The sequence below is a fragment of the Salarias fasciatus genome, chromosome 9, assembly GCF_902148845.1.
Source record: "Salarias fasciatus chromosome 9, fSalaFa1.1, whole genome shotgun sequence".
Taxonomy (NCBI): Eukaryota; Metazoa; Chordata; class Actinopteri; order Blenniiformes; family Blenniidae; genus Salarias; species Salarias fasciatus.
In genome coordinates this window covers 2,696,759-2,765,534 of record NC_043753.1, presented here as the reverse complement: position 1 = coordinate 2,765,534, position 68,776 = coordinate 2,696,759, and the positions used below count along the sequence as shown (strand labels likewise).

The window sequence follows — 68,776 nt, the reverse complement described above, 5'->3', positions numbered from 1 at the left end:
AACCATCTGGTTCTGTATACTGAGTCCCCAAAGCGCCGAAATCCTCATTTGCTTGAGCAGAAGCGGCGGTTTCCTCCATTTCCGTGGAGACAGATGTTCAAAAGTTCTACCAAAAGAGCCATTTTCAAAATGTTGCATTTTCAGTGACTCCTTTAATAAGCCGGTCTGTCAGACTCAAAGCCAATAATTGCTTTGTGAAATGAACATGGAGGACATCGCCGCGTGCAGCCGAGCTTGAAATCCGCCAAGCAGGTAGAGGTGGCGGTTCCGACTGGGTGACTCGTCTCTCCCGTTCGACGCCGTTCAGATTCACAGCCTGTGAGAAGCAGGTGCAATGCGAGCGATGTATCCCCACCGCTGCCGGCTCATCGGCTGAGAGAGGCGCGAGGCCTAACGAGACACTTCAGATCAGGACGAGGTGCTCTGAGTCCACAAGTCCCTGACTGCCATCGCAAGTTGTGAAATTGAGGGAAATGTCACATGAGCGATACGCCGTCGTAGGTTTGTTAGAAACCACAAAATCCACAACAGAGGGGATGGAGAAGGGTCTGAACTGCAGGAACCCCTGCGGCTGAACGCAAATCCCACACTCTGGAGTAAATCAGCTTAAAATTACTCTTTACACATTTTAAACACAGCCCTGACGCCCTGCTTCATCTCCTTTAATTCCGTTTAATTGTATATTAATTGAGGCACTTGATTTCTGTGCTGATTTATTCATTTGTGCTGCATTTACTGACGTGTTTTTTTTAAATTTGATGCGCGAATGAACTTCCATCCATCCATCCATCTTCAGCCGCTTATCCGGGGCCGGGTCGCGGGGGCAGCAGTCTCAGCAGGGATGCCCAGACTTCCCTGTCCCCAGACACTTCCTCCAGCTCTTCCGGGAGGATCCCAAGGCGTTCCCAGGCCAGCCGAGAGACATAGTCTCTCCAGCGTGTCCTGGGTCTTCCCCGGGGTCTCCTCCCGGTGGGACATGCCCGGAAAACCTCCCCAGGGAGGCGTCCAGGAGGCATCCTGAACAGATGCCCGAGCCACCTCAGCTGGCCCCTCTCGATGTGGAGGAGAAGCGGCTCTACTCTGAGCTCCTCCCTGGTGACTGAGCTCCTCACCCTATCTCTAAGGGAGCGCCCAGCCACCCTACGGAGGAAGCTCATTTCGGCCGCTTGTATCCGGGATCTTGTCCTTTCGGTCATGACCCAAAGTTCATGACCATAGGTGCGGGTGGGGACGTAGATTGACCGGTAAATCGAGAGCTTCGCCTTTCGGCTCAGCTCCCTCTTCACCACAACGGACCGATACAACGACTGCATCACTGCAGACGCTGCACCGATCCGCCTGTCAATCTCACGCTCCATCCGTCCCCCACTCGTGAACAAGACCCCAAGATACTTAAACTCCTCCACCTGGGCTAGGGTCTCTCCACCTACCTGGAGAGGGCAAGCCACCTTGTTCCGGTCGAGGACCATGGCCTCGGATTTGGAGGTGCTGATCCTCATTCCTGTCGCTTCACACTCGGCTGCGAACCGCCCCAGTGCATGCTGTAGGTCCTGGTTCGATGAAGCCAACAGGACAACATCATCTGCAAAAAGCAGAGATGAAATCCTGTGGTTCCCGAACCGGACCCCCTCCGGCCCCTGGCTGCACCTAGAAATTCTGTCCATAAAAATGATGAACAAAACCGGTGACAAAGGGCAGCCCTGCCGGAGTCCAACATGCACCGGGAACAGGTCCGACTTACTGCCGGCAATGCGGACCAGACTCCTACTCCGGTCATACAAAGACCGGACGGCCCTTAACAAGGGGCCCCGGACTCCGTATTCCCGGAGCACCCCCCACAAGACACCACGAGGGACGCGGTCGAATGCCTTCTCCAAATCCACAAAACACATGTGGACTGGTTGGGCAAACTCCCACGAACCCTCGAGCACCCTATGGAGGGTATAGAGCTGGTCCACTGTTCCACGACCAGGACGAAAACCGCATTGTTCCTCCTGAATCCGAGGTTCGACTATCGGTCGGATCCTCCTCTCCAGTACCCTGGAATAGACTTTCCCAGGGAGGTTGAGGAGTGTGATCCCCCTATAGTTGGAGCACACCCTCCGGTCCCCCTTTTTAAACAGGGGGACCACCACCCCGGTCTGCCAATCCAGAGGCACCGTCCCCGACCGCCACGCGATGTTGCAGAGACGTGTCAACCAAGACAGTCCCTGCACATCCAGAGACTTGAGGTACTCAGGGCGAATCTCATCCACCCCCGGTGCCTTGCCACCGAGGAGCTTACCAACCACCTCGGTGACTTCAGCTTGGGTGATGGACGAGTCCACCTCTGAGACCTCAGCCTCTGCTTCCTCCACGGAAGACGTGGCGACGGGATTGAGGAGGTCCTCGAAGTATTCCTTCCACCGTCCTGTGATATCCCCAGTTGAGGTCAGCAACTCCCCACCTTCACTGTAAACAGTGTTGGCGGAGACCTGCTTTCCCCTCCTGAGGCGCCGGACGGTTTGCCAGAATTTCTTCGAGGCCGACCGATAGTCCTCCTCCATGGCCTCCCCGAACTCCTCCCAGACCCGAGTTTTTGCCTCCACAACTGCTCGGGCTGCAGTTCGCTTGGCCTGCCGGTACCCGTCAGCTGCTTCGGGAGTCCCATGAGCCAGCAAGGCTCGATAGGACTCCTTCTTCAGCTTGACGGCAGCCCTTACTTCCGGTGTCCACCACCGGGTTCGGGGGTTGCCGCCACGACAGGCACCGGAGACCTTACGACCACAGCTCCGAGCAGCTGCTTCGACAATGGAGGTGGAGAACATGGTCCACTCGGACTCAATGTCTCCAACCTCCCTCGGGACATGAGAGAAGCTCTCCCGGAGGTGGGAGTTGAAAACCCTGCTGACAGAGGGTTCCACCAGACGTTCCCAACAGACCCTCACAATACGTTTGGGTCTGCCAAGTCTGTCCGGTTTTCTCCTCCGCCAGCGAATCCAACTCACTACCAGGTGGTGATCGGTCGACAGCTCTGCTCCTCTCTTCGCCCGAGTGTCCAAAACACGCGGCCGAAGGTCAGATGACACGACAACAAAGTCGATCATCGACCTCCGCCCGAGGGTGTCCTGGTGCCAAGTGCACTTATGGACACCCCTGTGCTCGAACATGGTGTTCGTTATGGACAAACTGTGACTAGCACAGAAGTCCAATAACAGAACACCACTCGGGTTCAGATCAGAGAGGCCATGCGATCCAATCACCCCCTTCCAGGTCTCACTGTCGCTGCCCACGTGGGCATTGAAGTCCCCCAGTAGAACAATGGAGTCTCCAGTCGGAGCACTGTCCAGCACCCCTCCCAGGGACTCCAAGAAGGCCGGGTACTCTGCACTGCTGTTCGGCCCATAAGCTGAAACAACAGTGAGGCACCTATCCCCGACCCGAAGGCGCAGGGATGCGACCCTCTCGTTCACTGGGGTGAACTCCAACACATGGCGGCTGAGCTGCGGGGCTATAAGCAAACCCACACCAGCCCGCCGCCTCTCACCGCGGGCAACGCCAGAGAAGTGGAGAGTCCAGCCCTTCTCGAGAGGTTGGGTTCCAGAGCCCAGGCTATGTGTGGAGGTGAGCCCGACTATATCTAGCCGGTATCTCTCAACCTCCCTTACAAGCTCGGGCTCCTTCCCCCCCAACGAGGTGACATTCCATGTCCCTAGAGCTAGTCTCTGTGTCTGAGGATCGGGTCGCCGGGCACCCTGCCATCGGCTGCCACCCAATCCACATTGCACCCAGCCCCTACGATTCCCTCGGCGGGTGGTGGGTCCACCGGAGGGTCGGCCCACGTCGCCCCTTCGGGCTGAGCCCGGCCGGGCCCCGTGGGCAAAGGCCCGGCCACCAGGCGCTCGCTTGCGAGCCCCAACCCCAGGCCTGGCTCCAGGGTGGGGCCCCGGCTGCGCCATACCGGGCGACGTCACGGGCCTCGATTGTAATATATTCATAAGGGCTATTGACCTGCCCTTGGTCTGGCCCATCACCCAGGACCTGTTTGTCATGGGAGACCCTGCCAGGGGCATAAAGCCCCGGACAACATAGCTCCTGGGATCACGTGGGCACTCAAACTCCCCCACCACTTTAAGGTGGCAGGTCAGGGGGGAGGCGAATGAGCTTGTACCAACTAATTAATTTGTTCTTGTTTCTTTGATTGCAAGTTTTCTTTTAAATATAGTTATTCAACACAACGCACTCCTATTGATGGAGGTGACTCTTAAAAGGTTCAAACTGACTTTTCGTTCCGTTTCTATTGTCCAGATTCACAAAACAAGCAGCGGAGACCTTGTTCTGCATTCTTCACAAATCAGACGTTTCTTTTCACTGTCTTAAAGCAATTTGTCCTTTGTTATGAATAAAATGGATGTTTTTTGGGGGGTTTTTTGCATTTATCTCCAGCAGACTGTTTCGCCAAAATGTTCCATCATAAGTGAATATTTTGCCGTAGGCGTTGAACATATGGCCTTAGGGACTGTTCTGTCCTCAATATATGTCCGGTATATATCTTGACAGGCAGCTAAACTCTTTTCCCATTCCAAGACTCTGAAGACGTTCTCTGCTTGTCCACAGGTTTATTGAAATGCCAGAAAAGTGTGAAACTAAACACAGAAAAAACATAAATCGGCCTTATGTCATATTTGCATGTACATGAACACAATTTGCATAAACAAGATCACATGAATTAAATCCGTATTTATCTCCTCTGTAAATAGTCTTTTAACTTTCTTTTAATACTGTATTTATTGCATTTTAACTCTCTTTCAAAGAAATAATGCCATGCTGTTAAGCTGCACACATGTTTTTACCATCACACCATCAAAACTAAAAAATAATACATCAATTCTTAAAATAACCATCCAGGAATAAACACAGCAATTATTGGATCAATACATACCCACGATGCTATCATAGGCTTGAAGAGAACTGCAGATGTCATTGGATTAGCACACATTGCTCTACCACACCATGTCGCCATTTTCTCTCAAAGAACCTAGTCACATGACAACATTAAGACACCCTTCCTGTTCTTTCTTAAAGTGACCACAGCACATAAACTCAAACACTTCCTAATAGACAAATGAACAGAAATATTATACTTTAAACAGATTTAAACAGTAACTGTGTAACAGTACACTCCCCGCCTGGCGTAATTAACGCCACTCAATTAGTCCACGTCTAGGAGTCTGGAGGTAGAAGAAGAACTGTCTCTGTAACAGGTCTGAGAAAGACCGAACTCCCTCCAGGTTTAAAGATCTTCACTTCGATCTTCCGCACCTTTCCATCATCACTGGGGAAAGTTTGAGTTACCAATCCAAGAGGCCACTGATTCCTCGGTACTTGGTTGTCCTTGAGAAGAACAATGCTTCCTTGTTCGATGTTCGGTTGAGTTGAGTGCCACCTCTTGCGAGGCTGTAGTGTTAGGAGGAACTGTTTTCGCCATCTGTCCCAAAATGTGTTGGACAAATGTTGAACTTGCCGCCACTGACGTTTGTACAGGTCAGTTGCTCCAAAGTCACCAGGAGGGGCAGGAACGCTGTTTACCTTTTGTGTCAGAAGAGCAGCTGGAGTGAGGATGAATGAATCATCTGGATCAGTTGTCAAGGGAACAAGAGGCCTGGAGTTGATTATCGCTGCTACTTCCGCCATGAAGGTCACTAATACTTCATGAGTGAGCTTGTCCTTTAGCTGGAGAAACATGGAGTCCAGAATTCTCCTTGCAAGACCAATCATTCTTTCCCAGCTTCCACCAAAGTGTGATGCATGGGGAGGATTAAAAGTCCATGAACAACCTTGGTTTGACAGGTAAATCTTCACTGTTGTGTCGTCGATGTTTGAAGGGATCTTCAGGTCTTTGCAGGCACCAACAAAGTTCGTGCCACGGTCTGAACGGATGTGTTTCACTGGACCACGCACAGCAAGGAAACGTCGTAATGCGTTGATGAAGCTGGATGTTTCTAAAGATTCGATGACTTCGATATGAACTGCTCTCACACTCATACATGTAAAAATGACAGCCCATCGTTTGTCGTGTGACAGACCTCCTCTCGTTCGACGTGATGAAACAATCCATGGGCCAAAGACATCCAACCCAACATTTGTAAAGGGGGGCTCTGTTGAAAGTCGATCCGCTGGAAGGCTGGCCATCTTTTGGGTGTTGGTTGGAGCTCTTAGCCGTCTGCAAGTGACGCATTGATAGATGATGTTGCTCACTCTTCTCTTCCCACCAACTATCCAGAACCCAGCTGAACGAACAGCTCCTTCTGTAAATACACGTCCTTGATGTTGAGTCTGCTCGTGGTACTGTCTGATCAGCAACGTAGCAATGTGATGCTTGCCAGGTACGATCAAAGGTGTCTTTTCTTTTTGGTCAAGGTCTGAATGGTGAAGACGACCTCCAACTCGTAGAAGGCCTTGTTCATCAATGAAGGGGTCCAACTTTTTGAGAGGGCTATTTCTGTGAACCTCCTTGTGTTCTTTGATGCATTTGATCTCTTGACTGTATTCTTCCTCTTGCACTGCTTGAATGATGATCTTTAGAGCTTGATTGGATTCTTCCACTGTGAACTCTGCTTTGCAGTGATGCCAGCCCTTACAAGGACTTTGTGTCTGCTTCAGGGTCGTACTAGACACTCTTGCAATGTGGACAAGGCGAGTAATAGCACGAGTTAGTGACTTCCAACTAGAGAACTTGGCAAACCTTTGAGAACCAAGTTGGCTTGATGAGGTTGCAGTACTCAAGGTTGACACAAGAGGTCGGATGTCTGGGTCTGAGGAAGGATCAACCAGACCGTAGGTGCTCTCAGACTTCTTTGTCTCTGATGAAGTCAGAAATTTAGGTCCGATCAGCCAGTTGGTGTCCATCAGACGGCTTGCTGGAACAAAACGCGAGCCGTGGTCTGCAGGGTTCTGGTCGGTGGGCACGTAACACCACTGGTCTGGACTGGAGGATCTTCTGATACGAAGTACCCGATTGCTGACATAGACATAAAAGCGCCTGGTCTCGTTGTTTATGTAGCCGAGAACTACCTTGCTGTCAGTGTGGAAAGTTACTCCATCCAGCTTAAGGTCTAGCTCTTCTGAGATCAGGTCAGCTAGTTCTACAGCAAGCACTGCTGCACAAAGTTCCAATCGGGGGATTGTCTGCTCTGGACGGGGTGCCAGCTTGGTTTTACCCATTACAAATCCCACTTGACAGTTCCCAGCTGCATCTTGGACTTTCAGATATGCTACTGCGGCGATGGCATGGGTTGAAGCATCAGAAAAGACGCACAATTCTCTTCTGACAGCAGCTGAAGTTGAAGTTGTAGTGTAAGATCTGGGGATAGAAAGTCTGGACAGATCTGTTAAAGAGGTTCTCCATGATGTCCAGGCTGCCTCCATCTCCTGAGGTAATGGTGTGTCCCAGTCACCATTCGCCATGGTAAGTTCTCTTAGGATAGCCTTGCCTTGGATTGTGACTGGCGCTACAAATCCTAGAGGATCGTAGAGGCTGTTGATGGTGGACAGGACACCTCGGCGAGTGTAAGGTTTTACCTCTTCTGAGACGGTGAACAGAAAACAGTCCGTTTGGAGGTTCCATTTGATTCCCAGACTACGCTGAGTTGGAAGCACGTCTGCATCAAAATCAAGGTCTTTCAGGTCGCTAGCATGGTCTTCATGAGGAAAGGCTTCCATGACACCTTTGTCGTTTGCTGCGATCTTGTGGAGCCTCAAGTTCGACTTTGAGAGAACTTCTTTTGTCCTCTTCAGTAAACTGACGGCATCTTCAACTGTAGGCAGAGACTTCAAACCATCATCAACATAGAAGTCTCGCATCACAAACTCCTTGACATCAGGGTCGGCAGGGATCTCGCTGAGCTGGACTGACTGGTGCAGGCAGTGAATAGCCACAGAAGGTGATGGACTGTTACCAAACACGTGTACCCTCATGCGATAATCCACGATGCCCTTGCTGAGGTCATTTTCTTCAAACCACAGGAAACGTAGGAAGTTTCTGTCCTCTTCTCTTACCAGGAAACAATAGAACATCTGTTCTATGTCAGCTGTAAGGGCGATGCGTTCTCTCCTGAAGCGGATCATTACACCAAGCAGTGAATTGTTCAGGTCAGGCCCACTTAACAGTACATCATTGAGGGACACACCATTGTACTGGGCACTGGAATCAAACACAACCCGTATTTGATTTGGTTTTCTTGGATGATATACGCCGAATGTTGGCAAATACCACCGTTCTTCTTCATCGGAGAGAGGAGGAGCTAACTCAGCATGACCTTTTTTAAACATCTTGTCCATGAAGCTGAGAAAGTGGTCCTTCATTTCGGGTTTTCTGTCAAAGTTCCGTTTTAGAGACATGAGACGTTTCAGTGCCTGTGATCTGTTGTCTGGGAGACGCTGACGCGGACATTTGAAAGGTAATGGAGCAATCCAACTACCACTTGAATCTTTCTTAACTCCTTCATCCATTATTTTCATGAAAGAAGCATCCTGAATCGATGGAGCCAACTGGTTGTCATCCTTGGTACGCTCAAACACTGTGCATCCAAGGTGGCCGGGGTCACAGGGGGATTTATCTTCAGAACATGGATGACGCTTGAGGACCTGGATTTCACTGTATTTCTCCTTGACATGAAACACATTTGGGCATGGATCAAAGAGAGAGGGGCGTTTGAGATCTGTAGTGCTGGTGTAGAAGGTGTTGATTGTTGATGGCTTGTGGACGGTTCCTAGGCAGACATTACCGACGATGACCCACCCTAGATCTAGCTTCTGAGCATAGGGTTGGTTGTGAGAGCCGTTTATTTGTTTGCGGACTTTGTGGACTCTGATAATGTCTCTGCCTAAAAGGAGCATTATTTGAGCTTTGGAGTCCATTTCTGGGATAAGATGTGCCACAGACTTGAGGTGAGAATGATGGAGAGCTGCGCTGGGGGTAGGTATCTCTTCTCTGTTATTTGGAATGTCATTACATTCTATCAGACTTGGTAACATCAACCTGACCGCTCCATCCAGAGATTCCACTTCATAACCACAGGCTCTTTTTCCTGATGTCTCCTTTTCTCCAGCACATGTTCTCAATGTGTAGGGTGCACATGGACTATGATCATCGAACACTTCAAAGAACTGTGAGCGCACAAGTGAACGATTACTCTGTTCATCCAGTATTGCATACATCTTCACTGCCTTCTCCCGATGGCCAGTTGGATAAACTTTAACCAGGCATATTTTAGAGCAGGACTTATCTGTCAAATCTCCACCACAAACCTTTGTGCAGTTGTTGGTGACATCAGGCTGGGACGAGCTGTCTTCCTCCCCGCCGTGCTCTGGAGCAGGGTCTCTCTCTTCCTTCCAAGGTGCAGGTCCAGGGTGAAGCGCTGTGTTGTGCCTGTCACTTTTACATTCGGAACACTGGAGCTTCACTTTGCAGTTCCTTGCAATGTGGGAAGAGGAAGAACAGCATTTAAAGCAGACTTTGTTCTCTTTCAAAAACGTCTTACGCTCTTCAAGAGGCTTTTCTCTGAATGCACGGCATTTGTACAGTGGGTGAGGTTTCTTGTGAATGGGACACTGTTTATCTATGTTTTCAGATGTTGTTGGGGGCTCACCTGTTTCTGAAGATGCTCTGGGAAATATCTCAGTTTTGTGAACAGAGACCTCACGATACCTGTTTGGCTTCCATGCTGTCTTCTCAGCCTTCGTAAACGTGTCTGTGTGACAGTTGAAGTTGAAGCTTGGATCGTTTCTGATTCTAGCCTCCCGGCTAACAAAGTCTACGAAGCAGCCAAATGGTGGATAGGAGACGTGATGTTGCTGCTTGTAGGATGCACCAACTGAAGCCCACTTTTCTTGAAGATTAAATGGGAGCTTTTGCACAATTGGGTTGACGCCTCTTGCTGTATCAAGGTAAGAAAGTCCAGGTAAATCTCCTTCTTCCTTGGCTGCTTCAAGCTCCATGAGGAGATCACTCAGCTTCATCAGTTTGGAATTGTCTCGGTTTGTCACTTTAGGGAAGTCATCAATTCGTTTGAACAGAGCATCTTCTATTGCTTCTGCTGAGCCATATGTCTGCTCCAGTCTATCCCAAATCATCTCCAATCCTGCCGCCGGATGATTGATGTGTATTGCTCTTATCTGTTCGACGTGTTGTGCTGACTCCTTACCAAGCCACTTAAGCAGAAGGTCCATCTCTTCACTCGGTGTCAGGTCCAAACCAGCTGTTGCAGTCTGGAATGACCTTTTCCAGGCCCTGTAGTTTTGAGGCTTGTCGTTGAACTGCAGTAAGCCTGTAGCCACAAGCTCACGGCGAGCGAAGAACTTCACAAAGTCATTCATGTTTGAGCCGCCATCATTGGAGTTTGGAGATGCATGATGAGATAAGGGATAAGGATGCTGCACAGGAGAAGCTGGGTCTCTTTTAAACTTTACTTTGCGTGGTTCTGGAACGTACTCATCTTCATATCTGTGGAGCCGCTGAGGGGTTAGATGAGTTGTACTTCTTTGTTGAGGAGAGAAGGGTTCACTTTCAGGCTTGAGTTGTGAAGGTAACAGGGTGAAGTTTGGGCTTGGTTCTGATTTAACTTGATACTCTTCATCACAATACTCTTGTTCTGACTCCCGTACTTTGGCCTGTTCAATAACATATTGATTTGTTCGTTGAGCAGCTTCCAGAGGTGTTGAATCTTGATTTGATTTGCAACTTTGCTTCTCACTCATTACTTCAGCGGCAGCTTCAAGGACCTCTGCTTCAGCAATAGCTGCAGCCGTCTCTTTCTTATAGTTTAACATTGACATAGTCGCTTCTATTTTGGCTTTTTCCAACTTCAAATTAATTTCTTCTTCTGCAAAGCTAAGGCGTGCTTTCGCTGCTTCTGCTCTTGCCCTTGCTCTTGCTGCAGCTGATCCGGTTGAGGATGAGGTTGAGTGTACAGATGTACATGACGCCTGGGAGCGTGTCCTGAATGATGCTGCTTTCTCTGCCATGACAGACTGGTGCTGAATCTCTTCTTAATGCTGTTGTATTCAGATAACACTGTCTTCATGCCCGCTAGAAAGCCGTGGTTTCACTGTTCTGTCCTCAATATATGTCCGGTATATATCTTGACAGGCAGCTAAACTCTTTTCCCATTCCAAGACTCTGAAGACGTTCTCTGCTTGTCCACAGGTTTATTGAAATGCCAGAAAAGTGTGAAACTAAACACAGAAAAAACATAAATCGGCCTTATGTCATATTTGCATGTACATGAACACAATTTGCATAAACAAGATCACATGAATTAAATCCGTATTTATCTCCTCTGTAAATAGTCTTTTAACTTTCTTTTAATACTGTATTTATTGCATTTTAACTCTCTTTCAAAGAAATAATGCCATGCTGTTAAGCTGCACACATGTTTTTACCATCACACCATCAAAACTAAAAAATAATACATCAATTCTTAAAATAACCATCCAGGAATAAACACAGCAATTATTGGATCAATACATACCCACGATGCTATCATAGGCTTGAAGAGAACTGCAGATGTCATTGGATTAGCACACATTGCTCTACCACACCATGTCGCCATTTTCTCTCAAAGAACCTAGTCACATGACAACATTAAGACACCCTTCCTGTTCTTTCTTAAAGTGACCACAGCACATAAACTCAAACACTTCCTAATAGACAAATGAACAGAAATATTATACTTTAAACAGATTTAAACAGTAACTGTGTAACAGTACAGGGACAAAACTGGGCCGGCCAAGGGCTCAAACAGGCCCACAGAATAGCCTCATGGAGGAAAAACTGATAAAATAGCATTAGTATGGGCCAAAATGGCTTTAATTTGCACACATCCTTCACAATAAATATTATTCAATGTATTTTTTTTGAGAAATAAAAAAATCCCAGTTTATTCAATGTAAAGGTTTATTTGCATACAAACTTGGCTGAAAAAAGTTCGAATATCATTATTTATTAGTTTAGGTTGCCATATTCGGTGAAAACTAGCTTCCTCGTTGCCACGAAATTAGCCTCAAACTTGTGCTGTCGGGGTGAATTTGTAAAAACATGCAGAATTCAACAGCTTCAGGAGGTTTTCTTTAAATAACATTTCAATGTTTTTTGCACCATTTCATTAAAGTGAGCTTTATGTTGAAATTGGAGTCTTTTTCCTTATTAGTTGTTTGATTTTGTGAACATTTAGACACTTTCATCTCAACAAATAAAAACTTAAACTTTAAAGGGTATCATGGAACTGTTTGCTAACCACTCTGGATGAACCTGGGCTGTTTGTGGCCTCAGAACCAGACGTTTGGTCCAGATGAGTCTCTTCCTGATATAGAAACGGTGGTGGAACCTCAGGGCGCCTCCTGCCTGCTGCCCTCAGAGCCTCCAGGAACGGCCCTGTACCAGGCCGAAACCACAAGGATCAGATGTGCACTGATTCATTCCAATGTATGCTCACTTATTTATCCAACAAAATGGCAGCGATGTACTCACACTGTATGCCTAAGCTTTAAAGTTTTCTCTTTCAAAGAAGAATTCCCATCGGATCCCTCCTGCCTCCTGCTCTCATCATCCTTCACTCATCCCAGCTCATGCATCCATTTTTCATGGGAAGCTTCTCTCCCAGCAGCCTGGAGACGTGGTGAATCAGACGCAGTGTGTGCAGCATAAGGAAGATGAATGGCGTCCTCCCCGGGCTCAGCCTGCAAGGGAACAACTGAGGGATCCTAAAATACATGGGGGGGGGGGGGGGGGGGGGGGGGGGGGGTTGCTGCTCCTCTGCTCCACTGCTCCAGAACCAACATGTCGTCAAAGCCAACGACCTGAGGAGTGGAGCTGCCTGTCAGACAGAGGTCAGCAGAACACACTGCCAGAGAAACTGACTGGGTGGGAACAGAGCGGGAACAGAGCGGGAACAGGGTGGGAACATGGTGGGAACAGGGTGGGAACATGGTGGGAACATGGTGGGAACAGGGTGGGAACATGGTGGGAACAGGTGGGAACAGCATAAATCAACAGGGTGGGAACAGAGAGGAATAAGGTGTTCACAGGGTGTGAACAGAGTGGAAACACAGCTTGTTGCTCTCTGCTCCTTGTGAGTTGTTTCATTACAAAAACAATCAGCAGCACCCACTAGTGGCCAAACATGAAAACTGCTTCACTTTCAGCGTTTCCATCATTTCTGTGTAAACAGACATCGTTTTCAAAATATTTCCATCCAAACGTTAAACTTCTCTGACACAAAAATGATGTGTTTTCATATTCCCCACTGAACGATGCAGGAAAGAGGATGTAAGATAGATAGAGCTGGGGTGAAAGCTCTGGTTTATGGAGTCCGGGTCTGATCTGAAGGTCTGGTCTGGTCCTGAGTTTCATTCACGTGATTTTTTTCTGTGAGGAAAAAAAAAAAACACACAGAATGTTTCCTCCTGTTGTCGTTCTGTACCGACAGCTGTGTGGCCGACCTGCATTACGTTTACTCTCCTTTAGTGGTGATGCTGCTGAGGGTCACTATAGTCTGCACCAGCCATATGCTAAAACTGCAAGAGTGTGTGTGTGTGTGTGTGTGTGTGTGTGTGTGTGTGTGTGTGTGTGTGTGTGTGGAGGGCAGGGCTCAGTTGGACATCAATAAGAGGCCATCATCAATCTCTGTCTCAACGTGTGTGTGTGTGTGTGTGTGTGTGTGTGTTTGTGTGTGTGTGTGTGTGTGTGTGTGTGTGTGTGTGTGGTGAGTGCAAGCAAGAGGTGCAGCAGAGGCAAATGTGACAAAGAAAGAGGTTTTAAGCTTTTAGACTGCAGATCAGTGTGTGTGTGTGTGTGTGTGTGTGTGTGTGTGTGTGTGTGTGTGTGTGCTTGTGTGAATCTGAAATATGTAACAGGCCCAGAGGTGTAGTCACAGCATGTCATTGAGGATTTCTTATCGCGGATGTTTCTTGTTTGTCCTTCTGCCGGTGGCGGCGTTATCGTGGCGTTTCCTCCATTTGGAGCCACGGTGACCTGGCCTCAGCTTCCCTCTGCTTCCCTCTGCTTCCCTCTGCTTTGCTTCCCTCTAACATTGTGCTAATGCTCACATCCAGGCAGCTCTCTGACTGAGCTCTCAGTGTTTTTTGGACTTCGTCTCTTAGCCTTGCTTTCTGAACATTAGCTGTTCTTAAACTGCGAAGGACACGAGATGGGACAAGTCAATAAAAAGAGTATGAGGATGTTCAGTGTTTAAAACGTCAGTGTCAAAGTACCGTTTAAGGTTATCACACTCTGAGTTATGGAATTAAATAAAGGAACAAGGTGATTTATTATAAATCAGGATTCAGACTTTAATTAATCAGACACACCAGCAGGCGCCGCGTCCTGGTGTAGCATCTCAGAGCTTCGACGCTCCGCCTTTTCCCCTGCACTGACTCTAATCTGCCTTAAGAAGGATTCAGACATTCTCTATTGTCACAACAGTAAACGTTACATGAACATAATTCTGTACTTGAGGCGAGTCAGGGCAAAATCATAAATAATAAAGGAAAAAAAAAGAATAGAACAGGAAGTACTGTAAAATAGACAGTTGATATAAAATACACACTCACACACGCACGCACACACACACACACACACACACACACACACACAGACACACACACACACACACACACACACACACACACACACAGTCTTGTATTTCTATCCTTGTGGGGACCGTCCATTGACTCCCATTCATGTCTAGCCCCTAACCCTGACCCTTACCCTAACCCTAACCCATACCACAACAAAGCCTAACCCTAAAGAAATGTTTTTGCACTTTTACTTTTTTCAGTAACAACAACATGGTCAAGAAAACACTGTTTCTCCTACTTAGGACCGGAAAAAGGTCCCCACAAGGCACGTCGTTCCACGTTTTGCTATCCTTGTGGGGACATTTGGCCCCGACAAGGATAGAAATACAAGAACACACACACACACACACACACACACACACACACACACACACACACACACACACACACACACACACACACACTCAAATAACCCATTACATACAGTGTTGATTTCGTAAACAGATAAACTAATGTCAGTAAAAAGAGTCAGAATCAAGTCAGAATCTGTGAAACAAGCCCAAATACAGAAGGAAAAGCTATGATTCTGACATTGAAAACAAAATCATGAGGAAAATAAATCATAAAATCAACATTGATACATTAACTCTGAGATTACAGACAAAATTATGTGAAAATGTCAGAATTTTAGAGGGGAAAAAGTCAGACTCAACGATAAAACATACATAATTGAGACATAATGCATTTGCTGGCCCAGTCGTCTTCAGTAAACTGTGATTAAGCTAATGATGTTTCATTTAATGACTTATTGAGACTTAAACTTGATCAACTGTTTTGCTGCTGTTTCCACTACTGAATACAAAGTGTGTTTATAGTGGGGCGGGGTGTGGTGGCACGCTCCGCCAATCAGCACCGCGCTTCCCCCGGAGGGGGCGGGACTTGCCGCGCCCACAGCCAATCAGCGACGGCCTTCCCCAGCGCTCGGAGAAGTTAGCAAGTCGGGTGCCAGTCTGGTCCGTAGCCACGATGGATGCAATACCATTCCTTCTGCTCGTCCTCCTGTTCGGGACAAGGATACAAGAAAACACCGGTAAGTGGCCCGAAGCGACGGGTGCCGCGTGTTTCCGGGGACTGCCCCGCCGCGGGCCCCCGCCGAGCCCCGCTCGAGGAGCTGTTTCTTGGAGAAAGCCGAAGAAGCGGAGTGTGTGTAACTAAGATGGCGCAGGGTCTGCGGCCAGCCTGCCGCTGCCTGCCTCAGGAATGTTTATTGTCTGGGGAGGGGAGAAAAGAGCGACGAGGTGAAAGTCACAGCGGGCTTCGGAAGGGGGCTGAGTGCTCCGGACTCGGGTTCCGGGCTGGGCCCGTCCCCCGCCGGGCTGTTTTCGGTCTTTTCTCCTGTCGGACTCGGTGTCAGCAGGAGAGGAGTCGGTCCGGAGCAACAGTCTGAGAGACGAATAAAAAGTTGGCAGCATCTCCCAGAGTGTGTTTGCTCGCCTCAGCTGCTCGCTGACTCTGGGTCCAGAGGTTTCCAGCTGTGGGCAGACTTTTAACTTGGAGAACGACACCGTCTCTCTCTCCCAACACCGACTCGTTAACTTTTGAGTGGCGACATAACGGAACGTCCTGCTATTTTCACCGTCGCTTTTCGAGCTTTTTCTGTTGTGTGTTTTCCGCCACGATCACAACACAACGTGTCCGATCCGCTTCTGCACCCGCTTCACCTGCACGACACATCGCGATTCACGCATCGCGGGGCAATAAACCGTTATGTGCTTTTGTTTTGTTCCCGTGGCTGATCGGATCGTGCTGTTTCACTTCGTTATTCCAACATTGCATCATGCGGGAGAGAAATCAGGCGCGCCGAAATGTGGGAAACTGCTTGTGCAAAAACTGAAGGCGTGCACGTGACTCCCACAAACACAGATCCCCTTGGGGTTCTGGTCAGTGCAGCGATTGCAGCGATCCTGTCCCTGTTTCAGCATCGTGCCTTGCTTGTAGTAGATCCCCCCTCACGATGGGTGCAGGCTGCAGTGTGGAAGCGTTTCATTCATGCCAGAGGATCCTGGGCTCTCCCGGACACGCTCAGCCCTCTCTCCCTCCGTGTGTGTGTGTAACGGGGGTGTTTGTGGTTCCAGATGAGCAGGATTGAATTACCCCGCAAGATTTGTGAATTGGATTCGGCATTTCTAGCTGCTCATTACAGGGGACGGGCTGTGTTGTGGACAGCAGCAGCGCTGCTACACCTTGATGCTCTGATTCTGCTGACATCTTTCCTTTAAACCCCGCTTCTCTCTAAACTGTGCCTCGTCTTCTTTGTGTTTGAAAACCCCGGCCTGGGATTTCTAAATGAGGCTGTTTGCCACTCGTAGGTAGTGTGTTTTGCCCCCTAATGATTCGCAGACTCATGCGTTTTCCTTTGTGTGACATTCCTTTGTGTGTGTGTGCATGGAGAGAGCGTGATGTTCAAACAGCATGCATAAAGATCTCATTAGAAGCTCCCCACGCCAAAAGCACGGTCGTGTCCTCACATACCCCACCGCTGCCACGGATGCAGGCGGGATATTAAATTGATATGTTGGCTTGAGGGACACACAGAACGGGAGGGAAGTCCGCTCCCTTTGTCCGGCAACGGGATTGTCATGGCGTGCATCCACGCTCGCGCTCCGAGCTGCATCATTTGCATCAGAAAGGACTCCCGATATTTTAAGAGGCAGATAATCGCTGGAAAGACGAGGAAGGGTCCGGAACGCTTTCGGCGAGCCGCCTGTTAGAGCCCGAGCATCACAAAGGAAGAGGCGAAGCAGCGAGCACCTTGGCTGACACCTTCACGTGTCACGTTGCTCCTCTGCGCTCAGCACCACACCCCTGCAGCTTACACACACACACAAACACACACACACCGGAGCGCTGGCTTTGGGCTAAATGGGGTGGTGTCACTCGTGTTCCCCTCATCCTGCCAGCCCAACAGGCTCTCTAACTCTTCTCCCATCAGCCCACCCACCTTCCATTTTCATTTGTCTATTGTCAGTCTTCAGCTTCTCCCCCCATCTCTCACACACACACACACACACGCCAGGCGTGCTGAGTAAACGGGCCACATTTAGCCGGACTGGATAGAATAAAGGATGACTGTGGTGTCAGCACTCTGAGCGAAGCGCGGTCCGGATCGATGGCGCCCGTCCCCGCCTGCAGAGGCCGACTCCAGGATGCTGCCTCAGCTGCTGCTGGACCAAAATTATCTGGAGACCTGGACACGTGTGTCGTACAGAGTGTGTCCCGCTTTTAGAGCCAGCACAGTGTGTGTACATTATATACCTGTGAGAGTGTCTGAATGCGGAGACGTCTGGAGGAATGTCCCGATGTTCATCAGAATCACTGTGTGCATCTTCCAGGAAGCCGTGACAGCCATCATTCAGCACATCATTGTTCTGAGGCGTCGTCTCTTTTTAATCCCCAGCATCCAGTAGGGTGTGTTCAATTAGTCGTGCTACACATGGATTATTTGTAAAACAGTTGTTTCTCTTGTGAATGATCATAGTTGAGTAACTGGTTGAATGTCTGTCCCTGCACTAGAAATCTTCATGTTTTATTCATAAAGGCTGATCTATATACGACTGCGTCGACACTACGCCTCTACGAAGCCCCTTCGCCCTGGAAGCTCTGCGTTCTCTGTGCAGTAAAGCAGTTCATAATGCTGTGAGGTGTAGAATGATCGGTCAAAACCGCTTGAACACTTACTTTGAGCTGCGGGCGGAAACCTGCATGTTGTAGCGGCGAGGTACAAGCTAGCTTCCTGCACGGTGTCGTCCAGATCATTGGAGGTGTGCAAAGCATTGTGGGAGGCCCTATAATTGCATTACTCTATGCAGAGGTAGTATGAGGCAACGTACTGAGCCTTTGCATGTGTAGCGTGAATTAGGCTAAATGCTCATGCACTTTCCCACCACTAGCTGGAGCTACAGAATCTTCAGTCGTCGATCGACGCAGTGATGTTTGAGACTTAAAGACACATTTTTGCCAAACCAGGTTGGATAAATGCTGTTATGTTAAATATCTCGGAGCCGTTTTAACCCAGATGTCTATATTTTGACTTGTTCTCCATAACAAGTGCTAGCTAGCCACGCTAAGGCTAGTTCAACATGTTGAAGCGCAGATCCCGATAACGCGGCTCATCACCACAGTGAGCTCAAAGATCTGCTTCACTTGACTCATTGAAGCTTTAAAGGCTTCTTGAAGTTGAATTGGAGGCTTTGAACGGCTCTGAACTCACAATCTGTTCCAAAAACAAAACTTTCCTAAATTTTTAATGGATTTTAAGACTGATCTGTATTCAAATGTGCATTCAGTCAAGACAGTCGTGACTCCTAGAGGAGCCCGGTTATGATGTAGTGAATGATCAATACTGCCATAGATTTATTGAGTCGGCTCATTTTGCTTTAAGTTAGGTCAGATTTTGTTAGTTTGAGTTAAACACACTCCAGTCGTAGATTTGTAGACTAAACAATAGTGAGTTAGCTGTCCTTCAAGTGGTTGCACTGCTTGATACTTGACTCTGGTCCTTCCTCTGGTTTTGGACCGTCGTCCACTCGCCGTTGGCCGTGTGAAGCAACAACGTACCAATACGCCTCTGAAAAGAAGACCACTGTGTTCACACTGTGTGAAAGAATCATTGAGAAAATCAACAAAGTAATAACAGATTGAGTGAAGATGGTTCAGGCTTTGTAGAGTTTTGTGAACTCTTGAAGGTTTTAATAGTATAAAAGTCCAACTCAACGTGCATCGCTTGAAAAGTGTTAAATATGAACTCCTGCCAGGCGCCGATGTAAACTTTGACGTGAGTGAAACGAGCAAATTATTTGATAGATGTTGAATTTCTTGCTCTATTTGTCAGTAAATAAGGGAACTGACAGGTTTAATGCCAAAACAGGGACCGATGACACATTTAATTTGTAGCATGATGCTAAAAGTGGAATACACCTTGAGGCAAACGCTTGAAAAGATTACTTTGGACACTAAAGGATAAATGAAGGAATTTTCATTTGGGCCGTTCTCCACTGACTCTCAGATTAAAGTTGGACCTGGTTCCAGCGAGTCGTGTCCACCGTAACTCATCGCTGCGGAATCTGCAGGCAGCGTGTTTCATCCTGATGTACGAGCAGAGCGTCCTTCGTCGCGGTGGAGGAGTAATTTTCCGTGAGGCGGTTGTCATGGGACCTTTTCCTGGGAGCCTCAGTGGGAGCCGAGCTTCCTCTTTCTTATCTCCACACTGATACAGTGAGAATCCGCCCGAGACCGCCCCGGCTTGATGTTCTGCACTCACTTTCATCCGCTCTGCGTTCCACTCCCCTCCTCTGTTGCTAAGGGCCACCCTTTTTTCTTTGCGTTTTTTTTTTTTTTTTTTTTTTTTTTGCCCGAAACGCCGGAGTGGCTTGCCGGGGTTTGCCGCTCGCCGAGGAATGCCAGGCATGTGAGCGAACCCGGACGCCCGTTGTCCCGGCGCAGGGAACCACGACTAATTTGGCAGTTGTAGCCAAGCCAGTGGCCGTCGGATTGAAAAACACCAACGCGGTAATGAACCCCCCCTTCTCCACCCCCCCACTCCGATGCTCTGTTTCAGGATGAGACAGCTACACTTGTTGGCGTCACATGGGAGGAACTGTGACATGCAAATCTTTTGCTTTTTTAATTGCCTCAAAATCTTCCAGATCTCCAGAGTGTCGGTGTGAAGACATGGCAGGATGAGAATTCCTTTGCATTGGCGCAGAGTTGTTTGTAACCCCCTCCTTCCCGTTTCCTCCCACTCCCCAGCAAACTGATTATTTTACGGCTGTCAGAGCGAGAAGCTTTGAACCAAACAGAGGTGAGGCGAGCAGCCAGAAACCTCGGCGGAGTGTTTCTCCATGTTATTGTGTCAGAAAGTGTTCCTCCACATCTGAGACATGAAGGCCCCCCCCCCCCGCCCGCCCCCCCGCCATCCAAACACGGCGCGCCACGGGAGCCTGCCCACTCCCGTTTGCTCCTCGTAAATAGAAATGTAGTCACTTTGACTGAATATCATTATCCGGGTTTGTGTTGCCGGCGTGTGATTCCACTGAAGTGGGTGTAGTTTGAGAAGCACTCTAATTAAGATTTGTGTGCGTGTGTGTGTGTGTCAGCCAGCATCCGCCCAGCGTGGCCTCGGTACTCCTGCAGATGACTTGTGGCTTGTTAAGGTTCAGCACGAAGTCACTTACGTGGCACAGCCATGGACTTTTCCTCAAGTGGATCCGTCTTGAAATGAAGCTCACTGCCAGTGTGTTTTCTTTACTCTCGGACAGTGTTTTGTTCTAAATAAACATCCAGCTGTTCCCAAATGAATGGAATAAACTGGGAGAGCAGAGTCCTGGAACTGATGCAGTGGAGCGGACCAATCAGGCTTTGTGGTGCGTTGTTTTGATATACAGTAGTTGCGCAATGCAGAGCCACAGCGTCCATGTGACATGTTCTTAGGAATTTGGGCCATTTTCCTGTCTGCTCGGTCTGGAATTTTACAGAAAAACTAGTCGGGAGCGATCCTGGCTGTATTGGAAAAAATGGACATTTCAGGACCTGCACTGAAAGTGATTCTGGATCACCAGGAGGGATTCAGCTCAACGACCAGGAGCAGCTGACCGACACGAGCGGCTAAGCTAATGTGCTAACCAGGGACCGAGGCGAGTGGCTATGCTAATGTGTTAACAGCACACCAATGCGAGTGGTTAAGCTCATATGCTAACGACAGACCGAGGCGAGTGGCTAAGCTAGTATGCTAACAACGGACCGATGCGACTGTAAATACAGTGTATATTAGGGATAGGTATATATTTTTTTTTTGGACCGATTCCAATTTTTTCTCCATCACCCTTAGCCGATGATCGATTATGGACTGCCGATTTTCTTGATCCCATACTGCTTTTGCTCCATCAGTTTACATCAGAAAATGACACAATGATAAAAAATATTACAGGTCTCAAGCTCAATATAAGAAATATTTATTGAACAGTAAAAAATTATAGCGGCTTTGTTCAACTTTCTGCAACATTCTTTAAAATGAACAAAAAGTGTTTGGTGCATTTAATTATTCAAATAATGCCTATAAAATAAAATAAGTGCTGTCATCACTCTACCAGTGGGGGAGGGGTAACCCTGCATGTGCGCTGTAGGGTCTTCTGGCAACACAGAGCTGCCTGTGGATGCCTGTCTGTAAATCATGCCAGGGAAAAAAATAAATCCACAAATCCACACACGTATCGGCCAATGCCCATACAAGAAAAAAACTCAAATATCGGCCGGCCAATGTATCGTTCTATCCTTGGTGTATATAGCTGTAGTGATGTAAGTATCTGATTGGAAAAGTACAGGAATTGGCTGATACTCAAACCAGTTTAGCATTGCGGGCCAAAAAGTGTGATCTTTACCATCAATCAGTCAGATATGATTTAAAAGGAAAAGAAGAGACAAATAAATCAGCGACGGCTTCCTGCTTGTTGGTGCAGCCGTGTGCTGCTGCAGAGAAAAACCACAGCGAAGCGTCAATGCAGAGCTTCATACATCCTGGATGCAAAGTCCAAAAACAGCCTGTGAAGGAAGTCTCAGAAGGTTGATTTCCTCCTCTCCGCCGGAAGCGTGTTCTTTGTTATTCAGACACATGCTCGCTCTCCCACTCAGACCTGCGCCCGGCTGAAACCGTCTCTCGGGGCTCCATTGTAAAAAATCTACCCAACACACTCGCTGGAGTGACGCGGTTCCCTGGCAGGAGCTATATTAACGCCTGCTTTCATGCAGGTTAGGATGTTAAACGTGAATTCATCCATTAGTTATCCGACGCCTGATTGAAGTTAATCCACAGCAGGGCTGGAGGAGGCAGCGCTCCGACGGCGCTGCCATCGTTCATGTATTTTTCAGTTTGTTTGCTTTTCTTTCTTGTAGCGGAGCACAGCTCACACACACACACACACACACACCCCTGCAACCTCCCAGCAGAAAGACCTGCACTCTACATCAGGCATTCCATTCACCTGGTGAAAGCAAGACGTCAGCCTCCACAGCTCCACTTCCAGTCAAACAAACACAAATCAATGAGAAATAAATGATGAAAACACATCACCAGAAAACAGCCTGGACAGATTCCTGCAGCCGGACGACTCCTGCAGGGTAAACAGACTGAAACTCCCCACTATTCTCCTGATGCCTAATCTACAGATGATGTTTTTACTTCTATTAAAGTCTTATCACTCTATTAACAGTAATGATTTTCTTAAAAGAAATATGAAGTACTTGCTTCTAAACAAGTTTTCACAGCAGGTTATCAACATTCCACAAACAGTCGTCTAGTTTTTTTCTGAGCTCACAACTCAACATTAATGTTTAATAATGAAATGATTGATGCCTTCCACCACCTGTAAAGTCAGGCAGAACTTCAATGACTTTCAGGAAGAAAACCCCAAACATTCCTCAATCAAGGAATTTCTTATTCTTCCTTCTTTTACTGGACTTGTTCTCCGTCCGTGCTTCTGTCACTGCGGCCTATTTGACTGGACGCCGCACGCCATCGCTAATCGGCATGTTTAAGTCATCAATACATCGCAGCATCACCCAGCTCCAAAAGTCGAGTGTGTGCGTGTGTGTGTGTGTGTGGTTTACTGAGTGAAACTGAGGCACGTGAGGAAAACTGGTGGTTAACCCTGAAAGCCCTGCTCACACTGTTTCCAGTAAGGAGGGAAGACCTAAAACTCTGTGTTGGTTTTTTTTTTTTTTTTTTTGTCGTTGCTTTACATGAAAGCAACAATTTCTGTCCGCGTTTCCGCAAACCCAGTCCCCCCCCCCCCATGAAGAAAAACCAAGACGCCGAGTGCATCAGGTGCTCGTGTTCATTCCATAGTAAACACTTCACCATCGCGTCAGTCTGGGGCTTCGCTGCACTGTGGAGTCGTTTTAAGGCAGCAGATTCCCACACGGAAAGGCATTGATGATCCGGTTGTCTTCAAAATAAACAAGCTGTTGAAAACGGATCGTATTGCAGCATTACGGGACATTGTCTCAGCAGACATGTCTGCTAAATGGTTTTAAGAGAATTACTGGAACTGGTTTCAGCACCGACGCTGATCCCACGGTGCAACTTTTAGGCTGCAGTCACCAAGTTTTCAAGCAAAGACAGAAAACGTTCATTTGATTTTCAGTGTCTGTTTAATGAACAACATGGCTCAGAGCCTCTAGAAATGCAACTTCTTGAAAATCAGAACTTTTCTGAAACATTCACAAATAAATATCAGCTTGAAAGATGAGCAAAGAGATGAGTTTTTATTTTTGTTTTCCTCCTTGTGAATCTGTTTGACTTGAAGGTTTTCAAGGATGTGTGTGTGTGTATATGTGTTGGTGTGTGTGTGTGTTTAGAGCTGTGTTTACCCTTTGACTTTGGTATTTCTGTCACACTGCATCGATTCAACGTACAGATTCAACGTGTTTCTGAGGGAAACAGATTATGAAAGCGTCCCGTCCCCCCCGGGAGCCTTCTGCTGGATGTGTGGAGCTGCCGGTGCTGATGTAGGCCGGGGGGCCAGGCGCCGGCGGGGGGGGCGGCAGGCGCCGGTTCAGCCAATCAGACGGTGGGCCCGGTTCAGCCCGAGCCGTGAGTCAGCGGCTTCAAACAGCACCCCCCTCTCCGGCCCCGTTAACTGCCCCTGCCTGGCTCCACCCCCGCCTGCTGCCCTATCCCTGCCTCGCTCAACAAGGCCCGGGTGTGTGTGTGTGTGTGTGTGTGTGTGTGTGTGTGTGTGTGTGTGTTTGTGTGGCTTAAACAAAGAAAAGTGCTTGAATAATGACAAAACAATGCAGTGCTGACAGGAAGTTACAGATGTTCAGTTAGTGTCTGGATGTTTTCTGCTCTCAGTTTCTTGCTGACATGAATAAAAACATAAAGAATTCCCAGAGTTCTTTGGAAGATGTAACATTTTAAGACATCAGGATTTTTTTCCCCTCACTATTTGTTGCGTCTGGGATTTTAACCCGTTGATCTCGATCAGTCAATTGCAGAAGTAATTAGCATTTTAAAAAAGGACACTTTCCGACGGGCTGTAAATGTTTCTCGGTGCATTTCACTTCCCAACATACAGACTGTTATACAATATCGAGGGATGATAACGCTTTTTTAACGAACCATTACCAGCCTCCACCACCTTCACAACCCCTCTGCATCGACACCATACGTTCCAGCTCGCTGTTAGTGAGCGGTTGGCCATATTTGAATCATATCTTGCGTGCAGCGTCGCCAGCGTGTTAGTGTTAAAGAATCTCAGAGCCGCTGACGCCACTCGCTACTCCCGCGGGCGACGCGGCTGACAGATCGGTTCACTTGTCGGGTTGTGTCGGGAATCTTCCACTCCGTGTGGCGGCGGACCGATCGCCGATACTGGTGTCGGTATCGGTGCGTTCCTGATGATATCCAGTGGGAAGTGTTCGTCAGGATGCTTCAGTGGAAGAATCCAGATTAAACCACGCTGCTCGTGTTTTTCCCCATGTCTGAGTCAGCAGTCGGGAGCGTCGCATGACGTCTCTGGAAAGAGGAAGTCGTCTTTCCGAAGAAGACGGACTCATCGCTTTCTGTGGGTTTCTTCTGGGAAGATCTGTGTTGCCTGGTTCCCGGTGTTCACCCTGTCTGGGTCAGAGCAGCTGCCGGGGCGCCGGCGTTGACCTCTCAGATCAAACTGCTGCATATTCATCAGACAGATGTCCACCGTCCATTTCTCTGTTTCTGTCGTGGTGGCACAAGAGGCCGGCTGCGGCAGGTCGTCTGGATGTTCAAGTCTTCACTTCCTTCTCGAGGTTGTGGCTTTCCGGACTGAAAGTGTGTCGTGTCTCTGTGTGAAGGACGCCGTGTCGCTCTGGTGAGAAGGTCTTGAGCCTTCATGACGGAAACAAAACACATTCAGACGCAAAACATGTTCAATATGACCACGGCTTGAGAAACTAATGGTAAATAAAGAAATTCAAACACTGCAGTGCAGAACTGGAGGCCTGTTCTCAGTTTTTAGCTCTATTTTGCAGTTTAAGCCCCTTAAATTTGGTCAAAGCTCAAACAGCTGAAAGTATTACAGCTCAAACTGGTAAAACAGCTGATTAGTTTTTAGTGATTCCAGCAGCTTCTGTCGTTTTTAAGTGTTTTTGCCATCGTAGCAAATTTAAGTATACTGGTTTCAACATTTTTAACTTATTTTTCCCTATTTAGTAGTTTTAATTGATTTGCCCAGTTTGCTTCTTTTATCAGTTCTTTACCTTTCATCAGATTTTCTGATTTCTGTGTTATTTCATCACCGTTTTGAGCTCTGATCAGCCATTTGTCTTACACACAGGTGAACCTGCATCATTGGCAGTGAAAATGAAGGAATCTTCTTATTTATTCGGCGCCGGCTCGCAGAGAGGCGTGGTTGGAAACAGCATTTATTACCCGTAGTGAAATGCAGCAGGCAGGTGATGCATATTCCAGCTGACAAACTATTGAACAATCTAATTTAAAGTCACATTTGTCACCCGGAGCTTCGAGATGGGTCTCTCTGAATGATTGGTTGCAACAAAATCAGATAGAAATGTTTATTTATAGGCTGGTGGAGGGGCCGAGTGTTGGTTGAAGAGCTGCTGCTCTAACCTGTGAGGGTAAAGATCCAGCCAGTGTGAGAGGGGGAGGGTTTTATGGGCTGGAGGCACCGAGCCCCCTTTCCCAACACACACGCACACACACACACACACACACACACACACACACACACACACACACACACACACACACACACACACACACACACACACACACACACACTGAGATGACATCTGCTGTGGACAAAGGGGCGGCCATAATGCGGGGTGTGGGGGTGCGGCGGAGGGGCGGACAGGGCCGTGACCTATGGAAATGACTGTGGGGGCTGAAAGTTAGCGGAGCAGAGGGGAAATGAGCTCCTGCCACACGTTTTCAAGAGGAGCGGTGGGGGCAGGGCCACATGTGGGACGGGCTGTGGAAAACTCCTCTTCTTCTTTCTTAACATCCGTTTCGCAGTGTCCGAGAAATGGAATCCGATCCAGTGGCGCGGCGCATCTCAGGCTCCTTAAAAGTGAAGCGCTTCTTCACATGTCAGCAGGCCGCTCGTGGAAAACAAAACATGACGTTATGTCGGTCTGGTCGAGTCCCGGGGGAGCTCACGGTCCCGCTGGCACAGCTGAGGGCTGCAGTGGACACTCCTGGGACCCCGAGTTCCCCCCTATTGTCCCGAATGATCCACTCTGTTGTTCCGCTGACGTGCATCTGTTCACAAAAAGGACCCGACTGCTCCTTTACCTCCTCCCCCACCTAGTTACTTCTGAGTCACTGAAAACACAACTTTTAGAACAAATAAAGGAGTTTGGAGGTTGCTTATTTGTACACACCTTAAGCTTCATCGCTGTTTGATGCATCTCTGCTAAAAAATGTAACTTAAAGTGTTTTTGGACACAGTAGATGTGATTGTTTCTGGAGTTTCGTCTTGGTTTCTTCATACATCTCTGTTGGATGGTTGACTGCAGGTTTCCTTTCCAAGAGTTTTTAATCATGTTTGGAGAATCCCCCAGGTGCCTGTTTGACTCCTCCTGTTTTCCAGGATGGTCTGTCCGTTCCATTACTGCCACCCTGTGGTTCCTATACCACAGTCTGCAGAGCCAAGAAGTGTCCCGGACCGGCTGTGATTGGTTGCTCTGCTACGCTATGGGCCGCGTTGAGAAACTCCACATGTGATCCACATGATGGTTCAGCAAATGGACGCTTTATTGGAGAAGGGCTGTTAAATTTAAGAGTAAACGTCACACACTGCCCGGGGCCAGGGCGAGGAAGTCTGGTTTTGATGCCGTCCACCTCCAATAATACGGAGGACGCCGTGCAGGAAGCTAGCTTGTAACTCGCCGCTACAGTCTGCAGCGTTGCGACCGGGGGCTAAAAATATGCCGTGCCACTGCCAGGCTTTGTGTCAAACTGCTCAATATGATTAAAATAAACAAATGAGTTTCATGCAGTTCCAAGCGATCATTCTGCGCCCTCTAGTGTTACGGTGGTGAACTGCGTGCTGTAGATGCAGTACTTTACTGATGCTGTTAACTGTCTAAATGCAGATAGACCTGCTGATAATGGTTCAGCCGTAGAATTGTTTAATTGAAGAAGTAAGAAAGAAGAAACCCAGACAAGTCCTGCCTCTTGTCTGTAAATACTGACTCCGTCTCTTTTCTTGAAAGATGCCAACAAGGCGACTCTTTTCATATCTGCTGACCCAATATGAAAACATTTATTTCTTGCATCTGAATCAGAATGAGTGTCTGAAGATTTGCTGGGCTGAAGCGCTGCGGGTCACACACCCGTCAGTAACCTCATCCACGGTTAAACAGGCGGCGGGAATTCATGGCGGTAAGACCACCAGCCTCCCCCGAAGCAGCCGCTTGTTGTTTAACACTATAAACATAGTGTGTGTAGTGACGGGGTTGGTACAGTAGGAGTAATCGGTACAGAGAGTGTGGTTGCCATGGCGCCTGAGGTAATTAAGTCAGCTCACGGATTGGGTGAGAAGAGAGGTGCGATGTGTTCACACTCACTAAGGTGTTGATGTGGAGGATATAATCGTCTGCTTTAGGTGAAATTACCGGCGGAGAGATGGGGATTGGTCTTTATTTCGTTCATCACCTTTTTGGTGGAGTTACTCTGCAGGAGGTGTTTTAATGTGAGGGGGCTGGTCGGACCGCAGCAGGTGTTTGATTGGTCCCCGGTCTGCTGTGGTTTGACCTCAACGATGGGAATAGTCTCCATTGTGATCAGTGTCATCTGTCACATGTGTAGCGTTGCACCCCTTTACAGAGAGGTTAATGCAGCTTAACGCCACATGAACCTGGTGTCCAATTGTTCCCCCCCTTTTTTTTTAAATTCATTTAAACATCACTATTAAGTCTTAATCAATTGATGTTGTGATTTTAAACAGCAGAAAGGCTGAAAATGATACACTTTTTCTTGTAGGACCTCTTGTTGGTGCTGTTTTATGTAATAAAAAGATCTATATATGCAAGCAGAGAAGAGCACTCTGTAAACACTGAAATGTCTCTAAACTGTGAAAATATTTTTTGTGAAAAATAAAACGTGTCTCCATGTATACATATGATGGTGTCGTGAATGTTGACTTTATTGGAGGAATGCGGTTAAATTCAGGAGGGAACAGCCTACGATGCGTTTCTTGTCACAGCTGAATGATCAGCACGACCCTCATCCCGCTGTCTGTGACTGAACCTGATTTCTTCCCCCCGTTCGCCCTGCCGAACACGCGTGCAAATATTTACAAGGGAAGCATGTAACCGCGCTGCTGCTAATTGTATCTGTGCACGTCGTGAGCGCATGCACTCACAACGGCGCGGCGTTGCATGTCTGTTCTGACACGTCTTTCTGTCAGATTACTTTGAGAATCGGGAAGTTGAGCCAAACCACAGCACTGTCACAGTCTTTCACACCACAAGAAAAAAATGGATGTTTCTTCTTCCTCTCAGTCTCACAGAGCTGTGCTGGTTTGTTGGCAACATTTATCAACGCGCCGGGCGTTTACACGCAAAGTGAAAACGCAGAACTTCTGCTGCATTTAGGGCGTCGGTCTACATGACAGCGGTGCTCAGAGCCGCTGAAAACACAACTTTCTCAGGACATCAGCTTTCAATCAGCATGAGGCGATTGCACTGATGATGTACATTCTTTTAAGAACCTGTCCGCTCGTGTTATTTCTGGACTCCCTTGACGACGACCCCGTCCTCTTTTCGGAGACGTCTCCCTCAGTTCTCGGCCGTGAAATGAAGCAGTGATGTGACGTTTAGTTCAGAGCCGCCGCCGCTTGATCTCCTTTCAAAGCGCCTCACGGTGGAAAACTCTTTCAGACGCTCTCGGATGCTTTCTCAAGCAAGCGGCGCCCCGTGGGATGCGTCTGATTGAAGCACTGCTGATACTGTGGAGTGCGGCTCTAATAAATGGTCCTCGGCAGAAAGCGGACGTGGTGCTAACACCAGCTCACGCTCAGGAAGATCATCTTTCTCCTTCGTTCATGGCTTGTTTTGACTACACACAGTCTGGCCATGGATTGCGGTGCGGGCCAAGTGAGCAAATTAAAAATGCACGAGGTCACGTGAGGAGACGATGCTGACCTATTTATCAGCGGCGTGAATACTAGGCCTCCTCAGCCCTGACTGCTGATCAGAGGAACTTCGATGGTAACACAGCAGAGCTGTGGGACGTTTCAGGGACACTTTCTGGACAAGCTCTGGAAAGACAGAACTCCCTGGCTGGAGTGAACAGTTCTGCACATGCATGGCGAGACGGACAATTACTGTTTTCCTCCAGAGTGACTGAACTAAAAGTATTCTGCTGGGAATTGGGAGATTTATCTTCGCAAAAGTAGCAATCCAATTTGCTCAGTTGTCCATATGTCTGTCCGTGGACTCCCGAACGTCCTCGCCGTGTGCGTGGTCTCATTGCAAAGAACAATTTTTTTTTTTTTTTTTTTTTTTGACAATGATTAGCGAACCACGCTGCAGGAATCTGATCAGTGAGTCCTGGTTTTCCCTCATCCAGCCTCGGCTCATCCCACGTGTCTGCTGGGTTTCTCGTCGAGCCCACACAGCGGAAAAGAACTCATTGTCCTCGATTCAGAACACCGTTCAGTCAAAATCCTTCCACTCCAGAAACAAATGGGTGAATCAACCCTGCAGAGAAACGCGTTTCTGCACCGAGCAGCTTGAAAAACCGCTTAGTAACGCCGCTCTAAGTGCCTGTCTCTGTTTGCCCAATCCATGTATGGTCGACTTAAAAGATCGACCCTGAAAGGTTCCTCAAGTCAAAGCATCAGCATCAGCTTGCTTTTCACTGAGAAGTCAAGCGGAGGGCCTGAATACAGATATTCATGATTTCACAATGGATTAGTACAAAACTGACGTTTCTAAATATTATACAGTCGCATCAGTTAGTCTTCCATGTGTGGTAGAAGAGTAAAGGAAAGGGATTCCCAACCAGAGAGGTGCTGAAGATTCCTGGGCGGGTTAAGAGGTCTTTCAGAGGGGTTTTCAAAATCAGTGAGTCAGCATTTAATTCAGATAACGGATTGGATGCTATTAAGGGAAACCCTCAACTATAAAACTATGAATATTAACCAATTAAGGAGCATCTGGACTGGGAGTCCTGACACTCTGTAGGCCGCCATGTTTGAGTGTCTACTGGAGCAGAAGAACTGTTTACTGTAGCAGTGGTGCACGGCAGTGGCGCTTCGCTCGTCTCTCGTGGTGGAGATTTGCAGTGTTTCAGAGAAGTTCCACCTCATTTTCTAAATGTTGTGTTGTCAGCGATCTCTGGACCACTCCAGAGCAGTTGAGTCTTTTAATTTCTGATTCCCTGTGGCCGATCAGATGGCTGCATCCATTCCAGGCCTGAGCGGATTGAACCAGTTTCCTGGTTGAAAGGTCTGAACACTGAAGGATAGCTCCATTAAAAGCAGAATGTCTTCAGCCGTGCGTGTGTGTGTGTGTGTCTGTGTGTGTGTCTGTCTCTCAGTGGTTCTGAGCTCTGGGTATTGATTTGTGTGCAGCACAGCCATTGTCTTTCACCTCTCTCCGTCTGCATTAGATTAAACTCCATCCCATCTTTTCATTTGTGGCAACTCCCAGGCCTGGAAGGCTTCATCCCGCCCCCCTCCCCCTCTCCTTCTCCCCCTCTCCCCCCCCTCCCCCCCTCTCCCTCCCATGTTTTCGCTGTAATCAGATTGTGCTGCATGGCGGCGTCGGGAGGAATTCCACATGTTGGCTGGCCGGGGGTTCGTATGTGAGGCGCGCGTGCCGCGTGGCCTCAGTTAGCCCGGGCATTAACAGGTGACCGCACAGCTTATGTTACCGCCGCCGCCGCTTCTATTGTGGGATTTGTTGGATGATATTTGAAGCGGCGCTGAGGATTTTTTTCCAGACTGCGGCGGTCACACTGTACAAGCTGCATTTACCCCCCCGAGGTCTGATCAGCACGCTACTGTGTGTGGCAGACGGTGAGAACGGTCTCTGCCGGTTCCTCGACCACCGGTCCTCCTCCGCACGCCGTAACCTCCTCCTGAATGGAGCCTCTGTCGCTCCAGCGGTGGATGGAAGTGTGAGAAACACAGGTGTTGTTTCGCTTTCACCACACTCAGCTGTTTCTCACTGCGAGGAAGAAAAAGCTCCAGAGAATGGGCTTTGAGCTGCTGACGCCGACGTCTTTATCGCTCCAGCTGATGTTCGTGTGTTTGACATCAGTTTCTTTTCAATTAGGGTTGTTAAATGTCTCAATATAATACAAATTACACAATGTGGAACAGTCTTAGACTTGATTTGTATCAAACTTTTCATTCAGAAGAGAATTGCTTTACATATAAAACGGATTTTTTATAAACCTGCAAATCCTCCTCTGCTACCCCACAATTCACTCATGATTTCACCAGAATGAGTTACATTATTGAGGAAAAACTATCTTGATAACAAGGAATACTTTTCACATGGTGCCGCCCTCGCCTGTCAAATTTCCTGTGGACTAAATTTCAATAGAATGGTAAGGGAATTTATTCAAAGATATGCCCAAAGATTAGGACTTATATATAAAGTCTGCTCACCTGCAAAGCAAGCCTGTAAAAAAAAAAAATCTATTCCTGTTATTAAGTGGGGGTGTATTTTCAATCGATGTAAACTTTGTCGCTCTACGTGACAAAGACATTTAAAAACATACATAATTTGGTCCTAGAAACATTTTTTCTGTCTTCAAAGTAAAGTTGTGTTTGCAAAAACTGATTCTAAACTGTGTCAATGAGTGATGAGGAGTCAAACAGCGGCGTCCCGGACAGCTCCCCAGTAATGACAGTCAGGATCCGCACCTTGACAGCGACTGCGACATTTGGGCTCTGACCCTTTCTCCTATGAACTATTTTGTTTATTAAAAAAGTCTTTAAGTTTCGCCTGTTTCCACATGTCTCCCGCAGTGTTATTGTTGTGCTGCGCGCTTTGTTGGAGTAATGAAACACTGCTACAAGTTTAGTTCCACCTGAAAAAAAAAAAGTTTTTTTCCACATAGACGAGGCTTATTCATAAAAGATAAAATTCGGGGTTTTATTGTTTTTATACAATGATGTGGAAATTGCCTTTTTGAATTCAATTTTTGCTTGGAGGGAATATTCAAATAAAAATGGAGCTTGGAGGGAATATTTTTCACCGGACATTTTGACCGGTGGTGTTAAAATAGGTCGGACTTCGGCAGATTTTACCGGTCAAAGTCCGGTAATTACCGGATAACGGAAACCCAGCCAACAGCACAGAATTGCATAACGAGAAGTTGTCAGGTGAGGGAGAATATGAAAGGGCACTTGGTAGATCTTTAAATCTTTAAAGAGGATCGATGCAGATTTAGTTGCCCCATCTTGTGCATCACGCTTTCTTCAGACTGGGTTTTGTTGGGTCTGGTTCCTGCTGGTTCGACCAGATTGAGATCCTGTTCAGACCTGGCATCACTCAGTTTTTACATGAATGTTTGGTTTTCGGTGTTTTACCAAAACCAGACGTTGTTTCGAAGTGACTTGGTAAATGAAGCCTGGACAGGATGTGAAACGAGGACGTGTGGTTAAAAGAGGACATTCGGACTGTTTTCCCATAACTCATGAGCTGTATGACTTTTGTAAACTGAGTTCCTCAATCAGTTGATTTCCTTTCAGCAGAAATGCAAACGCTGTTTAAAAACTGGACAAAGTTCTCGACCCCTGAAAGAATGAAACGTTGCTCAACCTCTCCCCTGACTGCTGACACAGGCTGTGAAGTATCACTGAAACCCGTTTATCGGAATTCTGGGCTTCATTAGGTAAACATGTCCACTCCCGCATTATTCAAGAGGTTTCCAGCATCTTTCTCTAATATTCACGGCGAGGTCTGAGTTAGGTCCCGCTCAGACACACTGTCAGCCCAAAATATATTCCACCAGGCTTTCTGCTGGAGCTACAGTGATGAAATGCAGTTCCAGTAAGACTTCTGTCTGTTTCCACTCTCCGTTTCTCCACTAACAGCATAAAGATTGTGTCTGTCAGTTAAAAGCGGCTCCTGGTTCAGTGGAGGTTTTCACTCACTCCACACAGCAGGCTGCAGTAAGACTCAATGATGGGTTTGGAACCTGAAGTCTGCGGCTCCATCGACATTTTTCTCCCTGATGGTGAATGTTGGAGAACTTGAGATTAAACGCCCATCGTCACTTTTTCATCCAGAGTGAGGACGCATTCTGGATTTGTTGCTCTGAAGGGAAAATCAGAGCTGGACATGATGGAGTGTGTTCGTTCAAGGATGCTGTTTGTTTACAGATGAAGGGGACGGTTTACCTCAGAATGTCTATATTTATCATTTATTTTGGTGGAAAGGTTTCATATGTGGAAAAACCTTCAGAAAATGTTTTCTATGGTTTTATTTATGCCCCTTGTATCTTGGGGTCAAGGCTTCTGAATAGAAAGTGCATTTTTAAAGGTGCGATGTGCGTTTTTGTGGGGCGAAATATTTCTCCTGATACATTCTGTAGACGTTATTTAACTTTTCCACGTGGTCTGGTGTTACAGCGAACTGAAAATCACAAACTGGCAGCAGAACGTAAACCAAAGACACTTTTAACTGGACTGGTGAACCAGTAGAAAGAAGAACCTACCGTGTTCCTACCGCCGTTCATCTGGGCAGTAGGACTGAGCGAGCTCCACAGGCTTTTATTTTGGCGGTTTCGTTCACTGGCTGTGGCTGAAGAGGTGATTGTGTGAGCGATAGCAGCAAATCTCTGAATAAATCAATGCGGTCCCGAGTGTTTGGTTTCAAAGAGCCGCAGAGAGGAAGCTGGAGTGTGTTTAATACGGTTGTGGTGTAGTGCACGCACACACACACACACACACACACACAAACACACACACCCCGAGATGGGAGTCCCGGCCTGGAGCTCGGTTTCAGCGCTGCCCGGGCTACACCTCTAAGTGCTCCCCTGACGGCCCCCGTCCAGATGAGGTCTGGTTCCCGTTCTAGAGTCGCTCGCCGTCAAACCAATCCGGGCGCCGCGTGACGATGGGAGCAGCTCCCAGCGACGATCCAGAGGAGGATCGGGAGTGAATTATTAATTCAAACTTTGATCCAGCAAACTGATTCTGCTGCTCTGCAGCCTCCGGCTGCTTCTTGTGATCCAGCGGACGGGAGCGAGCGGCGGGATAATCACTGAAATGGTCCTTTAACTGGCTCTGATAAGTCTAATGAAAGCAGAGGGCGGTGGAGGAAGCTGGGAACAGGCCAGATAAGGACGGACCCTGAACTGTTCCCATCATGCTCCACCAGCAGCCTGAAATTAAATTGGAAGTCTTCTGCAGAGCCACAGAAGGAATTCATTCTCCGATGTTAATTTAAATGAGTGGAATGCTTTGGATTTCTCAGACGGCGGACATAAATTAAAGCTCTAATGGACGAAGCAAGGTGCTTTTCACATTCCACATGCATTTCCTCACTGCACACATAGTTTACTCTGCCTATTTTCATTTATTTTGCAAACACAGTCAAAATGTCACAAATTGTAGCAAATCAAGACAGACTGTTATTATGAAAAGAGCCGCCGCTGTCCACGGCTCTCCTGAGGGTCTCGGCGAACAAGACGCTGAATGTTCTGGGCGTTTGGACGCCTGGTTTCAGATTGAGGGAGGAAACGGGTCTCACGCCTGCTCCATCACTCCTCCATCACTCCTCTGTCCTCCATGGCGGCTGTTCGCTGGATGGCGGAGACGCCCCATCAGGTCCCCCGTGGTCCGCCCGGTGCACGGCCGTGATTGAGGTGGAGGGTGGAGGTGCTCATGTGGCGTCCAGAGCGATGCCTTTGGCCCCCAGCGGCGCCGAGCCGGGGCAGATCACTCCCTTCATTTCACGCTCCCCATCCTGAGATATTGACCATCGCTGTCCACGCCTCGCACATTCCTCTGTTTTATTCGTCTGAGCCGGCTGAGTGCCAGAACGATAGGGAGAGGAGGAAGAGGAGGAAGAGGAGGAGGAGGAGGAGGAGGGTCATTTAAAGAGGAGGCACTTTGTGAGGAGGAGAGGAGTGAGGGATGGATGTCCATCCATCTTCTTCCAGACTCGAACCGCTGAACATTTTATTTAACTTACACGGAGCATCAGCTGCACTACCCACAATGCCTTGTGTCCGTCTGCACTACGTCTACCATAACAGTTTGAAATCCAGCACGACATGAGCAGTGACAGTGATCACATGGTGCAGCGTTTGGGGCCTCAAGTGAAAACCGAAAAGTTGTTTTGCACACCAACCGCTCACCGAGCCACTTTCTGAAGTACTCCGTCTCCGTGGAAATGGGGGGAAACCACAACTTTGCTGAAAAGCTGCTGCCACAATTTTAGTAATGATGATGCATTTGTGTCATACCATTCAATACACAAGGCGATTCAAAGTGCTTCACAAAGGCAAAGAGACACTTAACAGAAATAAAACAAAACATTTGGAAAATAAAAGACAAAAAGCAATTAAAAAACAAGACGATGAAAGGTTGAAGCTGAAAGCGATTGGAATCTGCCTTTCACAGCTCTGTTCGTGGCTCCTGTCAGTCGGCCGGGTAACCTTCAGCTTTTTATTCCTCGAGCATCAGCCTGGAAAAAAACCACAAAGACACCAGAAGTCATTTCCTGTACAGGAACCGTCCACGTCGACATGTGGGCTTCAGGAGCGCCGCTGAAGGTCAGGACACAAGAATCAATCTGTCAGATGCCAGAAATGGTTCGAATTAAAAAGAAACCCCGCAGAGCTGGTTGGAGCACAAGGACGAGCTGCAGAACACACAACGCTGACCTACCGGGTCAAAAGTCAACCTTGAAATCCAGACCTCTCTGGGAATTTCCATCTCTTTGCTAGTTTTAATCTCTTCCAGCCCGTCAAAAAGTCAGAATTGATATGATAAAATGATAGTTTCGGCTCAAGTTCACAATGAAATGCCGAAGCCGCTGCAGCGACCCTTCATTCTTATGTTGTGCTTATCGTCTGATTGGGAATGACCCCTCTGGGCTCCTGGAGAAAGTTCCTGCTACCGATGTAAGATATTAGTGTTGGAACTGGGAAAGCCAATCACATTGCGGGGGGAGGAGCTAAAGAGAAAAATGGAAGGCGTGTAGCCTGGAAAATGGTCCACAAAATTGGAAAAGCAGAATAAATTGCAAAACCAGAAAGCTTCTTTAGGTTTCCAGATAGTTTTCTTTCAACCTTGTTTACGCGACAGTGTTGTAAACAGTGTAGTTAGCGTGTTAATCTCATAAACATCAGCTATGGCGAGTACACACACATCCGTTCAGACGAAGTTGGATCGCTAATGTGGATGATAGAGGCAGAGTGTTTTCAAAAATTTGCACTTAGGGAACCGCTTTCAAAAAGTTGCATTTCCAGTGACTCTGAGCACCGTCGTCATGGAAACGGGCCCTTAAAGCACTGGGAGACTTCTCTGTTTTAACTTGACAGTGTTGTCATATAAACCGTTGAAAACGCAACTATCTGAAAACACTCTGCCCCGCCATCCATGATAACAATCCAGCGTGGTCGCTTGTCTTCTCCGTGTTAAGACCACCCACAGCGCCATCTTGTGGCCCAAAACACTAATTACGTGGTTTTCAAAATGTTGCTGCGTTTCCATTCGGCGCGCCGCCGTGTAACCCGGGCCCGAGAATCGAAAAACCGTGCTGATTGGTTTTCTTCCTGGTGTTTTTTTTTTTTTCTTTCTTTTTTCCATTTTTATGCAAATGTCGGTATTGTTTAGCTTGGTTTAAGTGTGTGTAGCGGTGTGTATGAAACTCGGTGTGCCATCCAGATCAGTTTAAGATCACCGAGTGCCGCCACTCTTCAGAGCACAGGGAGCTTCGGATCGTAATCGAGGTTCTTCGGTTTTCTCTCGCTCTGCCAGTCGCTGGATAAAAGCTGCTCCGATTTCAAACCCTTCTTGGGGTTTTTATTCAGACGCTGCCAGAGTTTTGTCTCTTGAACGCATCGTGGTGGATTTCCACCTGCGTTTTACTCCTGATATCCTGCTGTCAGGTGGAAACGGCATTTATCTCCCTGGCTTCCCTCCATCCACACAGAGAGGGAAGAGAAGCTGCCACTAATAAATAATACCTTCTATTTGGAGTGTGTTTTATAGTCGGGAGAGGAAAAAAACGAGCATCCTTCTCTACCTCCGCCACACTGAGGAGATTTAGGATTTCAGATGTGGTTCATCAAGTTTGGTCCATCCAGAAAGACATTTTGTTTAGAGTCAAAGATGGATTTTTTTTTTTTTTTTCTGAAAGAATGCAATATATTTCCACATGAAACAGTTGAATGGCGCCTCTTTAGAAGAAGAGTCAGCTTTTTGTGGCATAAATACACACCGATGTCCTTTAATATCCCGGATGTTTCTGTCCAGGATTCTCCTCCGTTCTCTAAGGTGTCGTTCTGTATTTTCAACAGTTCAATATTGTCTTTTCAGGTCTTTACTCTTGGTAAATTTCCTTTACTTTGGATGGTTTCTTTCTTGGAATTTCATCTTAAACATTGACGTCTTCTCTTCGTTCCCCTTCATTTTGTATAGTCTCGTCTTTCCTCCCTTGTATTTATTTCCAAAATGCTCCAGACTGCGCTGAGAGTCTTCTAATACAACCAGATATCCTGGACGTTCTTCTAAATCTACCTGCTTCAGGTGAATCAAGCAGATTTTAAATGTCAGACAGTGAAATCTTGGTGGTGGAGGGGAAACTTCAGACTAATCGTTAGTTTTCCTGCTTGGATGGATGAAGTCCAGATGGGGAGACGGTTGACTTTGATATAATTGTGAATCATCGTCTGAGTTTTCTGCACTGCTGGTTAAAAGCCGAGTGTTCAGCTCATGAAGGAGTGGAGCAACAATCCTGCTCTGGTTTCAATAGACCACAGCAGCCTGGGGTCACCACACTCTCACGTGTGTGTGTGTGTGTGTGTGTGTGTGTGTGTGTGTGTGTGTGTGTGTGTGTGTGTGTGTGTGTGTGTGTGTGTGTGTGTGTGTGTGTGTGTGTGTGTGTGTGTGTGTGTGTGTGTGTGTGTGTGGCTGTGTGTGTGTGGCTGTGTGTGTGTGGCTGTGTGTGTGTGGCTGTGTGTGTGTGGCTGTGTGCCCACTTCCATCTTGGCCATCATCCGTGTGTGTGTGTTATGAGGCTAACTGGCCTCATTACCGCAGCTCTAATTTTACCTCTAAGTGTGTTTTTTCCTCTCTCTCTCTCATGTGTAATCCTCAGCTGAACGTCTCTGCCGGCGTCACGCTGCTCATTCGGCAGCAGTGTGTGTCTGAGGCGTTCAAGGACAGTTCAGAACGTCGGCCATCCCTGTTTCAGTGAAGTGATTGACTTGAAACCTGTGAAATATATTTAGAGAAGAAGCAAACGTGAATCCCTCATCAGGACCGTCCTGCTGTCACCACTGATGTATGAGTGTGTGTGTGTGTGTGTGTGTGTGTGTGTGTGTGTGTGTGTGTGTGTGTGTGTGTGTGTGTGTGTGTGTGTGTGTGTGTGTGTGTGTGTGTGTGTGTGTGTGTGGTGTGTGTGTGTGTGTGTGTGTGTGTGTGTGTGTGTGTGTGTGTGTGTGTAAAGCACTGCTGGGACCACCTAAAGCTCCTCCATCTATTTTCCATCACCATTAATCTGTTGATGAGACACTGAGACTGCTTCTCTGGAGGACTTGGGAGCTCACACACACACATGCGCACACACACACACTGAGCAGCACTTCGTCCACACACCGAGGCTCTGTTTACACAATGCACAACTTGAGTTTCGAGAAACAACACAAATCATCCATTGATGACGGTTGTTTCATATAAAAAGCCTTGATTTTGTATCAAAAGAGGATTTTTTTTTTTCCTTTTTTCCTGCTTCATTTATCAGATTTTGTTTTGGTGCAAAAAAATATGGTTATTTTGTGAAGATGTTTGTATTTTTTCCCATCAGAAACAAAAGCAACTGTTGTTTTTCTGCACCTCTCTCATCAAGTTGTCAAACGGAACAAAGACGTCTTTATTTTATTTTATTTTTTAAGGCTGCAACCAGACAATCTGTGGGGAGCAAACACCAGCCATTGATCGCTTCAGTAGTAGATTTGTTTTATTTTGTCACCTCCATGTTCTTGGAATGCTGAGCAGGGAGTCGTCTCTCAGTGGGTGAATCTTTCACCGCCGACCCTGAAGCTTCTCCATGGAAACCTCTGGGCAAGGCGACCTCGCCTCCCAGTGCCGTCGGCGCCGCCGATCGGAGGTCAGATCCCAACGCCGTCCCCGGTCTACCTCTGCTGTTCCTGATGGCCGGCCGTTGGCCCTGAGCTTCCTGGAGACGCCTCAGACCCAGCTGTCTGACTCGGAGATGCTCGGTGGCGTTTGGACTGTTGTTGAGTGTCACTGACAGAAGCCTTGGGATCAAACTCCCGTCGCTCCTCTGACGGCCTGCTGTATGGAAAACAAGCCGCTGAACTACCGCATCACTAATTTTTACAATCGATCAAGCCGTTTTTCACAACTTTCGACTAAATTTGTCTGAAGCTACGAAACACGTTTGACTGTAAACAGATCAACATGCGGTGGGATTATTTTTTTTTTCCTTTATGGAACTTAGAGGAAAAAAAAAAACAGTGCAGGGAAACGGAAACCCCGTGCTGGGAAGGATTCATTCATCCAGCTGAGGGTGACAGCATGAAGGCGTCCAGTCTGGGTTCTAGACGCTGTCTGGACATTTTTCCTCTGAACGTTGAGTCGTCTGACTCACTGCTGAGCCACTGAAACGAAGACAGTCTGGAGGAGAACTCTGGGCCTGACGGGCCCAAAGGTCAAGCCTGGACTCTGCTGAACCCTCCACCGGATCCACTGCCTGTGTGTGTGTGTGTGTGTTTGTGTGTGTGGCTTTGTGTGATCCGCCGAGTCCAGACATGTGAGACATACCTGGCAGGCGGGGGGGCGGGACAAGACGGGCTGAGTCACTACAGCGCACGGCTGGCTTTTATTTAGAGCAGACAGCACACACACACACACACACACACACACACACACACACACTGTTTACTGTTGTCTTTATTCACCTGTCTGACTCCGGCTGTCTGGTTTTCCAGACAATTCCACAAATTCCGCAAAGGAGAAGAGCCTGCTCTTATAGTGTGTGTGTGTGTGTGTGTGTGTGTGTGTGTGTGTGTGTGTGTGTGTGTGTGAGAGAAATGTGCAGGAGCCTCTTTATGTCTTATTTTATTAAAGAAAACAATGTCAGTAGACTTGGGACATTTCCAGTTCGTCTTCTTCACTTTGGGACATTTTTGACATCAGGAGCTGCTGTGAGGAAAAAAACAACTTTGTTCCAAGGTTCAGGTTTACACCTGTTTCAAATTTAAGAAAAAAAATCAATTGAATAACATTGGGTGAAAAGACAAACCAATTACTGTTGGATTTTAAAAAAAGAGATGCCAGCTGTTCTTTGAAGAATAAAAATCTAATTAAGTGCATCGGTAAAATTAAAGCAGCAACCGCCGGTTAGTGAAATAAACTTTAAATGAGCAGAAGAATTAACTGTAAAAAGATTGAAATTAAAATGTAGCACCTACCCTTTCATTTGATTGTGCTTTTGCTTTGGAAATAATCTTTAAATATATACCTTTTTTTTTTTTTCATATATAACCTGATCTTGCTGGTCTGTCCCTGCGGGTGTTGCTGTTCTCCTGTTGGTGTTTACGGTGCGACGGTGTTGTTGCGCTCTGTGACATGCTGACCGCACCGTTTCTAGCTTTTCTACCATCTGCGTGTGAACAGACGTCGTTTTCTGGAACCTTTTCAACCGTTCTGTGGGATGAAAACGGAGAAAGGACGACTTTTCAAAGTGAATCGTTTCCTGTCAGGTGATCTGGCGCCAAATTCAGAAAACACTGCCTATCGCAGAGTCAACAGTGAGCCTTGACGGGGAAACGACCCTGTACTATTTACTCTGTGTGTGTGTGTGTGTGTGTGTGTGTGTGTGTGTGTGTGTGTTAATTATTCAAAGGTCTTATCTTAAGAGCTGTGTTGTGTTGCTTCAACCTGACCAGGCGGACATGATGTGTTTGTGAGCCGCATAATGATAGCGGAGTGTGATCGCTGTGTCTGGTCGGGGCCGGGGGCAAGGACGAGCGAGGCAGAGAGAGAGGGAGAGGCAGACCTGGTTTATTCATAGCCTCCCTGCTAATAGCCTGAAGCCTCGGGGATTGCTGAGCAGACTTTCTTACATCAGGCGCTCTCCTGCCTCCGTGTCGGCGCCGCCGCTCGGTGAATAAAGATGCCCTGACCTGTGGCTGCCGCCTCTCCTCGGTCCGAAACCCTCCCATCGCCCCGGCGTTAGCCACACCGCTTCCCTGGCCGGGATCGGATTTAATTATCCCGGCGCAAGATAAAGGGGCGCTTGAACGGGAGCGCCGGAGGCCCGCTACACAATTAAACTTTTATTAGATTCAATTACGCACTGTAATTTCTCCTCTCCACTGGCTGCTTCGCTCCACGCCGCCGCCAAGCCAAGTGGAGGTATTAGCGGCGTCAGGAGGGTCGTGAGCCGCTGCTGAACATCTGCCGTCACGCGGCGGCCGCTGAGTGAGGCCGACGATCGATCACCACCTCTCACACACTTTAATGTGATTTAATAGGAACGTCCACAAAGCCAGAGCTACATGTGTGCTCAGCTGAACGGCGTTTAATACAAGTAAACAAGACTTGAGCCGCTGATAACCAAGTGGGATATTAAAACAGATCAGTGCAGTTAAGAAAAGGTAAACGGCTAAATGAAATGATCGTAGCAGAGGAATGAAATGATAATCCAGGAATAGCATCTATGATTGTAACTGTAGTGAAAGTCGGGTTTAAAGTCTGAGGACAAAACCAGACTGACGGCTGAACCTGAGCCTGGGCAGAGGAGACCTGCCACGGAGCTTCATGACGCGAGGAGGAGTCTCAGCAGGCCCTGGAAAAGCTTCAGTCACTCATGAAGTTAGCCTGTCACTCATTAAGTTGGTGTTTGAAGTCGGTCGTTCGTAAATTTGGTCTGTGAAGTCGGTCTGTAAATTATATAGTTGGTATGCCACTCGTGGACTTGGTCTGTAAAGTCGGCCTGCCACTTGTCGAAGTGGGTCTGTGAAGTCGGTCTGCTGCGTGTCTGGCTGATCTGTGAAGTCGGTCTGCCACAGCAGGACTGTTTGCCGTGGTCTCTCTCTGTCAGTCTCTCCTTCCTCTTTCCTCAGCTGGTGAATCCATCGGGTTATATGTGTGGATAAGTGTAAGTTCTACCTCCTGTCCCTCAGTCTCTCTCTGAGTCCAGACCTCCGTCCAGTCACTGTTTCCCCCCTGATGCACTAACAGACCGGTTTCTTTTCTCTCTCTGTATCAAACTGAATTTGTGACGGCAGTAACATGAAAACAGCCCCAGGCTGAAGGAACACAGTCGGGGTTTCATTATTAGACTGGAGTGACAGGCGGCCTCAGAGCTGCTGTCAAACGTCCGACACGTCGTCGGTATCCGTCTGGACAGGGACGCCGCGACACGGCCCGACGCTACTGATTGATCACACTCAGATTCAGTGTTGGACGTATAAATAACCAAACAACTCAATTACAGGCGTCTGCATTCCCAGAGAAACCTGCTCTGTTCCCTCAGGTCAGGTCAACAACATGGAAACAGTCTTCAACCACCTCCTCACGCTGGTTGCTATGGTGATTTAAGGTGTCGTTGGGAAAGCTTAAACAGTTTCTGTTTAGGTGTGTCAAACAAGAGGCCCGTGGGCCAAAACCGGCCTGCAAGAGGCTTCAGTCCGGCCCATCAAACCTCCAAATGAATAGTGGAGAAAAGATAAATAGACATCATCTGAAGATTTCAGAAAAATCTGAGTGTAAAGTGCTGATTGTGTTTCTCTGCTGCCACCCAGTGGACACTGGAGGGACAACTGAAACTGTACATACTGTACCTTTAAACTGTGCCGAGACACACTCACAGTAGCGTGAGGCTGTGTTCTTTTTAAAATGTGTGTGTGTGGTGATGTAATGTCTCCCGTTCCCTCATTTTCCCCAGTCAAACACACACACACACACACACACACACACACACACACACACACACACACACACACGCACACACACCCTCGTGTCTCAGCAGAACTGCAGTCTGACCTCAGCTCACTCCTGAAATATTTCCCATTTACAAAATAAACAAAACAAAACTGGACTTTAAATGAAAACAGAGAATCAGACTTTTTTTCCATCTCAATAAAAACGATTCTCCAAGGGCTCTTGGTTTCTGTCACAAACAGAATGACAGAAGGAGATGGTAGAGGAGGTGGAGAGTGTTTCTGTTATTTCCTCTCCATTGAAGTGCTCTAAGGAGAGATAATCCTGCTGTTTGTGAGAATGCAGCATCAGGATGGAAGAAAATGAACAACAGTTCATTTATCTACATTAACTTTTCACAACACAGTGTTAAACAATCAAATGTTGTTAAAATCACCTTGATGCTGTCTTTTTTTCTTTTGATAATCTGAAAGCTGCGTTTTTACTCCTCCACTATAATGTCAACGTTTGTCATTTTTATGTCCTCAGAACATTTTAGTCTTTCTTGAATGAGCATGTCGGCTTCAGGTTCACGTTAGCCTCGATAATTTCAAAACTGAACAACCCGAAGCTTCTTTTTGATGATTCCACCCTTTGACATCTCACTCTGAGGTCGTTCCTGCAAAACATCCACTGAATAAAGAAACCCAGTTTGAATAAATGTAATATTCAAGGTTTTTGCTTCCTTTAATGAGTGATTGGGAAACATGCAGAACACGGCATTTCTATTTAGAGTGAAGTTTATTTCATGACTCACTCACACTTCAGGGACACTGAATGTTTAAAATCCTGTCATAGTTTCACCTTTTCATGTTTTGCTGCAGAACTGTGAATTAATAAAAGAACAAACCCTCATATGGACCATTTGATGATGAAAAGAATCTAATGTTGCTCCTTCTTTGAGTTTGAACCAAACAGGTTTGTTTCTCTGGGCTCTGAATGAACATTTCTCTCCTGGTGACTTTATTTGATCTGTCAGTTTGTGGTCAGGTGTTGTGAAACCTGCTGTGACTCTGGTTGTGTTGTGATAAGACCGCCGATCGTTTCCCCAGATCCTGTTTCTGTGTGACGGTTCCTCCCGAGCGGGACTCTAACTCTTCCTCTTCCTCCTCCTCTCCTTCCAGCCCTCCAGTGTTACTGCGACCGCTGCAGCGCCAACTCCAGCTGCACCACCGATGGCGTCTGCTTCGTCTCCATCCGCCAGTCGGGCAGCCGGCAGACCACCGACCAGCGGCAGTGCGTGCACGAGAGCGAGCTGATCCCGCGGGACCGGCCCTTCATCTGCGCCCAGTCCGTCAAGCTGGACAGCGGCATCTACCCCATGTGCTGCACCACCGACTTCTGCAACAAGGACCCCGACCTCAGCACCATCCCCAGTAAGCGCCTCGCAGTGCCCCGCCCCCGTCTCGCCTCCTAAATGTGAATGATGGGTTTCAGCTGGATGGCTTTATTTAGAACCTCTCAATCCAGCCAGTTGAGGGAAGGGCCGGCGCCGCGCTGCGTCCTCCTCCGCGGCTCGGCGGTGTTCAGGAGGCGTGTCTGAGCTGCTTCCCCCCCCAGCAGCTGTGAGCGGCGCTCCATTACCTCCGCTCACAGAGCCCCGGAGGTCCAGGCTCCGCCGAACCTCTCACTCAAAACGCTTTCCTCTGGAAAACCTGCTCCTCCTCACCTGACACGAAACCTCGGAGGCCGGCGAGCTCAACGTGACGGGGATCGAACAGAGATCCAAGTTTTTCTTGGACGCCGGTCCGCCATTTCAATCCCTACCACTCCTAAATGTGATTAGATGCATTAACCAAATGACACGTGGAGCCGGGAACCGGGCGGCGCCAGCTCCCGAGACCAGAACGCGACAGATGCTGGTCTGACATTCAGCTCATGCTGTGGATTCACCGCGGCTCCGCGAATGTTGCTCTGGGACTCGTTAGCCGGTGGAGAGAGAAACCACCGTCATTATTCTTCTCCACATTTTAACATGATGCAGCAGATTCATATTGATGCGTCAAGAAATGTAGAGTAACATCGTCAAAGAAAGACCACACACAACGTGGCGTCAGGAATAACTTTTTTGTCCGTCTGATAAACTCTGTGCTTTGAGGATCAATTATTTTGAAAGGAAAGTCTACCGCCGGTGCAAACGGAGGCTGTTAGGAAGTAAATAACTCATCCAGGAAGTAGTTAGTGAGACGTGTGGCTCTCTGCAGCCCGGCCAGGCGCTAATAAAACTGCAGCATTATGCAAATGAGGCCTTATGGATGTGCGTCCCGCCACATCCGTACGCTGTAAACGACCCGACCGGGTTCACTGTGGAAGCTCTGCAGCGACTCTGAATTCCTGATCACCCGTCCCGCTTCCGCCTCGTGGCAGTTACCGCTCCAGTGTTCAGAACAATATGCTAATCCCCGCCGCCGGGGAGACGCGCCGCGTTCGCCACCGCTCCGGGGGGAAGTGTAGATTCTGGCCTCAGCAGTTGGCAAACAGAGCTGGAAAATAGCGGCATATGGTTTCCAGGCAGAAGGAGGAACGCCGGCGCTCGTCGTTCCTCTCGGACGAGCAGACGGAGCAGATTCGCCGGGAGTCGGTCGCCGAATCGTGATTCGCTCGCCGGCGCCTTGTCCGACTGTCGTTTCTTCCCCGGTAGCTTCCTGGCTAACGCCTCTGCTCCTCCCCCCCGCAGTACCCCCTACGAAGAACCCCTCCCTGGGCCCCGTGGCGCTCGCCGCCGTCATCGCCGGCCCCGTGTGCGTGCTCTGCCTGCTGCTGGTGCTGGCCTTCTGCGTCTGCCACAGCCACCGGGGCCTGGGGGCCGGCGGCGCCGGGGCCCACCACCACCACCACCACCGGGTGCCCAACGAGGAGGACCCCTCCATGGACCACCCCTTCATCACCGTGGGAACCACGCTGAAGGACCTGATCTACGACATGACCACGTCTGGCTCCGGCTCCGGTACGGCCTGCCGCCTCCTTTCCAAATCCCCAGGATGTTGTGGAACAGCAGCTGCTGGACTTGGATTAGCAACCCTGACATCTGGGTGTAGATAATAAACACTATTTCCACACATTTCTGGACAGAAGCACCAACTCGGGTGTGATTTATAATCTGAAAAAATCTTGTGAAATTGTGTCATGATTCTGATAAATGATCCTCAGTATCATGTGGGACGAATTAATTTTATCCTGATATCATTTGATGTGTTCTGGAACCCACCAGTCTATAGACCTATAAATCACAGCACCTCCAGATGTATCCCAACAGGCACAGGGTCTGCATGAGTTAGATATCTGAGCGCAGTACAGGGAAAGATTTGAAGGAAGTGCAGCTTCTAGATCACGTCCTTCTGACCGACGCCTGTTCAAACACTAACAGCAGCAGCATCGGTACAGAAGCCTCCGCTCTGCTCAGGTCACGGCCGTATTGTTTCAGCACTGCTTCTAGAAAGGCTCAATCCACTCTGGATTTATTAAAATCAGGAGATGAACTGTCTTCACGTTATGCTGATGCAGTTTCCTCAACATGTCCCCAGTTGCTTCAGGCTGTTTAGTTGTTGATTGGTTGATTGGTTGATCTGACGCTGCTGTCAGGATCAGATGAAGGAGATCATCAGAACATCGGTACAGGCTGAGGAAGCTTCTCCTTCCAGTTATTTTCACTTAGATTCAAGTAGGAATAATCGAACCCTCTACGATCGGAGTGTTTGTGTGTGTGTGTGCATGCATGTATATTCGTCTGTGTGTCGGTTTTTGCATGAGTCCACGTCTGAGTTTCTGTGTGTGTGACAGTATTCAAGCATGACAGAGACTGTGTGTGTGTGTGTGTGTGTGTGTGTGTGTGTGTGTGTCTGTGTCTGTGTGTGTGTCTGTGTGTGTCTGTGTGTGTGCGTGTGTGTGTGTGCGTGGTGTCTTGCTACATGTGTATCTCTGTCTCTCTGCTGTTCTTTCTTTCTTTTCTCCATAAATTAACACGTCTCAGTGGAGACTGACGCCTCGACGGCGCTGCCAGCCGCCACTTTGATTCACCCTCTCTCCATATTGCACCGATGTGTGTTTGTGTGTGTGTGTGTGTGTGTATATCTGCGTGTGTGGTGGCAGCAGTGCGTGGGCCGCTGTAATTACTATGCTGACTCAGAGTGTGTGTTTTGTGCGTGTCGAAATGTTTTCGGTGCGTTTTTTCATTTCACGCCGCTTCCTTTTCCTGCTTCCTCGTCAGCAGCCTGCCAGCGCCACACACACACACACACACACACACACACACACACGTCTCTGACCCCAGACCTTCATTACGCTGGATTTATTAACGGTGTAGTGAGTGATGGGCTGAAGTGAAACTGATCATTTATTCATGGCGGCTGAGATATTGATCCCTCAGCGGGGAAACTTCCATCAGACGGACAGAAATGAAATGAACTGACTGTTATCTTCTGTAAGTAAAGCAGGGTTAGCAGGAGGCGTTTCTCCGGGTCTTTAACTCCGCCCCGCACGGTCGTTCCAGGGCTGCCGCTGCTCGTCCAGCGCACCATCGCCCGAACCATCATCCTCCAGGAGAGCATCGGCAAGGGCCGCTTCGGCGAGGTGTGGCGCGGCAAGTGGCGCGGCGAGGAGGTGGCGGTGAAGATCTTCTCCTCGCGCGAGGAGCGCTCCTGGTTCCGGGAGGCGGAGATCTACCAGACGGTGATGCTGAGGCACGAGAACATCCTGGGGTTCATCGCCGCCGACAACAAAGGTGAGAACGGCGAGAACGTTCCCGACGAGAGGATCCTCAATCCTTCGCTGCGTCTCGGCTCAAGGCTGCCTCCTAATTGAAGCCGCCGTGGGCGGCTTCAATTAGGAGGCAGCCTTGAGCCGAGACACGGCGGAGACGGCGTGGAGGAGGGAGAGCGCCAGTCAAGACCAAACAGACTGGCAGTTAAACAGCAGCACGCCCACGCCCGGCCCGGATCTGTGTGTGTGTGTGTGACTGTAGTAATTCTTATGACGCCGTTAAGATTCACACGGCGTCTTCGCTACGGAGACGCTTCAGACGCTCGCTCCATGTTTCACATCCTCACTTTCAACATTATCGATTCCCGCTTGTCGATCAGATATTTTTTTCTTTAATGATTCTCTTATCAAGTCCCGATCGACGTGTGACCTTTGAGTTCAGTCGGTCAGCGAGTGACGCGTCGCCTCATGATGGAAAAGACCAATCGATGCTCTTTAGATAATGACTTAGCGGCAGGATTGTTAGTCAGGCACAGTTTTCATGAATAAAGGAAACACAATGCACTCCTGGAATGAAGCTCAGACTCTGTTTACACGGCAGCGTTTCAGGTGAAAACGCTTTTACACATTTCAAAAATTATGTAGTTGCATGCCGTGCCACGAGATGGCACTGTTGGTTGTTTATGTTATGAAATGACATGCATGCATGTGCAGTAAACTGCAAGCCATAAACATTAACAATGAGAGAACAGGGACAGTCGCATGGCATGCACAGTGGCAGCGTTTCCAAAAGTCGCGTTTCGTCCTGTTTCCATGGTGATGAAGTGGGCAAATTTTCATAAAGTTGCGTTTTGTCGTTTTTTTCTTTGCAATTAAGTCAGAGTGTTTTCAAAAAGTTGCGTTTTGTCCTGTTTCCGTGGCCATGAATTTGGAGCGTTTTCAAAAAGTTGCCTTTTCAGCATCTTGAAGCACCCTCGTCACGTAAACAGATGCCCAAAACGTGTAAAGTTTTGGTTTTTCTCTTGGAAACGCCGTGACGTGAACAGGACCAGAAACAACGGTGAGCTGAAGGGAAAAGCGAAACCTCTCCTTCAGAGACCAGAGAGCTGCTGTGTACACAGTTTCATTCGTCATTAAAAACACGACTGGTATGAAAACACAGGGCTTCCCTCTGATTTCCTGCTGTTCCTAAATGTTTCAGATCTGAAGCAAACCAAAGGTAAAGGTTAAACAGCTCATTACAGAAAGTTGCTGAGCAAACCAAAACTCTTGATGGTAAACCTTCTATAATGAACTGTTTAATCATCAGTGCTTTGATTCATGCGTTCATTGAGTTTGGCTCTGTTGTGTATTCATGTAACTCAGCATCACAGTAACCTGGACGATTAGCTAACCTGCAACTGGGTTCATGTAAAACAGCGAGCTGGTGAACGGCGGCGACCCCCCCCCCCCCCCCCCCCCCCCCACACACACACACACACACACACACACACACACACACACACACACACAGCCTTTAGCTTTCCTTTCAGCGGCTCGTCACACGGAGGGCTTTTAATTCGAATGACTCCATGCAATTAGCTCCTGGCTCGTACAGGCTCTCCAGCATCATTTCCTCAGTCTGCACTCTCTGTCCTGTGGTCTGCTAAAAGCCAGATTAGGAAAAAAAAAAAAAAAAAAAAAAACAACCTCTCCCTGTGGTTTGAGTCTTCGTGGTAATCTCAGCCTACATATATGCATATATGGAGCCTGCGCTGACTTTCAATGAGCCGTCTGAGCGCCTCCTGCTGCAGACGTGCACATTGGTATGCGCAGTCGGAGAGATGTCAGAGTCCAAATCAATTTTTGAGTCAAAGGAAGCCAAAAAAAACTTTTCCTCCAACAGTTTGGAAGTTTTCGCCTGCAAAATGAGAAATAATGATATTCCCGGTGTCGTTTCCGAGGAGTTTCATGCCTGTGTTGAGTTAAAAGTTGGAATAAAAACATCAAAGACGCGGTCAGTGTGTTTGAAGCAGCCCTTCGCTCCGCTGCGCCTGAGCCTGATTAAAGAGCAGAGCAGTTCAGCTCTGGATGTCGGAGCTGTTGGCTTCCAGTCAGCAGACTCTGCTTTATCCTGACTTCAGCTCTAAATCACATATTGACCCGTTGTTTATCGTCTTATCTTTTCCGATAAAAACACGTGTTTTAATCGACTCGGAGTGTTTTTCCTGATCTGAGCGGCCACCGCGTCCTGATAGACTTCAGTCTTTCCAGCTGAGGAAACCACTTTCTAATGTTCCTGATGTTCGGACTTCTTATTAAAACAGCCTTCCAGGTGAAGACGACTGATTTTGGAGTTTTTATTTCAGAGAAGTTTTTCATTTACTGGGCACCGTTTTGAAAATGTTGTTGTTCGCATGTTGGGCCACTCGGGGGTGTTTAGCTTTTAAACAGTATCCGTAGAACGATCTACGACGGTCCTGGAGCACATGCTCAGCAGAAGCATTTCCGAAACATTTTGTTTTCGCCCGTTTCCATGGAGACGGAGTCAAAGCATTTGAAAAAAGTTAGGTTTTTCTCCCGTTTCCATGGAGATGGTGTTCAAACATTTCCAAAAACTTGTGTTTTCAGTGGCTTCGAGCACCGTCGTCTGTTGAATAGACACCCAAAAACATTTGCACTTGTCTCGTAAACGATCAAAATTTATGACAAATTTGAGACCGGCAACAGACCGGTTTGTTTGATTAGATTCATCTTCTACACATCTGCCAGATGTTTTCCTGCCCTCCTCTCTCCACCCCTTAAATAACCTTCTAGCTACATCCAAACCGTTGGAACCCGTCCTGGTGACCATGGCGAAGCCCGCTAACCTCATGTTGGTCCTCCGCCTGCAGATAACGGGACGTGGACGCAGCTGTGGCTGGTGTCGGATTACCACGAGCACGGCTCCCTGTTCGACTACCTGAACCGCTACACCGTCACCGTGGAGGGCATGATCAAGCTGTCGCTGTCCACCGCCAGCGGCCTGGCCCACCTGCACATGGAGATCGTCGGCACGCAAGGTACGTCGCCCAAGACGTGGCCCGTGGGTCAAAGAGGGGTCTGGTGGGGGTCCAGTGGGGGTCCAGCGGGGGTCCACTGTTTGTCTTGACCATCGAAGAGCAGCAGGAAGATGGCCGAGCTGCAGACCGACTTGTGAGTCTTCAGAAATGCCGTGTCGCTGCAGGGAAGCCGGCCATCGCCCACAGAGACCTGAAGTCCAAGAACATCCTGGTGAAGAAGAACGGGACGTGCTGCATCGCCGACCTGGGCCTGGCCGTCCGTCACGACTCCGCCACCGACACCATCGACATCGCCCCCAACCACAGAGTGGGAACCAAAAGGTAGCCGCTGCCTCCTCCTCCTCCTCCTCTTCCTCCTCCTCCTCCTCTTCCTCCTCCTCCTCCTCCTCCTCCTCCTCCTCCTCCTCCTCCTCCTCCTCTTCCTCCTCCTCCTCCTCCTCCTCCTCTTCCTCCTCCTCCTCTTCCTCCTCCGCCTCCGCGTTCGGCAGCGCCGGCTGTAAATCAAAGAATCCGGGGTCCATCGGGGTCGTCCGTCCGCCCGCCTCGCTTCGGTCGTCTGGCGGCCGCCGCTCTTTTCTTCCCGCTGCTGTTTGGCGCGGCGTGGCGTTGTCCGGGGCGACCCCGGTCTGAGCAGCTCCCCGGTTCCTAAAGACAGAGAGAGAAGTGACACCCGGTGGAATGAAGCAGCAGCAGTCGGTGACCAGTCTGGTTCCTTCTCTCCTCTGTCGTCTCTGCAGACTCCCAGGACTTTTCAGTTTATTGATTATTCGATGATGTGATCTTTTTTTTTTTTTAATCAATATCTCTGGCAGCTTTAAAACAACAGCAGGTACAGTTCAGTGGACTTCAGTGTTTTTTAATCTTCTGAATGAAGATTAAATCAGATTTTATTGGTTGCTAGTCTAAATACTGCTGATTGTTCTCATATCGGCTCCTCCAGAAGCTTCACTTCAGAAACCAGCTTCTGTTTCTGTGAAGACTCACATTCTCATTGTAATTTGGCACCGAGCTCCTTGTGTCCTCCCTCCTCCTCCTCCTGGTTGTTCCATTAAATGATTGAGCGCTCTCAGCTCGGTGCAGTTGGAGGTTGTGGCCTTGCTGAACTCCTTCTTCTATATTTACGATCAGCTCTCAGCAGTCGTTCTCCAAACGTCCCTCGCAGCATCAGTCCGACCTGGAAGTTGGACTTTCTGGTTCCTCCTGGAGAATAAATGTTCTTGGATAAAGTTTTCTGGACGTCCTGTAGAATCGGCGATTGAAGGTGAAGTCCCAAACGGACAGAGTTAAATGTTAACAGTCCTACAGCCGTTCATGAGGCAGTGGAACTCTGGATCCTGCAGCCTGTTTCTGCTTCACAGCAGCTGAAAATGGATTCTTTTCATTTTTAAGTCCAGATTCCCCAGAAATCCTCCAGCAGCTGCTGTTTGAAAGCACATTATCAGTCCTAATTGCTGTAATTATTACTTTTAGAATGAAAATGTACCATGGACTCCTTTTGAATTCTTCAAAACAGCAAATCAGGAGATGAATCGTGATTAAACATTTTGATCATTAGAAGACGTTTATCCAGACATGTCGGCTGTTAATATCCGGCCACTTTCTTGTTGATTTGGTGTTTTTTGGAAACTTCAGCCTCAGTGAGTCTCCTGGAACGTCTGCTGTTCGTCGTGTTGTCGTCTGTTCGTAAGCAGACCGGAGGGCCGGAGGGTTTCTCCATCCCAGATCGTCTTTCAAGGTCAGAGAAGGTCGTGCACCCCCCGCCCCCCCCAAGCTCAGATGTTCCTCAGGGTCTCGTCCCGGCTGTATCCTTCCCAGAGGCCCAGAGCCGTCCAGAACCGTCGTGATCACATGTCTGCTCACGGCTTCCTGCGTCTGGGTCAAGGATCTTTACTCGCATGTCTCGGCAGCAGGAAGAAACCGTGTTCAGGAGGTTTTCTGCATCCAGTCAACAGGTTTTTACCAGAACAATCACGACTGAAAAAGACCCAATCTCAACATAAAGCCAATTTTAATGAAACTTTCTTGCTTGAGATGCAGTAAAATTTCCAAAAACGTCTCCGAGCTATGATGCTAATGCTAGTTAGCTAGCTTTCTTGGCAGCATCAGTGATATCTCGGCTCTCGATGTTCAGTTCTCTCCGCTACTCTTAATTAATGTGTTCAAAAATCTGTTTTTCTCTGAAATTTTCACCGTTTAATTTGTGGTTTTGCGACCCAGACCGGAGCCTGTCGTGGGCTGCTCTTGGCCCTCGCACCTCATGTTGGACAGCCCTGCTGTAAACAGATCTGCTCCGTTCGTCCCTGTATGGACAGATTGGAGTGAAAACCCAGAAAGCCCTGGTCCTGAAGAGGAAAAACATGGCGGTTCCACTCGTCGTCCTCCATTGGCGGATTCCTCCCGCGTCGCCAGTGGCGTCAGACTCGCTCATCCGGCCGCCGCAGAGCAGCGTGACCTGCTGTCACTCGCTGAAATGAGATTTCCCTCCATCGAGGCCGGTCCATGGCTTTGAACCACGCTGCGTTCTGAACTGTTTCCGCCACTGAACCGGCGTCCATTTACTGCAGCGGTTTATATTCTGACCGCTGAGACACTCTGAATGCTCCGAACCGGACGGCTTTACCCTCGTTCATCCCAAATCCCACCGGCGGAACTGTAATTACAGTCCAAATCATCCGATTATCCAGTTTCCGAGGCTACCTGAATGCATCGTGAGTGAAGTCTGCAGCACGTCTCAATCAGCTGGAGAAAACGGGGGAACTTCACGCTTCGTCTTTGAAAATTCTCAGAAAATCCACCATTTGCTCCAGTTAGATTCTGTGAAAAACTGAAAATTCTGTGTTTCTTCTCGCTTTGGGAAAACCTTGAATGATTGACACACAGCCTGGAGCCACGCTGCAGAAATTCTTTGAACGGTGCGTGGAATTTCTGCTCAGCACCAGAGAACGGGCTCTGCCTGCTCTCGGTTCCGACACAGCCCGTTACTGGGCAAACTCAGTTTTTTAGTTAAATCCGGTCCTCACCAATTGTTTTTCATTCTTTTCAGGACTCGTGTGCACTTAAAAATTTTAAAAAATTACTCATATTTTCTTCATCGTTTCGTTTCTCTCTGTTGAATGACTTGACGTTTTGTGATTGTGCTGTTCTGCTCAGACATGGTTGAGTTTAAACCTGTAAAGATGCAGGACTTGATAATGGAGTGAAAATGAGAACACAAAATGAAAATGTGACAGAGACTCATTAATATGCAACATTGCCACTTAACATTGTTTTTCTGTTACTGCATAGTCTGCAAAAAGCAGAACGGGGTCTAAAAATGCTTTTCAGTGACCGTACTGTTAAAAAGAAAAACAAAACCGCTGCAGAAATCAAATATCTAGAGAAACGATCAGCTTTAGTGCAGGTTAATATACTCTTATGAGTACTGTGGTCAATGTTCTCTCCAGTCAGGTGGTTTTCCTCGGGTACAGCCACATTCTGCCTGGTTGAAAACCATAAGGAGTCGCAGGGTGACCTTCAGTCTTTAACCAGCAGAAACATCAGTCAGACCATCTTCTCTCACACTTCTGTTGATTGAAAAATGCAAGACGTGCTCCATCTATCAGGAGTTTCATATTATGTTTAAAAGAAAGAGCTGTATCGACATATTTAGCTAATGCTGGTTTCATCTGCTGCGTCGCAGATTAATATTCTGCTCAATCTGTCAGTAAGTTGCAGAATATTGATCTTTCCGAGACAGTCCCACGGGCCGGGCTTCTGCGTTCTCACCTTCTGTTTTTCACTCTTTCTCTGGACTCCTCTGACGGTACTCCGCCGCCGCTCCTCCTAATTGATCCGAACTCGCGCCAGTCGGCTAATGGATTCCATCCATTCATTACTGAAACATGTCGCTGCTGAACAATTGAATCAGGAGCAGCTGTTATTGGATTACACGCTCCGATCCGTCTCATTACAGGTCATCAGCAGCCACAGGTTTCTAGTGACTGATCAGATTTCTGGAGTTCATCAGATCGTTCAGTCAGAGACGCTCCATGCTGCTGGAACTTTGCTCTGTTTTCTTTATTTAAACCCGGCGTGCTGCAGGAACATCGCTCATGTCACGACGGTCTCTGAGGTCGAGTGACGTGAACGGAAGATGAGTCATTCTGATTTAGGACGGGTTTGAAGGATTTGGACGTTTAAAACTCGCTGCCGTTAACGGGCAGAACACTTCAGTTTCAATCAACTCGTCAGCCTCCATTTGCATCACAGATCCTGTCTGCTTTAAATGGATCGGCCCTTTATTTAGTTCTTTTTTTCTAAAAGCAATCTGTGAAGACGCTTTGCCTTCGGAAACAATCCGGGAGGCTGCATCAAAGTGCCGCAGTCATTAGTGTGATTGTTTCAGGATGAATGATGGAGGATTACGTGACGAGAGGACGGCGTCAAAACGAGACGCTTTAAATCAGGCCGCCGGTACAGGACGGGATCAGGCTGGCACGGATCCAGGCTGATGAGTGTTTGTGTCAGTCTGGGCTCATTCTGCACTCAAAACTCCTCATTTATCTCATCATTTGTGCCAATCAGCTGTTAGCCAGCGTCTGAAACCATCTGCAACCAACTGCATGTTTGACTTAAATGTTACGTTTGTAGGTATTGTCCTCACCACTGAAGTCCTCTGAGTTTTAATTGAAGAAGATATTGATTCTATTAAGGCTTTGCAATGTAAACAAGAGGGGGTGGGGAGGGGGCTGCTTCTCGGGGTGCAGTGATGAGGGAACGAGGGGTCTGATGAGGAATGGGTGGTCTGACGGGGAGACGAGGTGGTACGGTGAGGGAACGAGGGAAAAGACGTTTAAGTGATTTAGTCTGATGATCCTCGAGTGGATCCTCTTCAGTCTGAACGTTTTCTGGGCTTTTCATTGACTCTATATGAATTTCAGGGGCCTGGATTAGACGAGGTTCCTGTGGTTCTCAGTGAGGAGTCCACAGCTTTACTCCCGTGTTATTAGCATCACTAAAGGATTTTTTTTTTCCCCCTGGCTGCAGATTGTACCAGAGGAACCAGGGGCTTGTTCTTTCCACGGCTTTCTTTCTCTCTGCTGCTGCTGTGTGATTGTCGGACTGGTGCATTAGTGCAGCTGCAATTATCACTGAAATTGCTCCGATTTTCCAAAGTCCAGATGAGCGCTGACCAGGTAAAAAGCAGTGAAAGCAGCCAGGAAGGCTTCTCATCGTGCTGCTTTCTGTCTGCCTGCAGGTACATGGCTCCAGAGGTCCTAGACGACTCCATAAACATGAAACACTTCGAGTCTTTCAAGCGAGCGGACATCTACGCCATGGGCCTGGTCTTCTGGGAGATCGCCAGCCGCTGCTCCATGGGAGGTGAGCACTGACGCTAAAGCTAGCTGAGAGACGACGGAGGAGGAAGGATGAAGTGAAGAACGGCATGTCTTCCTGTCAGGCATCCATGAGGACTACCAGCTGCCCTACTACGACCTGGTCCAGTCCGACCCGTCGGTGGAGGAGATGAGGAAGGTGGTGTGTGAGCAGAAGCTCCGGCCCAACATTCCCAACCGCTGGCAGAGCTGTGAGGTAGGACTGACGGGGGGACCGGGGGGTCTGAATGAGGGACGAGGGGGTCCAACGGAGGGGACAGGAGGGTCGTAACGAGGGACGAGGGGGTCTGATGAAGGGACTGTTGAGCCTGAAGCAGGAATGAGGGGGTCTCTCTGGAGGTCTCTCGGTAAAGACATATTTCATTCAGATATTTGGCACCTTGGAGAACCGAGCACCTTCTGTGGAAGTCCTCTGGTTTAGTACCCGACCCCTCAGTCTTGAGTCCTCATCCCGGGTCCCTCTGGACACGTCTCGGTTCAGGAGCAGGGCCGGTCGATCGGCCCACCCCCCCTCCTCCCAGGGCGGGACTGCTCAGGATCGAGGCTTCGAATGGATCATAAACAAAATCAAGACTCTGCTGCTAATGAGCCAATAAGTCGGAACATTACTGGCAAAAATCCTTTCAAACTGTGAAAACTCCATCCGGCAGCGTAACGCCACTGCAGCTTTGTTCAGTTTGCTGATCAAAAACAGATGAAGTCGACGCTCCAGTCTTCGGTTTTCGCGCTGTCGGCTTCATTTCATTGGGAATGACTACATTACTCATGTTGCCGGTTGCTTCGGCGTCCTGTTCTCCACGTTGATCCGTTTGTCCAGCGTTTTGTTTGGCGGCGGTGATGGCTGACTGTGGAATCAGACGCTTTGCTTTGTTGTTGGAGCTTCAAACGGTGAGCGACGACTTCATCAGCTTTCATCTAGTGGGAAGCAGAGAGCGTTTCTTCCTCCGTGGTGACCGATGCTCTTGGTTCCGGCGGCAGACGGAGAGGCGGCGTTCGGGGTTCGCTTTCATTCTCCGCCTTTGTTTTTTGGCTGTGAACTTTGAAAGATTCTGTGTTCCGACATCACAGTGTAAATACCGCCGGAGTGAGACCACACTGTGTCTCTGCAGCGCTGTTCAGCCACAGACTCATGTTTCCTGCTCAGATTGCTGCCTCAGCTTTTCCTGCCCGTCGTAAATCAACACACACACACACACACACACACACACACACACACACACACACACACACACACACACACACACACACACACACACACACACACACGGATACGCTGGAAATAAAGCTGTTTGCAGCTCTTTACATGGTTTCCTGCAGCTTACTCGGGTCTCAATGCTGCTTTCTTCTAGAACTACTTGATCTCCACCGTCCTCTTAATGACAGACGGGGCTCTGATGTCCTTGTCTTCATGAAGACGGTCCTTCAGTCCTTCAGTCCTTCAGTCCTGTGGTCGTTTGTGAACTGAAGGACAGAAAACAACTTGTTTTCCTGCTCTGTGATTTTCCCAAAAAGCTCGTTTTAAGCATTAACCATCCATCCATCCAGTTCAACACTGGTCTACCCTGTTCAGCAAAGCATCATGGGATTGATTATAAACCTGCACATCAGTCTGACCGCTCTATAAACCCAGAATGAATGTGCAGCTTCTCTGAATGCTCATAAATCCTTCTGTATTTTACAGTGGTGATTAAAAAACCCCTCTGAGCTGGGTGAATACGGAGGACAGAGGTCTCCGGGGGACGGACTGGACCCAAATCACTGGACTTTTATGAGGAATTAATCAGTAGAAATCCAAATTATTACAAGGTCCACACACAGGAAAGACACAGTTAGTTTCCTGGCTTTAATTAATGAGTCTCAGAGGGACAAACACCCTCCTGCAACCTCACATTAACACACATTTAACAGTCAGCAGCACCCACTAGTGGCCACACAGGCTCACTGCCTGCCGCTGCTGTTCACTGAACGTCGTTCTCACTTGAAACGTCCAATTTTAAACGGGCTTCACTCTTCTGCTCTGCCGTCGAATGAAACTCTAAACTCTGAATCCAGCGTTTTGGACTGAGGCTTCATCGAAACATAACCTGGATTTCAAAATAAAAGCTCTTTAGAGAGAAACTTCAGCCATTAATAAGAGAATAAATGTGTTTCTGCATTGTAAATATTTCAGGTTTGATGAGAGGAGTTTTGATTTAAAATCCTTTCCTTAAATTTTCACAGCGTAATTCAAAGATTTCGTCTTTTCTCGGTCTCTCAGAGCGGGTGTGTTCGCTGTTTTGACCAGTGGGGGAGATTCTGAAGCTTGTCTGCTGTCTTGTGGGCGACTGGCCACTTCAGGAACCTGCGATCAGTTTTCCTCTGCTTCCATTAAATCAAGGAGCACAATGTTTCTGGACGTTCGGCTCCGCTGTTCGAAATCACTGTGATCAAACCGGCCTCAGCGGGGCTGCGACCGAGGGCCCTCCACGGGAAATCAAGTCAATCAGCCACTCACTCAGGGCTGCGTGTGCGTGTGTGTGTCTTTGTGTGTGTGTGTGTGTGTGTTCCCCGTCGGGCCCGTAAATCACGCCGTAGCAGGAAGCCTTAAAGCCGAGCTCTGCAGAAGCACACACAAGAAGTGTGTGAGGATGAAGAGTGTGTTGGCTGCAGGGAGTCACACACACCGTCTGGGAGTCTGGCTTGACTCAGCCGCAGCAGATGCTGCTTCCAGTCCCGCCCACACGGACATCAGGCCGGTTTCCATCGTCTGGTTCTGCGAGACGGGGGGAATGTCCCGGTGAGGTCGGCTCAGCGTTCATCTGTCTCTCTCTCTGCCGAGGGAATAATTTATTTTTGAAAGCGTACAAAAATCAAAGTTCTCTTTACCTGAACTAGTCCCTGATTCTGGATGCTCATGAAAAGTACCTGCAGGCGGTTCCAGTTGGATTATGGGAGTTTTCTCTGGGAACATTTCCTGGTTACTGGTCCAAAGACCCAGACTTCAGCAAGTCGACTGTTCCACATATTTTGACTGTTGATGTAAATAAAAAAAAACGTGATCGATGGGAGGGAGCGGGCGTTCGTCTGGACGGACCACCAAGTTGGAGTCGAGGCCTTTTCGAAGAGTTGTGTTTTTAGTGTGTCTGAGCGCCGCGGTCGTGTGAACGGACGCCCTCACTGGGTGTGTGTTGCAGGGTTCTGAACCGCCCCCCGCCCCCGCCCTCACTGGGTGTGTGTTGCAGTGTTCTGACCTGTCCCGTTCTCCCTCCCCAGGCCTTACGGGTGATGGCGAAGATCATGAGGGAGTGCTGGTATGCTAACGGCGCCGCCCGGCTCACCGCTCTGCGGATCAAGAAAACGCTGTCTCAGCTCAGCCAGCAAGAGGGAATCAAGATGTAGACACACACACAAACGCACACACATACACACACACACGCGCAAACACACACACACACACAAACCTCTGACTGGCATTCATATCATTAGCATTACTATCTTTCTCAGTTGTGCCTCGCCCTTTGGTTTGGAAGGGGAGTGAAGACTTTATCACTTTTTCTTTTTGCTTTTTTTTTTTGTTTCCATTTCAAACTGAGTCCACCCGATCCCCAGGATTCAAGTGTGCGTGTGTGTGTGTGTGTGTGTGTGTGTGTGTGTGTTGACACATGGGTGTGAGCACCTGATGCATCAGATGAAGGATTTGGAGGCTTTACCGAACGCCTCCACTCATTATCCTCCACCTTCCTGCTATTGCATTCATCACATTTCAAGTCACCGCTGCCACACACACACACACACACACACACACACACACACACACACACACACACACACACACACACACACACACACACACACACACTGGGGAGGGCTCTGAGCTGCCGGATCTCCTCACATCTCCATCATCAGCGTATTAGATCCCACAGCAGGGCTGCAAGCTGCCGACTCGCTCACACTCTCTGAGGAGTGTGTCATTCAAACACACACAGCTCTGGACCCTGAACGCACCACCGTTCCACATCCCCGCGCCGCAGCGAGGAACGAGGAACTTCACGTGGTTAACGGAGGGAAAGAAACGATCCTCACTGCCATGAACTGCTGGCTTGTTTTAGTGGTGTGAAGTTTTCCCTCATCGGATCCAATCGGAGTTTAAACTACCATAAAGTCTGTTTAATTTATTATCTTGACAAAACTTACAGGAACTGAGGATATAGAGGGAGAATTCGGTGTGATGTTTTGTGTTTCCTGCTGGTGTAAAAACAGTGAAAGCCTCATTTCAGCATCAGATTCTCCCTGTACGCTGATGATGGTCCGTTCTCAGTGTTCCTCCTCCTCCTGCAGTTCAGGCCCTCGGCTCCATCAGCAGGGTTTTCTCCTCCGTTCAGAGGTTTGCAGCCCTGCGTCAGGGATGTTTCCGTAGCTCCGCCCCCTTCATCAGCAGAACATTTCATCTCTGCTGCTCCTCACCTGCTACTATCTCCAGTTTTTAATTTATTGTCTTTTTATTAAACTGGACACGGTGACCTCATTCATGCTGCAGCATATGCAATATACAGTAGAAGAAGAAGAAGATGAGAAAAAAGAAAGTCTATTTTCGATACTCTGCTCTGCTAAAACCGCAAACGGCAACGGACGACTCCACCGACGATCAGCCGCCACCATCTGCCTTCAACCAGCCGGAGCCGGGGAGCGCCGGTGCTTCAAGACCTCGTCTCGCGTCGGCCGCTGCGCTGCTTTCAGTGTGTGTGTGTCGGCGCCACACAGCAGGCTCGTACTATGCACACGCACACACACACACGGCGTACAGCAGTAAGCCAGCCGACGCTCTGGTGCCATGATATCACCCGAACCCCCCCGGACCGCACCACAACACTTAGCCCCCCCCCCCCCCCCCCCCCCCCGCCTGGAACCCCATCCCTCCTCCAAACCTCCGTGAACTTCCTCGGCAGCATCTCATCACACCAGCTACTTGCCCTGAACCCACCCCCCCCCCCCCCCCCCCCCCAAAAAAAAAAAAAAAAAAGACTTTTTATCAACGACTTCAACTGAGATCTCTTTTTTTCTGTTATTTTTCTTCTTCTCTTTAGGATAATCAACCAACAAACCAACGAAAAAGCAGTGAGGTCTTCATTTAAATATAGCAAACAGATATTTACTAAGCCATAGGTTTTCCAGGTTACACCTTTCTTTATCTTTCTGTTTTCTTTTCGTCCGTTTTGTTTGGTTTGAGTCTTTTTCTACTAGAATGTACATTTGCAAAAAACCAGACAACAACATGATGCGTAACATTTCAGCTTAGCAAGCCTTAAGGGACCAACGCATAAGAGTCAGGATCTGCTCTTATTCTGTCAATATTTTTATTGTTGTTTTTCTTAATGGAAAAAAAAGATGAATATATATAATTGGTTACTATGATTAAAAAGTATTGTCATTATTCTATGTATAAATCTATCTATACATATATATCTTTATATATGTAGCATCTGATTTAACAGTTTGTTTCCAGTGTTTGTCCTGTTGGTAAAACTGCCTCACATCCAAACTTCGCTTTTCCATCAAACGTTAAAGAAAATTCTTTAAAAATTAAGTTCCTTAATGGAAGAAAGACTAAAATAATCTTTGACGGACTCTTTTTTGTTATGTTCTCCGGTTCTTGTTTCTGCTGATTTCTCATCCGTTGAGGTAACTGATTTTTTTTTTTTTTTTTTTTTTGACGTTTTTCCTCAACATTTGACATTTTCAGGCACATTCAGTCTTAATTTTTACAAACTGCTTCAAATTCTGTCGATCTGAAACCAACGTGAAGGATTTTAAAGCGACTCCGTCAAAGATTATTTTCCGTTCGCTCATCTTCTAAAGCCTGCGGCGTCTCTGCAATTGCAGCGTCGGAACCTTCAAATCGAGAGATTTTGCACCCTGGAGGGTCGACCGAGGTCCTCGCGTTCCGATCCAGACGCCGACGGGTGAAACTGAAGTGCACTTCTGTACCGCGGAGGAGTTTCCCTGTGGGGCAGTCCAGCCCGTCGGTCTCCTCTCTCCTTTGGTTTTGGTTTGGTTTGTTTCCTTGATGGACTCATGATGTATTGATGTGCTGCTACTTCGTCGTCCGCCCGGCTCTCGGAGTCCCGGCGCTGCCGTTGGATGTAAATACCGTCAGATCGCCCCAATCTGATCGTTCTCGTGCCATGTTTTGCTCCGACGCAAAAATCCACCTCGCCCTCACTGGGGAAGCGGTCCTTCCTCTCACCTCGCCTTTGGCCGAACGCCACCTTGTCGCCAGAGCGGCGAACTCCCCCCCCACTCAGTTGGAAATGCACTGAGGGACCTTTTGGTGAGTGTGGGAGAAGCAGCAGTCTGTTCAGAGAAAAGAGCTCATTGGTGTTTAGAAGCGCCGCTGTCGAAGCCCCCGTAGCAACCCAGGTCCTCAGATTGGGGTTTTTTTTTTTTTTTTGGAGCATCGTAAATCGGTGCTAATGCACTGCTTCCCAGGAAATTACTTCCAGTTACAGGAGCTCTCCAACAGTAATATCCTCTCTCTAACAGTCCGTTCTCAAAGGTTCTGACACGAGTTGATTAACCGTGATGAACTGCCCAAACTGAAAATGTCATTACCGCTCCTCGACCGAACAAACAGCAGCTCGGCTGGCACAGCGCTCGGATCCCCACTCAAGGTCTGCCGCCTCGTGTCTCTTCAGCTTTTTGACTCATCGGCGAACCATTTATCTCAATGGAAAGCCTTCGTATGTAAATATATGAAGGATCTGTACAGAGTTATTTAGCAGACAGGCCTTGATGAGGAAAGCACTCAAGACTAATACGAACCGACACATCGATTTAACATTTATCTGTGACTCGTGTGCCACAAAGGCGCCTGATAAGAATCAATTTGGACTAACGGGTCCTTTTAACGGTGAGAGGAAAAGATGGAACCGATCGGTTCAGTTTGAATCTGCCAAAGAACCTCTCACTGTTTTTAAAGCTCCATTTAAGAGCTTAACACACTCAACTAACAAGCTGAGAAGGTAATCATCACTAAATTAAATCTCTGAGGAGTTCAGATTAAAAGATTCTGCTTTGTTTTGGCATTGGGTAGAGCTTAATATTACCCAGGTTCCTTACGTAGCTGTGGACGGGAAGAGCTCCATCATGACCGGGAACCAGTGAAACCCTTGTAGTGATCCTAGCGCCACACCTGAGAAGACAGAAAAACCATCCTTGAGGTTCAGTGTCCTTTAAACAGCTTGTCGTCCACAGAGCCAAAAATCACCACAACACTATTTTTAACTTGACCTTGAGTGGAGATTACCAACAGAGCTGGCCGTGCCTGTGGAAAAAATTCAATAAAATGTAGTGAATTCAAATAAAAATGTCCCAGAAGCTTTAAAAACTCGACCAAACACTTTGCTTGAGACATATCCCTTTTTCTATTCCACCTCCCAGGTCCGTTGCTGCGGGGTTTTCACAGTTCCGCCCTCGTTCTTTAAAGAAAAATCAAGTTTTATTCTCAAAGTTTGGTGAATTGTAGACGAGACGTGGTGCAGCCGCCTGTCCTGAAATGTTTTTGTGAATGAAGTATTCGTCAGGAGTGACTTGTAAATATCTTGTGGAGTAAATGGAAGGAGAAAACTATCGTGATGTTTGGAGAAAGTGAATCGGATTTCGCTGCTATAATAAATATGAGACGAATTTAAAACAAAAAAAAAAAAAGAGAGAGGGGGTAACAGACTATGCTGAACTCAATGTTCAATATGTGCAAAAGTGGTCAAACAAGTCGGGCCAACCGGGGCCAAGGATTCATCTCTCTAAGCCATGTGGGGTCAGGGTGGCGGTGTTCTCAGAGTATCCCTTTAAGCGAGCCCTGCCGGGCCTCCGGGTGGGATCCACGTGTACAGTGTATGTATTCCATTAGCGACGTCATTCTCTGGGACATCAGCAACCGCAAAAGCTCAACTCAACAGCACCTCTGGTATGCCTCTACTCTACAACCTTCATTCTGTCTTAAAGTCACCAGCAGCCTTCTACTTTCTTTTTTTTTTTTCTTTCAAAACCCAAGATGACTTAAACTGTAAAAAGACACGTTTTGCACCCAGCTGTTTGGCTCCCGTGCTCTTTATACGAAGAAAACCTGTCCGTCGTCGACTCTTTCTTGCCTTTCTATCTTGTCATTCCATGTTCTCTGACTTAACATCTCCTCGCTACGAGGGCCACGCTTCACTGCAGCCGCTTTACCCACAAACCCCCGCTCCGGGTTCGCCTCCCCGCGTCCGCCGGGCCCGTCTTCAGTTCCCGGTGTCCGTCCGTCGCAGGGCCGGAGCTCGGTACGAAGGTGGAAAGCACCCGACGCTTTGAGGCGCTCGTGACGTTGAGACCACCTTGAGACATTTTCCTCGGAAACAAAGATTGAAGAAAATATTGGTGTATTTGGAAAAATTTATTGATCCGTTCCGCTTCCTGCTTTATCGATCAGGCAAGGACTTACCGAAGACTTCACCACGTCCAGGTGTCTCACCTGTCAGCTCTGAACCATCCACCTTCTGTAGCTACAGCTGTACAGCTTTGCGTCTTACACCTGCAATTTCTTTGATTTATTCAACAAAAAAATCAAATTCGATGAACCAAAATGAGCCAAAAACCAAAACGTTCACTCCAGATTGGCCCTGTAATCAATTTCTGGTCTTCCCCGATCAACGTTTGGCGTCTCATCTAAACGCTCGTCACCCTGCTGGGTACTTGAATCGACAATGCTTTAACAGCCAGAACAACAAACGTGACGCTCGACGGTGGAGTCTGACTGTCTCCAGAGAGAGACTGTCTCATGGTGTCTCCATTCGTCACTCCAGGCTTCTTCTTCTGTTCGCTGGAGGTCGTCCATCCTCCGCCTGTATCGGACCTGTGAATCGACCCTTAACAGGAGCGTAGAAGAAGAACCCGCCGTGCCTCTGCTCTCAGCGCCCCGCCTTGCCTTTCCTCTCCTGTAGCGTGAAGGAGAGGAAGGTAAGAAGCCATGGAAGGTTCGCCGGGGAATTCGGACTGGCGACCCGAACCCGGTGCCGTCTGGACCGGTCGTATATGCAGCAGTGCTCCACCTCCTACGGTACATCAGCATCTCGTTTCCCGTGGGTGCCGACGCAGGGTCAAAACAGGGAGCCAACCTGAACTATGCCAGCAGCGCCGACCCGTCGCCCGCCGCCGTGAATGTATCGGCCCTCTCGGAGTCCCGCGGCCAATCCCGGCACAGCCGGCGCACCTCAGCCCAAAGACCGCGGCGGCCAGTCGGCGAGCCGCGGGCGTCCCACACACGGGTCCGTCGTTTTCTTTTTTTTTTTATGCAACGTGTGGAGTCACTGGCGTCCGCCCGTCGGTCACGCCGGTCCAACGACCCGTCTGCGTCGGGGGCGGAGCACCGGGGGGTCGGGGCGGCGCTGCAGTGAGGCCCCCGTGGCGTCCAGGGTAGCAGAAAGCTTTATCACGTTTTATTTGGTGCCTAAGTTTGACAAGACTTTCTTTGACTTTTCACCTCGAACGACAGGACTGCATGTGATTGTGTCTGCATTACCTGCTTTATAGACGCCATCCAAAAGCTGAAGCATATAGTAATCGAGATACTAAAAAGGTCACTTAATCAAAAAGAAAAATACCTCCTTTGAAAGACCAATGTGTTTTACCTCACTGTATATATATATTCTTGATTTGTTTACTCCAATTTATCTTTCTCTTTTGTTTCTATGAAATGCTTAAAAAAAAACGTTGAAGACAACGATTTGTTGTTTCTCATGGTACTTCTCTCTCTCTCTTTTGTTTTTCTCTGTCGGATGGCATTGTATTGTGTTTGTGTTGTGCCCCAGCAGTATGCTCTTCCTCCCTCTACCATGCTCTGTATATGACCTGTCGGTTGTGTTCTGCGTGAGCTGTACAGTCAAAGCGCTTTACAAATGTCCAACCCCCCCCCCCCCCGCCGCCGCCGAGCTCTGGTTACAAATGCCTTGTTCGATATCTTCTTTTGTCTAACGAGAAAAAACAAAACCGAACGTGGAAGCGGAGGAGGAGGAGGCTGGAAGTGAGGGGACGGACTGAAAAGCAGAAAACCCCTCAATCGGACCCTCCCCTCCTCAACAAAACCCTCTTGGATTTCTAAACATATTATAATCTTGACTTTTTTTATATAGTGTGTACAGACGGATGAGAGATGAACATAGGAACTAGAGGATTGACACTAATGTTAACTTCTAACATAGCTGGAGTAGAAAAACAGTGTGAATAAAGAAACAAGGTTTCACTACAAACTCTGCGTCTCTTTGATTTGACGTCCGAACGTCGGAGGGGAAAAGCTTCATGGCAGTAGACTGTGATTCCTGGGGGGAGGAAGGAAGGCGGGAGGGTTTGGGATCTGGGCTCTGGGATGGCCGCCGGTTGTCTGGGTCCTGGGGGGCCTCTCTGGCCTGCTTCTGGTCTTCTCAGGGGTCAGAGGTCATATATGCACGATCGCGCTGATCTTTAATCACTCTTCATATTCTGCATGTGAACTCAGTCCCCTTGTTTTCTTGTGGGCTGTTAGAGGAATGCTTATCTGGATTAGGCCTCTCCTGATGCTCTTGTGTAATTTGACACCTGGATCCTCAGTTTGCACATCCCAGATCACTACCAGCTGTGTTCTCCTCTGTCATATCTTCATGCAGGGGCAGTAGCCGGTCGTCTGGGGTGTCAACATTAATTAAAGACCGTCATATCTTTGCACTCTCTTCCTTCTCTTCACCCTTTCTTCTTTTTTTTTTTTTTTTTTGGTTTGGTTGTTTGCTTGTCTGTTCCTGTTGTGGTGCAGAAAACACACGAAACCATTGAAATCAGTGGAAACGTGTTTTTTCAATAACGCAATCATTTCATCTGAACTGATTCTTGGTAGATGAGTGAATCAGTGAACAGGCCTCAATACGTTCAGATAGCTTTGTATTAGTTCCCGCTACGCTAACTTCCATCATTTAATAACCGGACAGAACTCTGAAGAGTTCGAACGTCGAGTGCAGAATTAAAAATGGGAAAATTCCTCCCGAGCACATGAACTCATTCCAGATATGTTGTCCACACAGAGACGCTCCTGTCAGACGGAGAAGAATCTGCTTTCTGATGGCGTCATTTTCCAGATGCTGCACAGCGCAGATCAGACCTCGGATTAAATCACGTCAGATCAGTTTGGGGAAATAGTGAACTTTTTATTCTACGACGCTTGAAAAACGGCTTTAAAAACACACCGGCAGATCGATCCTCCTCGGCCGTCGTAGTTTTGGTGGCGCTTCCCTTCACGGTAATCCTTTACCCCCCTCTGCAGGATGATTTCATTAGATATAATTAAGATTCAACAATCAGAGCAGCAGATCTCAACCACAGTCTGCAGAGAACCAACAGAAGCTTCATTCAGATCATTAGAACGAGGGGGAAATAGCTGCGTCTTCTGTTTTGTCTTATTATGCAGTATTTTATTAAATGTCTTAAATTAGATTTTCATGGATTCTCTGTGAAGACCCCAGTTCTCGGTATCAAAATGTTGTCAGTGTAGAATCTCTAATCACTTATTCCTCGTCATGGATCTTTTATGAGAACTTTGAAGCCGGTTGCTGCAGCTGGAGCTGCACTTCTAAACTCCTTGACGTTCTTAAACTCCGTTTTTCTGCTGTTAGCGCGTCAGATCCAACGTTGGCCTGACGCCTGGAAGCAAATCCGCGCTCAGTCGGCTGACACGCTTTAGTTCTTCAACTCATATTTATCAGCTGCTGTGTGAGTTAGACCCTTAAAGTGCTGTTTGAAATCATTTTATTCAATCTAATCGATCAAATCAGCACGGCAACATTTTTCTTTATATTTCAGGATTTAGAATAATCGACCATTTTCTAATTCATGTTACACATAACCCGGTAGAATTCATTCAGAAGGCTTT

The 68,776-nt window shown here is 48.1% G+C and overlaps 1 protein-coding gene across 1 annotated transcript; it reads left to right on the top strand.

Annotated features, from left to right (window-relative positions):
- Positions 1-15,531: 15,531 nt before the first annotated feature.
- tgfbr1b (transforming growth factor, beta receptor 1 b) lies at positions 15,532-66,583 on the top strand. The gene is made up of 9 exons (XM_030099747.1): positions 15,532-15,646; positions 44,882-45,133; positions 46,435-46,704; positions 48,247-48,477; positions 51,329-51,496; positions 51,661-51,817; positions 56,733-56,857; positions 56,937-57,067; positions 60,124-66,583. The coding sequence occupies exons 1-9, from the start codon at positions 15,583-15,585 to the stop codon at positions 60,247-60,249; spliced, it is 1,524 nt and encodes a 507-aa protein (XP_029955607.1). The 5' UTR covers positions 15,532-15,582; the 3' UTR covers positions 60,250-66,583.
- The last annotated feature ends 2,193 nt before the right edge of the window (positions 66,584-68,776 follow it).

Excerpts from the sequence above, each read along its gene's own strand:
- tgfbr1b (XM_030099747.1), top strand. The coding sequence starts at position 15,583 with ATGGATGCAATACCATTCCTTCTGCTCGTCCTCCTGTTCGGGACAAGG. Across the intron at positions 46,705-48,246 it reads CACGTCTGGCTCCGGCTCCG|GGCTGCCGCTGCTCGTCCAG; the intron begins GTACGGCCTGCC and ends CGGTCGTTCCAG. Across the intron at positions 57,068-60,123 it reads ACCGCTGGCAGAGCTGTGAG|GCCTTACGGGTGATGGCGAA; the intron begins GTAGGACTGACG and ends CTCCCTCCCCAG.